Raw genomic sequence first — 72089 nt, forward strand, 5'->3', positions numbered from 1 at the left:
TTAAATGTGCAAGTTACAGTAAGGAGCACAATCTATATTTCTTAGTTCTTTCACTATAACAATAAACACTGCTCTCATCTTGTGTAAAGAATGCAAGAATAAAATGCGACACATTAGAGCACAATGCCTTTACTTCAGTCAATGCCTGTTAGTGGAATAATCAGATAATAAGTATCAGAAATGCATCCTTTTTAGTCTTAGATAGAAAATGATCACTGAGGTTCAAGCAAAATTTCTTTGAAAATAGTAGGTGTAGCATTTTAGAATCTAGAAACGTTTATGATTTTCCAAAAGAAGAGGCACTCACGTATATCTCTATGACGTTTTCACTGTTCTGCTTGATTTCTTACATAACATGGTATTTGTTAGGATACTAACAGTTCTTGTTGCCATTTGAAATTCTTCTTGTCTAATCTAAGATTAGTAGATTGTGTAAGTAAATAGTTCCAGTGATTAAACAAAAAGGAAATTGGAGAGAAGATCTGAATGCAGTGCACATTGGAAACTTTACTTAAATGTGCTCTGCTCTTCGAAGAAAGTGTTTGGGGATTTCAGCAGCTTTACTACACTTTAGGATTTATAAAACGCTTCATGGTTGTTGGAAACCTTAAACTTGTTTAAATATCTTGTGATTTATACTGGGATTGTCAAAATGTGTCTGGATACTTAAAGCATATATTCTGAGACTGTACAAGTGTTAAGGCCTTTCGGAAGTATGTTATTCCCAGATAAAATCTTATGATCCACACTCAAATTACAATACCTTTTGGAACGATATTTGCCAGTGGCTTCTCAGAAAATTGTAATGTGCAGGAAGCTCTCTTGCTGAGAGCCATTTCTATTTCTTAAAGAATACAATGAAGAAAGTAGAACCCCTATTGAAATCTTTGAATTTATACATGGCTAGAGGAGTGTAGAAAACAAGCAACCCCTTGATTATAAGGTTTTTAGATGCCAAGGGCTTCTGAACATATTTGAAAAAATCGTAAATTCCTTTTTAGAAATGTACACTTAATGTAGAATAAATGTTCTTATCCAGTTACTGCTATTTCATATATCTAATCAGCTAAACTACTTGACAGCTGTTTGATGTAAAATTGTGAGCGTAGTTTAATTTATGGTTGTTCTGTAAGATATTTTGAATGTCTTTGTAAAGAACCCGAACTTTTAATGAAGATGGGAACGAGATTGGCAGAGGTAGATGAAGTTACGGTTAGAAGTGTTAATACAGTTATACTTGAGAATAAAGGGCACAGTCCAAAATGAAATAAAGACAGAACAGGCACTCGACCTAATTAGCACATCAGTAAGGCATACATTAATCACGATATGACAGAACTAAAAATGGTTTAAAGATTAATGGAGGCAAATAAGTAACAGGTTTCTGCAAAACCATTCAGTCTGGCTTTTTAAAAGAAACTACCGCTTCATTATTGATTGGTGAGTTTGTGTATGTGTGGGGGTGTTTGTGCGGAACAGTACCTTGCATGGTGACAGACAAGTACCCCTGCCCTGACTGTCGCTGCTGCCATGATGTCTGGAACACTGGTGCCAGTTTTTGCTTTCATGGATAATCACAAATCATGCATGTGCATCATGACATAGCCCTGTCTCACGCATTGTGGTCTTGTTGGAAGGGTAAGGGGTGCCCAACGCTCTACCATCATAGTGGTGAAAAGTTACTGCCTTTGCCAGGAGTTAAGTAGCACAAGCACGTGGTGACAGCATATTGCGTAGTGATCAGTAGCAGAGAACAGACCCCTTTTACCTGTGTCACTGCAGTGATGCCTACAGGCTTACTCATGTACATGTTTCGCTACTGTGTGCTTACCTCACCCTCGGCTGGCATCAGCTTAGTATGTAGTGCCGTGCAATACATGTGTGTTGAATGCATGTGCTACTTGTATGTGGGCCTCTGAACGATGCAATACATGGAGGATTCTGGGTTAATTTTGGGACACCTCGAGATGACTGGATGATCACGAAGAGGTAGAGGAATCCCCCCAGACAGATTTGCATATTGCTGCATTCCTGTGAGATGCATGGAACACACACACTCGAGGAAGAAAAGCCAGGCTCTTTAGTGCACTTTAAAGGGTGCTCTTTGGTTAAAATTTAAATGCCTGGAAAAATCTCAGATAAGAGATGGGGCTGATAAGAGAATCATAAAGAGTGGGGCTGGGGCCATGGGGTAACCTTTTCATGCACTTATCATTGTGACTGACATCCAGGTGTGCTACATGTACTCAGGGCCTGCAAATTAAATGCAACGAGTGGGCTACAGCACTCTATGCGTCGCCGACTAAAATAGTCCTGCAAACCTGTCTAAGGCCTGATGCTGCAGCATGTAGTAGAGCTTTAAACTGCCATTTAAACCTGGTAAAATAAACCTTTTGCCAGGCCTAAACTGCCTTTTTAATAGTTATACATTACACCTATAGTACTCCCTTAAGGCTCATAGGGCAGGGTGCATGGTATTTTAAAAGTAGGGCACATATACTTAAGTTTTACATATCCTGGCAGTGAAAAACTCCTCATTGTTAACTGCTGTAAGGCTATCACTCCCATAGAATAAAACTGAGTTACCTCAATACACTGAATAAGTGAACAATTCAGATTGGGAATAGATAGAGAAATGCTTCTTTTTACTCAAAATTAATAAAAAATCCAAAATCCTGTTTAATGGTAAAGTCTAATTTTAAGTCACAATTCTAAAAATGCCACTTTTAGAAAGCTGCTACGCAAATAAATGATGAACTGAATGCTGAATAAATCATAGATTCACCTCCATTCAAGAGATTTGGGCTAAATCCATCGTTCTTTTGCTCGCCATGCCCAGTTTAAACCCAGCCATATGCAAATTAGTCTTGACCCTGTGCCTCATGGGAACAGTCCAGACCGAACTGCCAAGCCAGGTCCTTCCTGTACTGGAAACAAGCATCCTGGAACCATTTTCTGGGTATTACCCTTCATGAGCCAGGCTAGCTTGAATCCGGTGGCACAGTTAGTAAGGTACCCACGTCTGGGCATACCCATCCCACTTAGGGTGAAAAGTGCTGCCAAACAAAGGCCCAGATCTCTGTAATGGGGTGAATGTATGACATTGTTCTGCATTCTGTCCATCAATTGTTCTTTTTGCACTTTAAGAAAACTGTATTTTTTTCGGCCTAACCCATATGTTCCTTTCTCTCAGTGTCCCGGGTCACATGACTGTGAATGGCTCTCATGTAGTGTTTTGTGCATTCCTTCCAGACATAGGGTTGGATGTGGGGCAGGGTGTTGTTCTCCTGGGCAGGATGTCCTTGGGGCTTGTACTCAGCACTTCCTGAGCTTCAAAGCTTAGCTTTAGGGCGTCTCACCCCACAGCTGACTTCAAAGGACTGCCTGCCCTGCCACTGACACATGCAGCTCAAGCCTGCATGCCCTTTGTTAAACATGACAGTTTGGAGCCAAACCCAGGAAAGTGGGAAGGTTAAACAACAGGGGCATCACCAACCCACAGGCTGGCACTAGGGATAAAAGGGAAACTTTCAGAATCTCTCATCAGAACACTCCTGGACCTGTAGATGTTTCAGAAGAAGTACTGCCCTGCTGTCTGAAGAAGGAAGCCTGGACCTACTTGCCTGGATCCTAGGATCCCCAGCCGTGACTCCAATGGTCAGTTGGCTGACTTCCAGTTTCAGCTATAGAGACAAGATTCCAGAGGCCTCCCTGCAACTGCCCATCTGACGATCACCATTGGGACATACCTGAGCCCTGCTCCTGGCCTCTGCTGGATTGAGTACTAATCCCCAAGAGTTGCGCCTCAGATCTCGGCTGGCATCAGAGTGTACTCCTCCTACCTCAGATCACAATTCCTGAACTCCAGTATAAAATCCAGGTTTTTTGGGGGTCTTAGTGATTGCAAACAAACTTCTTGTTTCACCAGATGATGATCTATGATGTCCGCTAATGTGAATCTCCAGCAAAGATCAACTCTTGACATCAGTGCCGAGATCCATCAGCAAACAGTGAAGGACCGCAAAGCCTGACCTGCTCCTCACACCGATAACAGTCTCCTTTCATCAACCACCAACACAGCAGCTCCCCCCATTGATTTGGACTCAAAGAAGGTAAAATATTCTGTGGCATGAACCGAGTTCCTGTATTCGACCCACACTCCATCGCGGTTGACCTTCTGACTTTGACCAGGTCCAGCGCGACCAGAAAACCATAAATTGGCGCTTTGTACTTTTTGGCAGTATTTGCATTAAAAACTTTAAAGATTCATGAACATTTTATTTATTCAATTGTACTCTAATTTCTAAATTGGTTTGGTATTTTTCTTGTGATGTGTTTTCACTTTTATACTGTTTCAGTACTGCATACTTCACACATGGCCTCTAAGTTAAGCCTGGATTCTTTGTGTCAAGTTACCAGAGGGTTAAGCACAGGTCTATATTCAAAATTTTATGTCTCACCCTCACAAGGATACTGGGCCCTATGCATCAAACCAAATACCGGTCGCAAACGGGCCGATTCTCAGAATCCGCCCCTTTGCCACCAGTATTTTTGCATTTGGGATGCATCATCCCAAATGCAAAATTGCAATTTAAGTAATCTCTAAATTGCGATTCCTTAAATTGCTATTGCATTTAAGGAATCCCAAATTGAGATTCCTTAAATGCAATGCATGAAAGTTAAAAAATGTGCGATTTCGCTAATAGGAGTAGCAAATTACCATGAAGTTAAACTTCATGGTAATTTGCTAAAACTTTGAAAAATGCACTTTTGGACATTTTTCAAAGTTTCTCAAAGTTTTTCAAAGTTTCATGTTGCACACACACAGACATGTGTGTGTGTGCAACATATGAGAAGGGATCAATTTCAGGGGTGCAACAGGGTGTCATGTTGACACCCTTGCACCCTCGAAATTGCATTAGCAATTTGCGAGTACCTACTGGTACTTGCAAATTGCTCATGCAATCTCCACTTCCCAATGAATGGGACAGCATTCCTTAATTGCGACTAGCAATTTGCAAGTAGAAATTAAGGAATGTGTAGGAATCGCTATTTTTAGAGTGATTCCTACATGCATAGGCTTTTGCGATTCCTAAATAGCGATCCCTTAAAAATCGCTATTTAGGAATCGCAAAAGCCTACGATGATGCATGTGCCAGAGTGTCTATTATTTGAGTGGGGCTTCCATCCCTCTCACATAATAACCCAATTCCTTACAGCATTTAAAAAGAAAAGAAATGTGTAGATGTGAATGTCTTTGAAATGTGTGATGGGTTTTCCTACACTGATCTGCAGGAGTCAAAATATGTCAATTGATTAAAATGATCTGTTAAAATCAGGCCCTTCTAGAACTATGCAGTTTTTTGGCAGAAATATGTATTTGTCCCATTTGCCACATAAGCCTTCATCTGCTGCATAATCTGCAGATTTGAACAAAAAATTTGTTTTTAGCTCATGCAGATCAAAAGTTACAAAAATGGGATGTGTCCTTCGCAAAGGTTAATTGGTCATTTTTCAATTGTTTCTCCTTGTATTTGGTTGTTAAACAGACATCAATTAGGTGAAATCATTGCCCTAACAGTATTACTATGTGCAAAAATAATAAAATAATGAAGAACTACTATAAAAAAGTGCTGCATTGTGCCGCTTAATTCAGCTTTTTTTAAAGTATAATTTGGTCAAACCTGCCACATAATTGGGTGCCCTCTGCTGCATAATTCCAGTGATCTGATTGAAATGTTTATGTAGCACTTCAAACAGTAATAAAGTGAAAACACAACACAAGGAAAATTCCACGTCACTTAAGAAAAATAGAGTAAAAACCAATAAATTGTTTGGGACCTAAACTGAACCATTCCAATCAATAGAACCACAGACATCTGATTGTAAAGATTTAGGTAAAAATAGTGCCTAAAAGTAGAAAGTGCCAACTGTGGTTATCTGGTCGTGCCGGATCAGGACAGAGTCGAAAGTTCAGGCTGACTGCGATGGAGTGTGTGCTAGATACAGGGACTCATTAGGATGGCAGACAGACTTCTGTCCGTCCGCAATCCTTTCGGAATGGGGACTGCCCGCCTACAAGGCAGCAGTCCCACATGCTGAATTATGATGCGACCCCCACCACGGCGGTCGCAATGTCTATTCACTGAATTGTGGCGGGTGCTGCATTCTGCAGCACCCACCGCAGTACAATGGATTGACATGTTACATATCCCTGCACTACGTTGCAGGCATCAGGCAGTGCTTGCCACATTGTGCTGGGATATGTAGGGGGGCACCATAGGTGGCCCCTAGGACCCATATATGAGGCCAATGGGGAAGCGGTCTCCCTACTGGCCCCCAAGTCTGTTTCCACCTACCTGGTCCCAGCAGGTTAACCGTCGCTGTCAGACAGGTGGAAAGGGATATCATTATCCCTACAGCGGTGCCTGGCAGGTACCGCTGCCATTCTGTGGAATGCATGAGGTCCAATGGGCAGTCAGAATCATTCTGACTGTTGGATATGTGGCGGTTGGTCTTTCCGACCACCAAAAATCAGCCCGCCATCCAAATGTGGCAGGCGGAAAACATAATTGGGATGGAGGTGGGACTGCCACCGATGGGCTGTCATCCTAATCGGGCCCCAAGTTAGGGTCATTGAACAAAGTACTGTAATCTTAGTTGGGGGGGTGGGTTGCGAGATCCCTTGTCAAGGATTCATCACACAGTGACAGTTCCGAAGAAGTTGCTGGCTGCAATGTGAAGTCCTGCGTTGGAGATGCATCGTACAGCGATGGTTCTAGTATGGAGCTGCAAGGAGATGTGTTGTGCTGCAACGTTTCTGCTGAAGAGACACAGTTGGGCAGGCAGAGCACCTTCAAACCAATTTCCAAGGGTCCCGTCCTGGGCTGGAGCCAACTGGGTGGCAAGAATCACAGCAGACAGAGTCCAGATGCTGGATTCAAGGCCGTTGGTGCCTTTTCTGTGCTTGACGCTCTGATCAGTAGGCCAGTCAACTAGCCCTTGGAGTCACTCTGGTTGTCCTGGATTCAGGATGCAGGTCCAGTCATCTTCATTCATGCATCTGGGCAGCAGGCAGCAGTGTAGCAGAATAGCAGTCCTTGTTTCAGAAGATCACCTGAGACTTCCACATGCCCATAGGTGTAATGAAGAATTGGGTCTCAAGGTCCAATAGGTATTCTTGGTGCCAGCTGAGAAGTAGGTGAAGGTTCTGGAAGTTATGACTCCTCCTCAGTGTTTGGAATTTCTTACCTCCCTACCCTGGCCCCAACTTGTCTAGAGGCAGAAAAGATGAGTGTGAAACCCTTTGTGAGTGTGCTGAGGCAGAGCTTTTGTGAGGTGCAAGTGTGGTAGGTGATAGCACCTCCCCCTATTAAGTGGGAGGTGGGAGATGGCCCAACCTGCCAATGCCAATTCCTCTTTTTGTCTCATTGTCTGGGAGTAATACACAAAGAGCAACTGCCAGCTATACCTAGTCATGTGAACGAGGATACAGGCTGCAGGCACCAAATGTATGGGACAAACAAATGCCAACAATCTAAAAGTAAAACGAACAATCTCCTTGTGTTTGCAACATTCTAAAAGTGGCATTTTCAGAATTGTGATGTAAAATCCAACTTTACCATTAAATAGGGTTTTAAATTAAAATTCTTTAGACGTCAAACTCGACATTCCTACCTGCTCCAATTGAAATGATCAAGTTTTTAATGTAACAAGGTAACCCAATGTTTTCCTGTGGGTAAGGCAGGTAATGGTGCAGTAGTCAAAAACAAATGTAAGAGTGGTTAGCTACCAGGTTCTGGTAAACATTAACAGTACATGTCCAACTTTTTAAATACGCTGTACCCTGACTTATGAGCCATTTAGGGTTTAGAGATGACTTATTTCTATTATGAAGGAAGGTTTAGGTCTGTCAAATGGTTTATTTTACCAGCTCACAATGGCAGCTTAAGACTGCACTTACAGGCTGCAATTGCAGGCCTGAGATATGTTTAAAAGCCTTCTTAAGTGGGTGGCTCAATGAGTGCTACAGGCCCACTAATAGCATTTAATTTGCAGGCCCTGCGTATGGATAGTTATATATAACAGAATCTTATTCAACACTCTCTTGAATAAATATAGTTAGCCATCAAGTCATGGATAGATTCACAACACAAATAAAGTTGATCAAGATATCTCTTTTAGTGTCACAAATCAGAGGTCAATAATCTCTCTTCCCGAAACAGAGCCAAACATAAGAATCCATCAATTCATGTTCAGCTGTGGGTTTATTCATGTGTTCATTCAGCATAGATCAGCCTTCAGCCAACAGGTGTTTAGTCTATTTAAAGACGTTTTAAGGCTGGAAAATAAGTATAATATATGTTGTCTTCGAATATACAAAAGGATGGTGAGATTAAAACATTAATTTTGCATGCTAACTATTCATTCATTTTGGTGAATAAATAAAAATATGCCAACTAACTAGTAATGAGAAAGAGGGGAAGAAAAAGGTAACAAGCAAAGATAGTGTTATGAATTGACTTCCGATTTGTGACACTAAAAGAGATATCTTGATCAACTCTATTTGTATTGTGAATCTATCCATGATTTTATGGCTTTCTGTACTTATTCAAAAGAGTGTGAATAAGGTTCTATTATTTATATGTTGGTGTACATTAAGTTCTTAATGTGCAATTGGCACCTTCTGCTAGTAGGATGAGTGAACCGATATAGCACCTCAACTTGCGAATTATTGGCACCAAAAATATATTCACATAGGAGTGGACTAAAAATAACATAGTAATATTTGAAGTGCAGTCATTTCCCCATGAGGGACCACTAGTACCCCTGTATATGGATAGTACCACTTTACTGGGGACTAACAAGTAAATGAAATGTACCCATTGAGTGTAAACCACAATTATCATGTTTTAGGGAATGAGCACATGCTTTTTAGCACTGGTCAGCAGTGATAAAACGCACAGAGCCCTCAGATCAACAAAATTGAGATCATCAAAAATAGAGGCGGGAGGTCAAAAGGTTTGGAAGATGACACTCGAAAGCTGACAGTTAAGATACTAGTAGTTGCAAAGCAGGTTTCTGAACTTTGGTGGGTAAAGTCAGGAGACCTGTTTCAAGATCAACACAAATGTGTTTTAGTGGAGCCTTCAGTGAGCTGTGAACATATCTAGTACACCAAACTCATGTAGTGCTTCCCCAATGTATATCTTTCCGAGCTCAAAGTAGACCAGTTTGTGACTTGTGATGAAAGGAGGGTTTCATTTAATATAATTACAGTCTAGGGAGATCATTAATTGACTTTACAAGACCATCTCGGGTCAGCCTCTTTGCTCTTCACTCATTGGTATCAAAGAAGCCCTTGGTAGCTGAATCAGCAGTATTCTGCAATCTCCGCTTGGCATGGATAGAGGGCCTGGGTCTTTTTACGTTACAGAGACATGGACTGTTTCCAGAGTGTGCTCTGGAAGGCTGGCTCTATGTGCCAGTGTTCTTTCTTCACTTGCTCAAGCTGTAGATACCAGCAGCTTCACAAACTGCTGGTATCTACATGTGTTGTGACTCAAGCCAGTTCTCTGATGTGCACATTTTTTACAAAATATTTCTATTAAACAATAGTCAGCTTTAACATACATGGTCATATGCTTACAATGGGTTGCATGTAGTTTCAGTAACGTACATGTTCTGTTATCAAGACCCATTCGTATATTAATAGTCAGAATCTCCCGATCACGGAGCCCATCTCCCCAACTCATCAATGCCCCCCAATCCCCCTGTAGTCTTCCAATCGCTGCCCAACTTTTTCCCATTTCATGGGACATCCCCGGCTTTCATAAATTGTCTTTTCCACTGCACAGCACCAATCCATATCTTGTTTCCACTGAGAGACCTTAGGCGGCTGGATCTCCCCCCTTGCCCAGGCAACGTACCTTTTAGCAACCATAGCAGCCACCTGTAACCAGATTTTTAAATATTTGGGCCGAGTCAGTTCTCCAGACACACACAGACACACACAATAAATGCCATCTAGTATCCAAAGGGATTTCCTGTTCCAACATTTCTGACATGATGCGGACCACCTGTGTCCAAAATGTCTGTATAACCCGGCAATCCCACAGGATAAGAAAGAATGTTCCCTTCTGAGTATACCCCATCTGGCACTCCTCAGTTGAAATATGCCCTAATCGAAACATAAGTGTGCTGGTGCAGTAGGACCTATGCAATATCCCTAACTGGTCTAGTCTGAATTGTGCCCTAATTGCCACCTCCCTGGGACTTTGCACTGCTTTCCCCCAGTCATCATCCTCTAATATGCCCACATCAGATTCCCACGCCTCTCGAACCTTGACTAGTAGATCTGGTGATTTGTTTATAATTGTTCTATATGTGTAGGACAATGCTTTCTCCAGAATTGGGAAAAGTAATCTGTCCTCTAATGGACCATCTTTAAGAAGCTGACTCAATGCGTGTTTCAATTGCAGATATTTATAGTTCTCCGTGGGTGCCAACTGAAATTCTGTCTGTAACTCTGAGAACGACAACACTGCCTGTCTCTGCCTTACGTTCCCCAAGCGCAAAATGTCTATTAGCTTCCATTTCGAGAAGCCCTGCAGTCGGCCCACCTCTCGGAGCATGTCGCTGGTCCATTAAGGAGTCTGTTCCGTCAGCTGTCCTGTCCAGCCCAGGTACCGGTTGGCCTTAATCCATGCCTTCTGTACTAGTTGAGTATGTGGGGCTAGTCCGTCCTGTCTTTCCCGACTGTAGAGTAGGCGTAAATAACCTTCTGCCCCCATTGCCTAGTGATCCACTCTATATGCCAAATCATTCTTTGCTGCAAAGACCCAGTCATTAATGACCATGAGTTGTGATAACCAGTAGTACTTCTGAAGGTCAGGGATGGCAAACCACCCTTATACACCCCTTTCTGCAGTTTGGCTAGTGCTATCCGGGACCCCCCCTCCCCCTGTGCTGTTGCTGTTCAACGGGGGGTCCCACAGAAACGTTGTTAACTCACTGTCTTTGTCCCTAAATAATTTTTCTGGTACTTGACAGGGGGTATTTTGTAGGACATAGAGTATCCGAGGCAGATGCACATTTTTTATTTTTAAATGTCTGATTTTAAATATGACTGACTGCTGAAAGGCCTGCACCTGCAGAAATCCTATTATGTGGTAAATAATGTCTAGGTAAGCAAGAAAAAGCTTGTCAAAGACAATGAATTAAACTCTGCCTTGGCCTACCTCACACTTAACAACTGACCATATGTTCTGTTAGGCCAGGGAGCAGATTTCCAGCAAATGTGCAGGATGGTGGACATTCCATACCCAGTATATTCTGTACACTAGACAACGTGTATTCCCAGTGAACATGCATTCATTTAAACGCCCATCTGACCCTGGCTCGTCTATGTTCAAAAGAGTGTCCCAACATTTCTATTCCTCTCAGCATTTCAGTCTGCATCAAACAACTTTGCAAACTTTCCATGACTACTTTTACTGACCTCGTGCCACAACATTGCTCCCATTACGCACACCACTCGGAGACTGTGCAAAAGCTGAGGAGACTGCTTAAAAAGAAATCTTTCCCTGTCTCTACTGAAGCCAATGATTGCTTCATGCTCAATTGAAGCCACTTTGTTCAGTGAGTAACTGAACACCTAGTGTGCTGCATGATCAGCTGAAGACAAACTGATCAATTCCTAAAGTATTGACAATATAGATGGTTATTGTGGAATAATATTTTAAGGCTGGAATACTAGCGGACTCTACAGTTCTATGTATGGCATAACATGAGGCGTGTAACTGAAGACAGAAGCCTGCTTCGTTATCATGGGCCAATGAAGGTCATCAAAGAGTTACATTCTCAGCAAATCAGAGTCTATATGTATACACACACACGCATATATAGCACCAGTGTAGCTGTAGTTAAGTCTGACTTTCGAAAGGAAAGGCATTTTTTGTTTCTTTCGATGATGCCCTTCGATGATAATGCACTAAACCTCTAAAAAAAGAAGTTCACTCACTTGGTCACCTTCATGGAAAGTTTCACGCTGATCCATCATGCAGGTTGCTGCTCGCCAAAATTGAAAATAACGGCTCAACAGAATTACACCAAATTTGGCATAAAGGTTGAATTTTAAGCATGTAAATTCATTCGGTAATTTTTTGAGAAATTTGCATTTACAATTGTGCTCTGGGTGAATATGAAGGGGTTAATCTATTCCAAATGTGAGAGATATTTGGATGGTTATGTATGGGTTCCTTTAGCTCCAAAATGTTAACAAAATCCTATTGGTTGGGAGAGCCTTTTCTCTCATCAGCCTTTTCTCTCGTCAGCCAATATGCCTCCGACTGTACCACAGTAAATTGCATTTTATTGGGCAGCAGCAACACCTCTGGAAAATGTTGTGGTCATTGCAGCATCACACAACTTGGTCTCTGTGAAATGAAAAACAAAAAAGAATCAGATCGATATATAAGGGGGTAGAGAAGGGTAGAGAAGGGACACCTTGAACCTAAGGTACTAGTATTGGGGATCCACAGCAACCTCCCCGGATTAAATGAAAACATTGCTTGAATTTTATTTTGGGCATGAGTACCACAGGATTCCTTAAGACTTAGTGGGGCCCTCCTGAATCTGAGGCCAGATGGTGGATGCGTCCACGTCCGAGTGAGCAGCGCGAGATGCTTCTCGCCAGTATTCACCCCTTTCTTACCTGACGGTCTGTTTTCAAGCTGACGAGAGGGACTTCCGATACCCAGATAATTCGGATAGCTGCTGTGCCTTCGGCGGTTCCGGGGAATGCTCCTGAATGCGTGTTCATACCTTCTCTTGGTCCGATACAGTGATTGGGGTCTCCCGGACTCTAAAGCCATACGGTCTGCAGGCTGGGCTGCTCTTGGTGGTTTGGAGGTGGCACCTGTGCACCAGAGGATGAACACGAAGATACGGACTGACCGGAGGAGCCGCGGACGCCAAAACGATATGGTGCCAAAAAATACTAACATTTCATCTAAGGGGCCAAAACCGAAGACGCGAGCAGTGACTGCTGCTATAGAGGGAGCCTCTGAGACTTCGAGGATTCAGGATAGCAGCACAAATATCGAGATGGCTGATACAGACATGGTTACTGCTAATGCTAACACTAACGCTGCCAGTACTGTAGTGGCTTCAGCATCAGCTCCTGCTTCGGCCTCTGCAATTGGTGAAACTAGAGGTGCCAGAGGCACAGGAACTGCCGGAGGTACTCCCAAAATTACAGGAATGTTCAAAAAGAAGAACTTAACTACAACCAAAGGTAGGCAGCAATTTTCAGATTCTTCAAATGCCCTCCAGTGCTCTAATGGAACTATATTAGTTGATGGTACTGTGACTGCTGTGAATGCAGAAATTCAAACAGAAGGTGCAATTTCAGTGGTAGAGGCTGGAGAGGGCCCCTAGTACCAATGCAATCCATTATTGCTACTAAAACACTGGAAGACCTAATCCATCAATCTAGTAATTTGCTCCTGAATTCTGGGGGGGATAACTTCAGAAGAAATCCCAATAATCAAAAAAGTAGGCGCAGTGGTCGGACATGCCGATTCACTGGAAGTGGGTGGAGATACAGAATCTATTGACTCAGCTGGTAACTTTTACTCTATGTCAGACTTATTTAATGCCCTGGAGTCTGAGAGCTTGGAGGGGGAATGGAGGGACGACAGAAGCATAACTAGTTTAACGAGCTCTGTGCAACTAGAGGAGGAGGATGAGGACGCCTCACCAGCTAACCGGGAAGCATGGGGTGATGAGGAGAGTACGGTTTGTAAAATTGTAGATGGCAATGGCAGGCCCATTCTTCCTCTGGGGGACGGAGATGGAGTAGAAAATCAAGGCTCGCCAATATTAGGACACTTATGTTTGGCTGATAAGGATCAGCCAGAGATAAATCATGATCCTGAAATTACTTTAAACACCATTTACCAAGTAATGCTACAGCATCGTGAAGAAACCAAGGCTGAGAATTTACGTACGCAAGGAGCAGTGCGAAGACTTCAAAATAATGTTCGACAAGTGGCTAAGACCTGCAATGAAATGGTGGCTAGGGTAGTAGAGGCAGAAGGAAGGATCTCTGAAATTGAAGATGAAATGGTCTAACAGAAAACTCAGATCTCCTCCTTAGAGACACTGCGTGAAGATATTAACTGGAAATTAATTGATCTAGAAAATAGAGCTAGGAGAAACAATCTGCGAGTCTTGGGCATTCCGGAGGGGAGTGAAGGAACCAACATTTATCAATATATCACGGAACTCTTTACAGAAGCCTTTCCTGAACTAACACAGTGGCAGTGGAACATAGAACTACAAAGAGCTCATTGATTACCCTTCCAACAGAAGAATCTCAGGGGGACTACAAATCTTAAGCCAAGAGCTATATTAACTTGCCTAAATAGTTTTCTTGCATGTGAAATGTTGTATGATCTTGCTAGGCCTGACCGCAAGTGGAAGGGGAAAGGAGTGGAATTTTTTGTTCGTCCTGACTATTGTCAGGCTACTGTCCAACAGAGATGGCAACTTCGCCAGCTTATTCCCCTCTTTCAGGCTGAAGGCGCACAGGCATCTCTTCTTATTCCTTCCAAGCTTAAAATATTTCACAAGGAGAAAACCCATTACCTGACTTCGGAGAATATAGCTAAAGAGTTATTGGCTTCTATCTAGCAAGATGTTACTGAAATGTTAGTGGAAATAGAATTATACACTTTGTCTTTTCTTTTTTGTGCTCTTTGTGATTACTTTTTTTTTTCTCCGTTTGGGGATTGGGTGCGAACGGCGAGACGCATTATGCTTCTCTTTCCATCACCAAGAGGGACTTTCCAGTCCCTTTGCCTTTTTTGGGTGGGCACCAGGGTGGGTGTGGGTGGGTTGAGAGAGGGCACAGGTAGGGGTTTGGGGTGGGTAGGTAGCGGGGCAATTAAGAGTAGAACAGGACCTTTATATGCAAGAAGATGCTGTAATCTGTCAAGTAAAGTTCTGTGTGCAGTAGAGATCTCTGTTTTTATTGCAAGAGAGAAAGCTGTATTTTTTGATTTATTGGTAGGAAACTATTTGAGTTATGCTGATGGCTAACTTAGGATTGGTTCTTGGAATATCTGTGGGCTCAATGATAAAAAGAAAAGAAGAATAGCATCACAGATTATCCAGGGTATGCGGATAGATATCTTGTGTTTACAAGAAACACATTTAATGTGTAATAACAGACATTGGCTTAATGATCTAAGCATGGAAATTGTGGGTTGTACCCGACAAGGGACCACTACAAGAGGAGTAGCAATTCAGAGAAAAAGGGGGGTGGGAAGCTGCAAGCGGGTAAAAACTGATTCTTATGGTAGATGGCCGATAAGCAAAATTTCTATTGCGGGCAATTTATGGACATTCTGCTCTATCCCTGCCCCTAATCTGGATGATCCAGAAATGCTAAATCACCTCAGCATCGAGCTTGCTGGATGGCCCGCTCCCTTAATATTATGTGGAGATTTTAATATCCACCTTGAGGGTCATTTTGATATAACTAGCGATTTGGGGTACTAAGGGAAAAAGAAGAAGGTATATAAAGCTATGAGAGGGCTAGTGAAGGAACTTGGGCTATTGGATGTGGGCTTTGTTAAAGGTATGGCAGCATCTGGTTACACGTTCTTTTCAGCTCCCCACCAGAAATTCGTTCGATTGGACAATTTTTTTACTACTTCTCGTTTGCTTAAGGATGCTTGCTTTGAGATTTTTCCTAAAATAATTTCTGACCATAATCCCATTTTGTTAGAGATAAAATTGAATCGAAGTGGTACTTTTAGAGGGAGCTCATGAACTTTTGAAAGTAAATTACTAGCCGATCCGCTATATAATGATCATATGGGAAGGTGGATAACGGAGTTCTTGGAATTTAATCAGGGATCTACATCGGTACAAATGGTTTGGGATGCTTTTAAATCAGGGATCCGTGGAGAGACGCTATCTTATTCAATAAACAACCAAAGAAAATCTCGTGATCAACTAGCAGCCCATCTCAAGAAATTACAAGAGTGTGAATCTAAACTTGTATTAGCCATTAGGCTTTCTCAAGATACGGAACAAATAATTTCTGAGTTGGCTATATATAAATCAAGGCTTTATGACATTTTTGCTAAGAAATTAGCGGAACAGATAGCGGTCCATCGAACGCATGTTTATGAGGTAGGCGAAAATGCAGGTCGTATTTTAGCTAAAAAAGTTCGGCAAAAAGAGGTTACTAACTGTACAGATAGCGTTCAGGATGAGGCAGTACATACCTATGATAAACCTGATGAAGTCCTAGAGGTGTTCCGACAATATTACAGTAAATTGTATAAGGATGACGTAACAGCTTTTTTATCAGACTGTATTCTGAACTTTAGTGGCAGCGTGAATATATCTAAAATAACTTTAACCCCTTCCATGCTCATGACGAGCTCAGCTTGTCATGAGGTATACCTCTAGGGTGCTCATGACGAGCTGAGCTCGTCATGACCACATCCATTGACATTGAGTCCCAGCACAGGGGAAAAATCTGCCAAGCAGCCAAGGTGTTAAATTAGGCGGAGGCCTTAGAGAAAGATATAACATGGGAAGAGATAGAAGCTGCTATTTTTTCTCTGGCCCTAGGAAAGGCCGTGGGACCAGATGGTATTCCGCTAGAATTTTTTCAGAAAATGTTGTCATTTGTTGAAAGAAGACTTGATGCTAACTTTTCAAGAAGCGCAGAAAGGTAATGCACCGGAATCCTGGCGTCATTCAATAATTTTGGCCTTTCTGAAGAAAGATAAGTTACCCTCCCTTCCGGCCTCTTATAGGCCTATATAATTAATAATGCAGATAGCAAGATTTATTCAAACATTTTAGCTTCCCGAATTTCAGGTATAATATCATCTATTGTTTCTTATTCTCAGCATGGCTTAATTCCTAATTGGGATACTACTGAACAAATTCAACGTATGATCACTTTAATGGGTTGGGCTCAGGTGACTGACACAGCAATGGGAAATACCCTGTTGGATGCCGAAAAGGCATTCGACAGGGTAGCCTGGCCATACTTGTGGGATCTGCTTTATCAGAAGGGTTTTCGCCCCAAGATGATTTCTGTGTTAAATTCCCTTTATGCTTCTCCAAAGGCTTCTATTAAACTAGCTGGTCAGGAATCTGCTTCTTTTTCTATTTATGGTGGAACACGGCAGGGATGTCCGTGTTCCCCATTATTGTTTGCCTTATATATAGATTTGTTTTTAAATCAGTTAAATCAAACTGAGGATATTAAACCAGTACAAGTTTCCTGAATGAATTATAGGGCTCTTGCATATGCGGATGACATTTTCGTTGTGACTGCAGACATTCAGAGGGCAATTCCAATAATCGAGGATCTGGCAACTCAGTTTGGATCCTTCTCAGGGTATAAGTTAAATATCTCTAAAACACAAGTATTGTGTGTTGGACAGGACCATCCGGCTCAAATCAAAACTGTGACAGAAGCTACATATGTAGGTATTAAAATTACATTTCCAGTATCTACTATTCCGGAACTGAATTTAAACACTGTTTTAAAAATAGTAAATTCCTCGCTGGAGAGAATAGATCATTTTCATCTATCCTTAGTTGGTCGGGCCAATGTCTTAAAAATGCTATACCTCTTTAATTCTCTTCTAGCTGTTTTAAACAGCTGGAAAGGATGGCAGCAAGATTTTTATGAGGTTACAGACGCCAGAGAAGGGCACAAAAAAAGATGATATTGCCTAAGGATAGGGGAGGCTGGGGGATACCGCATTTTTTGTTTTACTATCTGGCGTCTGTTCTGCAATTTATCAAACTGTTGGTGGTTGGTGAAAGAACACCGCTCCCACTGTGCCATTCTCCATCCATTTATGAATTTGCTTTGGGTGAGGATTGTCGCGGATGCTTGATTAAAGTAATAGAACCTAGTTACTTTAAAAAAACTAAATTCAAGATTTTGAAATCACCTTACAGCGTGTGGAGAATAACTAAGCGACAATTAGGTATCCCAAGAAATACTGTTTATAAACCCTTTGCAGCTCCAGGTATTCTTCCCCCAATCTTTCAGGATTCTGTAATGAATAGATGGCATTTGAGTGGAATTCAGTATATGGATGATATATTGGATAACGGCCATCTTGCTGCTTTTGCCAATTGCAAGATAAGTTTAACTTATCAAGAATTGATTTTTTTAAGTATTTGCAGATTTGTAGTTATTTTAACTCCATAGGGGAGGTAGTGGAATCACAATTGAGGAGAATTCCTCTTATGGATAGCATGTTTAGTAAAACATTGATAGGACATTATTATAAACTGATTATCTCATCATGCCCAATTGATATAGAGATATGTCGAAGCAAATGGTCAACAAAGTTAGACAGGGATGCAATCAACACAGAGGAGTCAATCAGGTTAGCAAATAGAATCTTAATTACAGGGAGATCACGGTCACAGCATTATATGGCCTTATATGATCTCTATTATACGCCTTCTAAGATATCGAAATGGGGTCGACGGTGGGCACATCGTGTAGCAGATGTGAGGAATTTGCAGCCAATGCATTTCATATGTTTTTCTTATGTCCACAATTGACCAATTTGTTTTCTTCTATACTGGAGTTTTTGGTAGTACTGTTGGGGTCCACAGTCACGCTAACGGATGAAATGGTCTTGATTTGGGTAACCTCAGATATATTTTCTGAAGAAAGGAAAAACCTTTTGTTTATTTGTATGGCATTAATACGGGCATGTATTACACAGGACTGGATCAGTCCAGTCCCCCCGTCATTTGAGACATGGCGTGCTCGCCTGTTAGCCACGTATAATATGGAAATTGCTATTTATAGAACGAAGGGCCGGAAAAAAAGGGCTATGGGAATGAAGATCTGGGCACTGGTCTTGGATTGGATTCAAGCGGAAAATGTTTAAATATAATTTATTTATTTTTTTCTGTTTTGGCATCTTGTTTTTTTCTGATATGATTTATCTGTTGTTGTTTGTCCGTTCTGCTCTTCTTGCATAAAAACGGCAGAAAATCTCAATAAAGATATATAAAAAAAAAAATAGTGGGGCCCTCATGTGGGGTACTGCAACAGTCTTACAGGAACCTGGCTCAGGTTTCAGTTACATGGTAACACATTATGATATAAGCTCCCCGAGGAAGGTTGCACCATACAACAGTGTCATGGAAGTGGAGCTTGAACCATAGCATTATAGCACTGCACCTTCCAATTTTAGCTCTCATAGCAATAATTGCTCTCCACTACATGAAAAAACCCTGAACAGAAGAACAACAAATTTCAGTTGAAACTAGAAGTCATTGAAATTAGTGTAATTTTCTTTTGTGTAATTACATTAAATTTTGGCAAAACTGTGTAAACTACATGGGAACACGCACAATCCAAATCCTTCATTTAGCGCTATATTTTAGCGCAAAATGTGTCCTCGAGTCAATTTTTGTCATGATAACACATTTCCTGTTAAAAAATAGTACAAACAAAAAAGCTCAGTGAAAGCTCCCGTTTAGTTTCTCCTGTGAAGGCCCATAGGAATGAATGGGGAGTCAATCCTTATTTGCGATTAGCAATTAGTGAATCGCAAATAAGGATGCGGTTTCACGGGTGCCAGGGTGTCCAAAAGTATTTACAAAAAGGGGTGGTGAGGGACAGAGTCTCTGAATTAAGCAGAAAGCTCTCACCCAGTCAAAAGATCAGGGCTAGATCCAACACCGTTTTTTAGCTCACTGCACCATCCCAGTTTCAGAACCTGGCTGTATGCAAATTAGTCTGTTCCTGTCCCAGTGCATGATGGGAACAGGACAAACCAAACTACAGAAGCCAATTCTTACACTGGGAAGGAAACAAGCTCCCGGGGACCGGTTTCTGGCATTACAGCCGTCTTCGGCCCGGTTTGCTTGAATCCTGATGGTGCAATGAGCAAGGGTCACCCTGTAGCACCCCTGAAATGCAAATGTACACAAGTGTTGCGAACACACATGTCCAAAGGACATGTGTGTGTGTAACATACAACTTAGAAAAATGCACTAAAGTGCATTTTTCTAAGTTTTCGCTATTTACCACGAAGTTACACTTCGCGGTAAATAGCGGCCCCATATTGCGAATTCGCAATTTTTTAAAGGATGAATAGCATTTAAGGAATCTCTAATTGAGATTCCTTAAATGCGATTCTTCGCAATTTAGCGAGTTCTGTAATTGCGATTTTTGCATTTGGGATGATGAATCCCAAATGCAAAAATTGCGCTCGCAAAGGGCCAGATTCTCTGAATCTGGCCCTTTGCGAGCCGATTTTCCGTTGATGAATCTGCCTGTAAGTGATTTGCCCGGAGTCACAGGATGTTGCGCGTCCTTGCCGAGACTCAAACCCAGTTCCCAAGATTTGAGGTCCACCACCATAGAAATTAGGCCAACTCCTCTACTCATTACTCCAGGGGCTATTGGTAGCCTTAACCCCATTCTTACACATGTTCAGTGAGCCCCTTCTCCTTCGGGTTTGGAGACTATACATTCATGTTATGCATACAGCACTGCTGCACTTTTCACTAAACATAATCAGCTTGTCACAAAACTAGCAGGGATGATTCCATAAGCCCCACCAGGGAAAACACTAGGCTAATCAAGAGTGTGGGAGGATTCAGACTTCAAACAAATGCCACGCACAGTGAGAGCCACAGACTGCTGACAAAATAGCTGTCTCTGGTTGTGTCAATGGCTGCTCACAATAAGGTGACCTTGAGGAAGGTCTTCGAATTGTAGATGGACCAGGTCTGAAGCTAGGGAGGTGGAAAATTGGACATATGGGCTGGTGCAGCTACTTGAAGAGGGATTAAAAGTGATGATAACTGACATATTTAGAAATGTTACCTTTTCTAAACTTGAGTCCACCTCTGACTGTAGCAGCCATATGTTGAGTTGGCTTTACTGGCGGAGTGTGCTGAATATGTGATTTGTTTCCTATTAACAGAACTGCTGTGCTCAAAGGACAATTGTCACATCTTTGATTACTTGACATCCTGGAAAGGATCGTACTGCTGCAATTGACTTGAGCAAATCTCTGACAATTTCTAGGGTGGACTGGACGGAGAAAAGTTTTGTGAATACTAACAAACTCCTACATGTGTGGGTGTGCACAAGCTTTCAAGGAGCTCCCGCTATGAAGACACCCACTCCCTGCATATTGCACCAGGTGTTCTCCATGTAAAATCACATCACACTGATGTAATATTACATGAGAATAAATCAATTTATGAGTGCAAATTCACTGTTTTCGAATTGCAAAAGTGATTTTGCACTAGAAAATCAAGTCATTTGCACGTGTAAACTGAACTGGTTTGTAAAAGTACATTATTGCATCCTTTATACCCTACGAGTTTTCACGTTTCTCTTTTTGCAGTGCTGTTTGATTAGTGTAATTCTTTACTTTTTGTTGAAGTCTTGCATTTTGGGCATACTAAAATAAAAATGACACCTAAACATCCTGAAAAAGACGTCTATCATATAGACTAGGGACATGTCAGCCATTTATTCTTGCCGGACAGATATATTGCACTCTGCAAGCATTGTGGAAATACACATGGTAGATGTTCGGTGGCCCCCAGGCATCATGGGTATATAAATGACCCCAAGGGAGGTAGAGGATTAGAGAAGTATCTCGCATGATGTATCCTCTTAGCACTTTGTAGCCAAGACACAACGCTTACAACAATCCCATGAACAAAATATAAGAAAAAAAGAAGTAATCATTGACTGAAGAGGTTACTCGGTAATCAGACATGGTGGGTGATGCAACTGGTTGCATGGCAACTAGACACAGTTAGAATGACACTGCATAGGGAAATGGCTGGATGAAGTGTGCATTGAAATACAGGTCTACAGTACAACTGATATACAGGTCACTTCTCAGTAAAGAATACAGGCAGCATATCACTTCATAATATACTCACTTAACATCAGAAAAAAGTACGACTTTAAAAGGAGATAGTGTACATAATCATTATAGTGAAATGTCATAGCTTACAGGTGAACATCCATGATACGTAATAGGTGAAAGGTGTAAGGTCATAGGCCAGATATGAAATGGCCCAATGAGCCCCTGCCTGCCCCCTCATATAGACCGACACACTAAAGGACATAAAATGTGATGGATAGAATGCTTGAATTAATCGCCACTGGAGGCTGCCTCCCAGTCCATCCTTTTTTTGCACACCATGTCAACTCAGTATGAATACAGTCATATGCAAATCAGTCTTTCCCCTGCTCCAATACGTACAGTCCAGCCTGAACTGCCAGGCTGTGTCCTCCCTGAACTGGAACACAAGCAACCCAGACCTGGATTCACCCTTGTTATGGGCTCATCAGCCATGTACAGCTTGGTTCCAGTGACAAAGTGCGAAAGGGAACCACAACTTGAAGGACCCTAAAAATGAATCCTATGATGACCTCTGCCAACTTACATCTGCTTCACACGCGCTAATAGTATTAAGAGTGGGCTTTGGTAATTCAGTCCAGTCTGGTGCTTCACTTAGTGCTTTGAAAGTCACAGTACTCACTCTGCAGTAAATTAGCTCCCTTTTGGGCAAGGCTCCATATCTTAACACACGTTCAATTATCGAAGACCTACTCAATATATCCATATCTGGCAGCAAAAGAAGGTCTTTGAAACAAGGATACACTTCCCAAAAGTTCTGGATTCAGACACTCCCTTGATCAATAATATTAATTTTCAGGGGCTGCCATTTGTATCCTTCATTCAATGGCTAGAACTCCCCTGTTCATATTATATTGCCTCTATGTGTAGCCCCTTACCCTTTACAACAGAAGGTTTTCGCTGTGGTTTTTCCTTAGTCTTAGAATATGGATATTTTCTATGATGTTAGCTATATTGTTAGCTATATTATTTGTTTACTTGTGCAGCTGTCATGCTTTCAAGTGGTGACGTGCTATAGAGAACATAACACAAATAAATAAATAAATGCAGTGGTTAACTGCCACTTTTTAGTGATATATTCTGTTGCGTGTTTATCTAGGTTCCTGATCGATACTGTGACCTTATGCCCCTACTCGGCTATAAATCCATTTATTCCCTTTATTGGCATAACCGTTCAAGTGCGATTTTCTGAAAAGTCATCTCTGGCCTCACACGAACAGAGCCACATTCCAGCATAGTTCCCTCTGCCACTTCCTTTGCGACCAATTAGTGCAATGACAGAGCAGTAGTCACTATCTGATATTCCTAGATAACACTCCGAGTTCTTCAACAAGATAAAAACTTAGCAAACCTGGAAATCCCCGCTTGCTATGTTTTGATTAGTAATGGAACTCTAATGAGCAACTGATAACTATCACTTCCTAGTGACATCTTTAATTGACGTCTTATGTCCAGCAAACTTGCGTCAAACCCGGCACCTGTCAGGTATAAATATTACCAACGTTGCCTTAAGCAATGTGAGCTGTTGTGAGCTGCGAGCTACTGATGCTGGCTGCCTGCATGACCCTGTGTTGGTAAATCTAGCACTCTGTCGCTGCAGCCTGCTATCCTGTGGTGGTGAAGCTGCTGATACCATTATCGCCGCTACAGCGTGAACTATGGTGCAGTACGCTTAAGGAGCTGAACAGACGTCCCTCTGCGAAGACATCCAGCAGATTCCAGCTGCCCGCGGACGCTGTCCCCCCTCCTTCCTCGACGCGCTGAAGAGAAGCCGCTGCCTTTCTCGTGCAGAGAAATCCAGTCCCGGCGCTTCCGGTTTACCCTCGCGGGTGACTGGGATATCGAGAGAGACCCCTGAAGGAGATACCAATCCTCCATCATTCTATTCAGAGGTATGGTGTTGACTAAACCCTTAGACGAGAATTCTTGAAACAAACCTTGGCAAAACCAACTTAACTTAAAGCTACTTACTTACTCCCCTTTTCACGTGTTAGGCTTAGGTCAGGCACACTGGGGTAGGCTTAGTTAGAAGCACCAGTTGAGTATGTTAGCCTAATGTATATATGACTGTATATATGTTTTATTACTTTTAAACCATTGTATGGCTAAGAAACCATATCAATGCTTTTACAGTTCTATTTCGCAATACTTATCTTACTGTACGTACTTTTTACAATAACAATTATTGCAATTGTGGCAATACATTTCTCTTGTACGAGAAGAAAGACTGTTCAATAAATGTTAACCCTTTATTGATAAACGCCCGTCTCTCTATTCTCTACATCTCGTGAAAAGTAAACTGCACTAGACTGACTGAGTGAAATACATGTCTATTGTTTCACACAACCCTAGAGATTGACTCTTGATCTAAGGAGCAAAGTTGTCATGTTGCACGGTTGTTGGAAAACTGAATCCCTTCTTGTCTGTGCCAAGGAAGCTGATCACTTCCTATGCAGAGAAGAAAGTTTCCAGTGACCTCTGAGCTAGTTGGTAACACAACCCAATTAAGTTTAGCATAGTCAGTGGAGGCCTGGAATATAAGCAGTTCCACGTCGATACTACTGTTTATGTTATTCCAATGCGCAGGGCCTAGTGGGAAACTAGGAACTACACTACATGGCGCCCAAACGTTTGGTAAGGCGATAAACTAACGCAAGACTTATAGAGTAACTCAGTCGTGCATATTTCACACCCCTTTCTCCCGTAAATACTCCAATAGACGTCTGGAGTGGGTGAAAGGTTAAAATCCGCCCGACCTTAGTAGGAAGAGATTCCTATGTAAAGCTCTGGTTTATTCAACGTTGAAGGATACAGTGTTCCAAAATATTGTGCACCTAATCTTTGTCTCCTTGGAGACCTACTCTGCAAACCTTGCATTTTTACAATGCCAGAAAATAACGGAACCACTGGGGGCGCAGCAGATGCGACTCAGCAAGGTCCCGAATACACAGACCCAGATGCTATTATCATCCCGGCACACTTAAGAAAATCTATAACGTTAAAACTTATAGAGAACGGACTGACACCTCAAGGTGGTACAGTAGTCTTCGTGATAGAGGCTCACGAGTATCGGCAGACAGAGGTATTCTATTCATGGATAAACTTTCCAGCGGTAAATGCTAGAACAAAAGAGTTTCACTATTACAAAATAGAGAAACCTCCAGAAGAGTACGCTCCTTTCGAGGAGATTGAAATTCCACTTAAATTTCAAGAGCACCTGCTCTGGTTTAATGGCGCCCTAAAACACAATGATCACATTACCAGGCTCGGTCCACTAGGTAGACCAGGAGCCACGTGGCCGGTTCTAGCCAGCTACACACCACATCCGGACATTGTAAAAATGTCTGGAGAAGAGCTGTTAGTACAGCTAAAAACATTAATAAAAATACATAGGCAATTAGTCCAATATGTAATGCGGACTGCAACAGTCCAGCCAGCTGTTAATACACCACAGCTGACCCCTCATCAGGGGAACACAAATAAAATTACACCACAGAACATACAGTCATGTCTTGGTAAAACACCCGTAAAACGGGAACAAATTCCTTTCTGGTTAGCACAGAAAATCACTCAAATAGAGGCAGTATTTCCTGATACTACCCCTGTTGAGAAACACAGAATCCTGACCATCTGCCTTCCTATGGGAATCGCACCACACGTGGAGGACTGTGACACTTGGGGTACAGTCTTTGCTTCCATTTACACAAAAACACACGGTGTTCCGTCTATGGCGGTAATACCAGAAGTGCTAAAACAGATTCAAAATGAATTCGGTCCAGAGCCCGCTTTAAATCTAGGTATGAAATTACTGAAAGACTTCAAGCAGGTCTCGGCTATATTATTAGCCAACATTAGAGGAGAAGCAGCATCTGTGGCGATTCGCCAGAAGTTGAAGGAAACAGATATAAAAGATCCTGTTGAGCTAGCAAAAATCATAGAAAAATGCTATGAAGAATTAGGTAGAGACAGCTTGGGTGGGAAACCGGTAAAGCCCCAACTGCTCGAAAATCCTGAAAAATTATTTATTAAAAATAATTTAAACACTCCAAAAAAGAGCTGGGATGGAAATAAACAATCCACTCCCAAGGAAAAAGTTTTCCAGTCCAGAGGAAGGTCTCCTCGACGGAGGGAAAGAACTCCGACTCGAGAACGCCAGTCTCCCCAACGGGAGCCCTCTGAGAAAAGATATAACCTTAGAAATAGGGATAAGCTGAAAAAACCCGATAGATATCAAAGTATTGATACACGTCCCTCTCGATCTCTTCCACAGAATTCGGAAAGAAGAGGACGGTCAGACCCAGGAGAGCACACCAAGTCCAAAGACAAGGAACCTGCTCAAAATAAGAAATCTCAATTTCAGAAAAAGAAGGTAGCCAGTATTAGAGTAATCAACCATGCCTAGAATACTGAGGACACAGTTGAAAAACGGGGAGTGGGCATTGACAATGTTGGACAGTGCAGCAGAAATCAGTATAGCGCGCAAGATCTTGATGAGTCATCTGGAGACAGTGGACACGAATGAATACATTCAGGTTGAAACTGCCGACACCAGACTTAGCGAGCCCCATAAAATATACGAAATAACATTGCGTATGGAGGGTGATAAGACTAGGAAAATTAAGGGTCTATTTTGGGATAAGCTCTCAAAAGGCTATGATATTCTGTTAGCTGAAAAAGATTGGCCCCCAGAGTTTGTCAGGGAGTGCCCTCGTGGCGAAGAAGTGATTATGCCTGCCTTCTCGAATCACATACCGATTCACAAAAAATATACATATGCAAGGAAATGGGCAGTAGCCCAGGCACCTGCATTGTATAAAAATCATGTAGGATGGGATGAGGATTCACCTCCTCACAAAATCCAACTAAAAAGTGAACCAACTGCCCAACGGCAGTATCCCATAAAGCAAGAAGCTAAAAAACAAGTCAGGGAGAGCTTAGATCAACTTGAGTACCAGGGGGTGATTGAAACATGCACCTCTCAAATGAACAATCCTTTGTTTCCTGTCTCCAAGCCAGACAATTCATATCGTCTAGTTTTGGACTACAGACATCTTAATACATGTTGCAAAACTTTTGCAGTACAAAACTCGCATAGTGCAGCCCTAATGAATAACATAGTTAGTAAAAAATATAAAACGACATTAGACATATCTAATGGTTTCTTTTGTCAAAACATTGCACCAGAAAGCAGATATTTGACCGCTTTCTCTGCATTTGGGTCCCAGAAAAAATTCTGTCGACTCCCACAGGGGTTCAAGAACAGCCCAGGACTATTCTCAGCTAGGGTAACAGAGTTACTACAAATCTATGATGATGAAGCATTATCTTACGTAGATGATATTTATCTCACAGACGACGACTTGGATACTCACTTGAAAAGAGTGAACACCATTATACTTGGGTTCGCAGCAGAGGGTTACAAATTCAACTTCAAAAAGTCCCGAATTGCCCATCTGACAGTACTATTTTTAGGGTACGAGTTATCAAGTGAAGGGAAAAGCCTAGCGGACAACTTCTTAGAGAAGTGCGCTGTACTCCAAGCTCCAAAAACGCTGAAGAATTTACAATCCATACTAGGTTTTCTGAATTTCGGAAGAACTTACATTCTAAATTACGCAGAGAGGGTTAAACCTCTCTACGAACTAATTAAACCTGATTTTAAACAAATCAATTGGACTCAAAAACACACAGAAATTTTGAGATCGCTGCAAACAGACATGTTAGCAAAAACAAAATTAGATACACGTGACAACACGATCGATCTTGTAATCCGAGTCATCCCAGGAAGATGCGGATTCACATACCTAACCTCTAATGAGGGAGAAAAGGTACCAATTTCAATTGAATCTCACTTGTACACACAAGCGGAAAAAACATTCAGTCACACAGAAAGAACTGTGAACGCAGTGCAAATCGCATTAGCAAATGAAAGAGAACTAGCACACGGCAAAAGGATTAATATCCTCACAGCGGAATCCGCCTTCGAAGCGCTATTCAGCCCAGTAAACCTGCCTACAGTGTCCCTGGATCCGAAATGGATACAGTGTATAGATTCTCTAGGAGCGGAAGACGTGAAATACTATTTCGCCCCGCAATACAAAGAACTGAATGATTTAGAATATGAAGAAGAATATCCTCTGCCAATCGAAATTCTGCCTCTCCCACAATACGCCTGTATAATCTATACAGATAGCTTTGTACAGCATTTCAACGTAGAGAAAAAATCCTACGATGCAGCATGTGCGATTATTAAATGTCGTTGGCTGTGCGGTAAAATTACACCGAAAGTAACGAAAACTGAGTCAGTAAAATACTGTTCGGTTCAGAGAACTGAAATCAGATGTTTAAAGATGGCGCTCGAAAATGCAGAACGCGAATTCCCGACACTTATAGTGTGCGATTCTCATTTTTGCGTCAACTCTTACAATAACAAACTGCAGAGTTGGATCGAAAACGATTACAAAGATGACACAGGTGCCACAATAAAGCATAAAATGCTTTGGGAACAGGTAGCTCTTTTACACAAAGAACTACAAAAGACTCACGTGATTCACGCACAGAGTCTTCGACGTGATGGCGTTCACGTTGCAGGGAATTCATTGGCTAATACAGCCAAAGCGGAAGTAACTAAACCGGCTTCCGTAGCCACAAAAAAGTGTACAGATAAGTATATAGACGGGGAAACCATGCTAGCAGTAAAAACGACTGTAAAAGGCGACTGTGCAGCACTACCCGTAAACTATCCACTCAATTATGCATACATAATCGATGCAAACTCCGTTCCTTTTGCTCGAATCCCTGGAGTGGGGGACAGAGTAATTCCAAACAGGAGCAGGAGGGGCTTCCTCTTACTGGAAGCACACATGGGGTTGGGTCCGAGACACCAAACAATCAAAGCCTCTCTGAAAGAATTACAATCAGAGTACTGGTGGCCAGGAATGAGTATAGATATTCAATGTTTTGCTCAAAATTGCGAAGACTGCAACAGAGATCGCAGTAATGAACAGGCCAGTGTAGTTTTTCAGCGTCCCTTCTAGACAGCATAAGGCGGTCTATCTGCGCAATCAAAGAAGAGAAGCGCGTCCCATTGTACACCATTAAGACGAAAAGCACTTAAATAATGAGGCCACCAGCGCTCGGCTGACGCTAGAACGGTTATAAAAGATTTGCGAGTCCATATCGGCACATACGCAATTACCACGTTCCATTCTGACCAGGGTCCTGCTTTCAGCTCTCGAGCTTATAAGGAGGCCATGGCTAGCATGGGAATTGGGTTGCGGTATTCTTGTCCATCGTACCCCGGAAGGGAAAAGTGTGGTAGAAAGAAAAAAACGGGGTATAAAGCAATCTATAACAGCGAAGGTATTAGGTTCAGGCGCTGGGTGGGTCAAACATTTAATAAGTGTCCAGACTAGTCTTAACAACATGCCAAGAAATTCTCTAAAAGGTTTCAGCCCATACGAACTATTGTTCGGAATTAGAATGCGAGTTCAGGACCTCGATAGTCAGATGTCAGTGGTACAAGAAGAAACAACGTACTTTGATGTAAAGGATCGTTTGGCTGTTTTACAGGAACTGAATGAAACAAGAAAATCATTAAGCAACATAAAGTTAAAGCAACAGCCAAGTACCACTGACGAGGCACCACCCGCAACAGCCCCAGCAAGGCCTGTCTGGATTCCAAAGATTGGGGATCTAGTCAGAGAAAAGATCGCGGTTAAGAAGGAATTTGGGCCTTCTTACAGAAAAGCAGTACCTGTCTTGGCAGTCACCGGAACAAGATCAGTTGTGCTACCGCCCCTTGCTGGTAAAAAGGAGAACAGAGTTGTGTCTATCGATCTGGTAAAACCACAAGCATGTGGCCTATAATCAACAGTAGGCCCAGTGGACTCCCAAGAAACAACAGAATACCCAAACTTGCAACAATCCAAGAGGTTCAAACTGAAAGACTAATCACATTCGATCAGCCTGCAGTGCACAATGAAGGACTATGCAATAATGCCATGGAACTCGTGCCTCTTGAAACACAGATTGAAACAGTTCGTCAAGAAACAACACCAGTCTACAATGATGTGGCATCAGAAAGTGCTACCGAGAGACAGATTGAAAGAACTATCCCATCAATTGACAGAACTGCCTCTGGTTATTTCATCAACTTCGATAACTTCTCTGAAGATCAAAACGACCCCGAAGTGATGCCAGAAACAAAAAAGTCTTTTAAAGAAAAAGCAACGGAACTCTTTCATCAACTGAAGGAAATCTACCTCATTTCCCCTTGGCTAGAGTTCTGGTTCGGTCTAGGTGTATTTTTCCTCCTGCTTTGGCTCATCATGGTACTGTGTTTGGGAAAATTCATTGAAGGAAAATATATTACAATGGACACAGCAAGTCAGAACATCAACCTAGTCCTGAAACCACACAGATCATCCCACGTGAAGAAAAGAGAACTGTCAACAGTAAATGTCACAGCAATTCCAATACCTGGTGGGGTAGTATGGGAGAAAACAGACTATGAGATCTATGGTCCGGTCGAAATCCTGAAGTATCCTCATCAACTAAAGGTTTCCTTAAGTGACTTTGTGACACCTAGTACATTCTCTGATGATTGGGACTTTAACAGTATTAATGACATGATGTCTGATTTAGTAATGTCAGCTAGATTCGCAGATCATGATTATTTACAAGGTTCATCTAGTTATGAGCAGTTATTCTGTTACACCCACTATGGGGATCATTACTTGCATAAATCTGCACAGCCTAGAAATGTTTTTATGTATAATCAATGGGAACATTGTTCTACACCACCTAAAAGCAGTTCTAAAGCATTTTTTGAGAAATTCAAATACTTCTCAGGTTTTAACACAAGTAATGCAGAAACGTTTTATTACAAACTGTTAGATAAAACAGGAATGAAAACAATGCTGACAAATTCTAAATTGATATATTCAGAAGCATTTTATGACAAAATGATGACATTTGGTTTTGATTATTGGAAAAATAATATTGAAACGAAAACAATTTGGGGTACAAAAGATTGGCAGGTGCAAGGCATTGAAGCACTATTTAGAACCTGCATGATACCAGAACAAATGTTATTTTTAAATGACACAATACACCAAACATCTTGTCTTGGCCTAGCTAAGAACAAAGACCTTAGAACACCGTTATACCAAAGCCAATACCTGAGAATGCAACCGCAGATATTGAGTTAGACGTGTCACAAATTTTACATTTCAACAGAACACATCCTGATTGGAAAAAGTGGTTAATCTGGCCTACAGACACAAATAGCTGTCAAGATAGATTCCTGAACAAAACACAGGGTTTAAAAATGACCAGATTAGACTCGAGATATTCCCAGAGACAACATCCAGGAATAATAACAACATACAGCGTAGGGAAGCTCTGCCTTGAATGGCTAACAACATCCACACTGGCTGAAATTAAGCAACACTTGTCTTTATTAAAAGATGGTGCTGATTTGCGCGATTTAATTCTTGGACCTCGCAAACAGCGTCAAAAGCGTTTCATAGCGACCAGCATCTATGCTGCTTACAACGAGGCTTGGAAAGTAAAGCAAATTGAAACTGCTGAAAAAATACGAGAAATTGATCGTATTAATTTGGAGAAATCACTTTCTGTGGTAGACAATGGGTTAATGACTCTGTCTTCCAGAATATATTCGTTGGACAATATTGTATCATCTGCCTTTGATGTGATAGACAGAGATTTGCTAATGTTACAACATGGCCAATCTCAATTACGTTCTATTATAGAATTAGGCTGGACGCTGCAAAATCTTCGTTCAGGCTATGTGCCTTGGCGTTTAATCAACACAACGTCATTATTTTCCAGTTTTAACCTTACTGATGAACAGATCAGTTTGGCACAGAAAGGAGCAGACTATACAATCCTGAGCATCGAAAAACTCGAGAGATTACCATTGACAATGTCAGAGAGTCCTGTCATTGAATGGATAATACACGGAATTATCACAATTCCGATAACAACTTTCCGATTTAAAAAGTGCCTTGAATACATACCTGCTGGCCAGTATGAACAATTGGGTAAAGGATATGTAAAATCTGAATGGAAATTACCATACACTCATTCTTGCTATAGTGACAGCGACAAAAATGTATTTCTTAGTGGTGAAAATTGTAAACATTCACTAAGTGGTATACTTTTGTGTCAGGGTATTAATTTACACGGAGCATTTGATGGAAATTCAAACAAACTTTCATGCCACCAGCTAGTCACACCTGCAACTCAGATAGAGCCCTTCTTTATGCAACTTTCGAACAGGAGTTACATTCTTAGAACGGATCACAGATGTTGTGGCCTCGCGCCAGGGAAAAGTTATCTAGTACAAGTAACGTTCATGGTCAAATGTTGTATGCAAGCATTGTTCCCGAGTGGGCCTCCAGACATAGTGACTCCCATCTGGCCTCGTCTGAATCTCTATTCTATACGAATTGATACATTAAGCAAAATGAAATCTGTACTTTTACAGACAACAGTGCCTATAACGTCATCTAAAGAGACGTATGATCTTCTAGTTGCAAGGACGGCTACTGAGGTTCATGACCTTTTATCAACAAATTGCCCCGTGCATTTCGTAGAAATGTTCAGCCAACTCCTTAACATGTCTAGTGCAACAAGCATCACAGGCATATTTAAGACAGTCTTTACGGGACTGCTAACACCCTTCCAGGCAATTTTGGGAATCTTTCCTAATTTTGTGCACTCCATTTTTGGCGGCATACCATTATTTTTGGGACTCATCGCAGGGATTCTATTTTTGACCCTCCTGCTTCGTTATGGCAAGCCTCGGCTCAGACATAGCTCCCATGGGAATGGAAGAGACAATCCTAGCAATGCGCTACCGGGACAGGATAACTAACGTCCCTGGATTGGCCAGGCTGAGAGATCTAAACATGACCTGGTTCCTTTCATTCAGACCGATATGGCAAAATTGCATTTTACCTGTGCTACGGTGTATGCTTTGCGGCGATGAATGCGTGTTGGACATCTGCCTTTCACTTCCATCAGCAGTACCAATGGACATCAATACTTTGCTCAGTCCAATAACGGCTCACGCATTGTGTTGTCCCCAGCGGCTACCAATCCTGATGACGGCATTCGTGGAGACTCCTGTACTACAGCCAAGTGGTAACAGTGGAGCGAGTGACAAAAGCAACATCATCCAGGTACAACGTTCTGTGAGCATTGCTGGTCCTGCCTTCGATGACAGCAATCATTCTCACACCTGCCAAGTTACAGCGCTATCTAATTTGGTTGAACTATCACCTGATTTTGTAGACCAATTCTTTGAGAGCCTGTCTGATACGATGTTCTCACCCATAGAGAAACAATAACTTTTAGAAGCTTTTCCGACACACAGTGTTACCATGAACTCTGAATTCGGCCTTCAGTTTTGATCAACAAAAACTGCCAAGAGCTTTGGAAATCTATTTTCTTTGAATTGAACAATTTTTTTGATATTGACCATTTTTTGGCACGAACAATTCTTTGCTTAACGTAAACACTATTCTTAGAGAACAGAAGCTTCACACTTCTATTTCTAAACACATCTAGAGACATAACAACATTACACCAGCCTCTAGCACACATGTTATTACAATGCATTTTTATGTGATGATTTATCTCGCTTTTCTTCTGTCAGAGATACTTCATGTGTGATTCCTTTTGCATAATCGTTCATTGATTTCATATGCAATAATTTTTTTAATGATTACTATGCTTAAAAAAAAAAAAAACGTACAGTACCTAAATTCCATGTATTACAAGTACGCCTATTTCGAATGCATTTATGTATTTTGGGGTGGGCAATGTTACACATGCATCTAATTGCTTTAGTTTTAGTAATTTTGATGGACATTAACCCGTGGAGTGGGTGTTGCGTGTTTATCTAGGTTCCTGATCGATACTGTGACCTTATGCCCCTATTCGGCTATAAATCCATTTATTCCCTATATTGGCATAACCGTTCAAGTGCGATTTTCTGAAAAGTCATCTCTGGCCTCACACGAACAGAGCCACATTCCAGCATAGTTCCCTCTGCCACTTCCTTTGCGACCAATTAGTGCAATGACAGAGCAGTAGTCACTATCTGATATTCCTAGATAACACTCCGAGTTCGTCAACAAGATAAAAACTTAGCAAACCTGGAAATCCCCGCTTGCTATGTTTTGATTAGTAATGGAACTCTAATGAGCAACTGATAACTATCACTTCCTAGTGACATCTTTAATTGACGTCTTATGTCCAGCAAACTTGCGTCAAACCCGGCACCTGTCAGGTATAAATATTACCAACGTTGCCTTAAGCAATGTGAGCTGTTGTGAGCTGCGAGCTACTGATGCTGGCTGCCTGCATGACCCTGTGTTGGTAAATCTAGCACTCTGTCGCTGCAGCCTGCTATCCTGTGGTGGTGAAGCTGCTGATACCATTATCGCCGCTACAGCGCAAACTATGGTGCAGTACGCTTAAGGAGCTGAACAGACGTCCCTCTGCGAAGACATCCAGCAGATTCCAGCTGCCCGCGGACGCTGTCCCCCCTCCTTCCTCGACGCGCTGAAGAGAAGCCGCTGCCTTTCTCGTGCAGAGAAATCCAGTCCCGGCGCTTCCGGTTTACCCTCGCGGGTGACTGGGATATCGAGAGAGACCCCTGAAGGAGATACCAATCCTCCATCATTCTATTCAGAGGTATGGTGTTGACTAAACCCTTAGACGAGAATTCTTGAAACAAACCTTGGCAAAACCAACTTAACTTAAAGCTACTTACTTACTCCCCTTTTCACGTGTTAGGCTTAGGTCAGGCACACTGGGGTAGGCTTAGTTAGAAGCACCAGTTGAGTATGTTAGCCTAATGTATATATGACTGTATATATGTTTTATTACTTTTAAACCATTGTATGGCTAAGAAACCATATCAATGCTTTTACAGTTCTATTTCGCAATACTTATCTTACTGTACGTACTTTTTACAATAACAATTATTGCAATTGTGGCAATACATTTCTCTTGTACGAGAAGAAAGACTGTTCAATAAATGTTAACCCTTTATTGATAAACGCCCGTCTCTCTATTCTCTACATCTCGTGAAAAGTAAACTGCACTAGACTGACTGAGTGAAATACATGTCTATTGTTTCACACGACCCTAGAGATTGACTCTTGATCTGAGGAGCAAAGTTGTCATGTTGCACGGTTGTTGCAAAACTGAATCCCTTCTTGTCTGTGCCAAGGAAGCTGATCACTTCCTATGCAGAGAAGAAAGTTTCCAGTGACCTCTGAGCTAGTTGGTAACACAACCCAATTAAGTTTAGCATAGTCAGTGGAGGCCTGGAATATAAGCAGTTCCACGTCGATACTACTGTTTATGTTATTCCAATGCGCAGGGCCTAGTGGGAAACTAGGAACTACACTACAATTCTGTCTAACTATTTGTTCATATTGGTTTTTCAGATTCTATTAAGAAGGAAAGAGCCACACAAAAAGAAACCAACCCTTGACACATCTGTAAATATCCATGCAATATATTTTCTGTCTTTTTTACCATCTATAATTGTATTCGATGCACTTCAGTCTTAACTCTTTAAGATGAATAGCACATCACCCTCCCACAGTAGCACAATTAGTGCTTCCATTTGCATCCACATTAATACTATTCTGCATAGTTACACTGTGATTTTTTCGTTAAAACCATCGTGAAACCTATCTTCCTTGAATATAAATGGCCTAGGATTGAAAAATATGAATAAAGACCTATTGAGTACTTCCAGCAGTAAGACTTAATTCTACTCCAATAAACCTGGTTGGAAGAGCCGTTTCACCTTCAAGGTTATAAATCATACCACCTTCCAGCAAGCAAAAATTCAAAGTTTGGTCAACTGAAAGGAGGCCTCACCACGTATGCCTCAATAAGAACAATAAATACAGTTAAAGAACTGCTGAATAAGAATATATCAAACAATGGAATTAACGCTATACAGTTGGAGGTCGTAACCCCAGGAAAAACCAAATTACAGCTAATTCTGGTAAATACTTACTTGCACCAAAACGGGAAAAAAACGGCGCAAAATCCCTAGTGTCAGAACTGACCAAACTAATCACTGAAGCGGAAACATCAAATTACATCGTATCAGGAGACTTTAATATGTTCCTCTCAAGGAGCCCCGGAAACGATCAGCCTGCAGACGATCAATTGCTTGAAAGGGGGGTCCCACCTCAGGAAGAGTGTATGTGGGGAAAACAAACTAAGCTATCCAAAGACGTACTAAAGGACTTCACAAGTTTGAGCCTGATATCACTAAATGGGTGAACACCTGGTGACCACCCCCAAGCAGCAACCTACCATAATTCCACGTCTAGTACTGCGGTAGACTACACTTTCTTATCCTATCCACTTTTTAAATTAGTAAGCGATTTTAAGATTGAAACGTCAGATTGTAGCGACCATCAGCCGCAAGAGCTGACTCTGACGGTACAGGGAACAGCACTTACTTTCCCAATCGAAGCCTAGAGTTTAACGGTCACATCAAACTGCAAAAGAATCAAATGTAAAAAGAACGACCCGGAAAAACTTGTGACAGAGGCCAAAATCTGTTGGAAAGAATTTAAATCACAGAATTAAAATAGTATAAATACCTGGGAGGATTTTTTGAAAAACTTTGGATCAGCTAATTCCAAATTAAAATCATCAAAAGCAATTAACGGAACAAGCAACCAAAAGGAATTACCTACCAGGCCCATAAACAATCAAAAAATCCAACCACCAACAATCCAAACCAGCAAATTACCGCAAATAAAAAGCGACATTAACAGAACACGCACACGCACGGTGGGCGTGTGCTAATGACGGCTGGGGGCCGTCATGAATCCGCCCACTCTTTAAAAGTGCCGCACAGGTGCAGAATCGCGCTGCACGCAAGGGGCTAATGTTTGTTAAATGGAAACCCCTGGCTTTCAATTTTTAATCTAGGTTTTCTTAGAGAGATTTTAAACTTTTCACTTGTAGTAAATAGTACTAACATAAAAGTACAAATACATTGTTAATTTTTAAACGGTTTTGAAACTAATCTCATTGTAATGAAATTAGTTGTTTTATGTGCTTTGTAAAGGTGCTTTCCTCTGTATTCTTAGCTCAATTGCAAAGATTTTTATCAATCACGCAATAAAGAATTTCAATATTTCAAGTCTTGCAAAAACAAAAAAATTATTCAGTATTTTTAGAAAAACAAATGCACCTGTAAATTAGTAGATCCATGAAGTGAATCTGAGTCTTTGAATCCCTCACGAAAATTGGGAATTTTATTTTCATGCTTGAGGGCAGTGTATACACCTCTGAAACCCTCACGTCCTACATGGGATTAGTAATGCTTCCTCAGCTCCCTTATAATTCGATGACACATTCTTACTTATTTCAGGAAGCCAGCTGCAAGGTTTAGTATATTGTAATGACAACCGCAATAAAAGGTTTCAGTTGATGCAAGCCAAGCAGAATACCATGGGGTAGATTTATGAGTTCTGGCACATCTCTGCAAATCAGCAGGGATGCGCCAGAACTGATTCATCACGCAATTTCCTCCTTGCGGCACCACAGATGCGCCGCATTTAAAATGCGGTGCACCATGGCGCAAGGAAGGGCAGCTGCGTGACGCATCTTGTGGTGTACGGGCGGCGTATTGCTGGAGTAGCGTCGCAAGTGCGAGGCAACTCCTGCAATGTACAGAGGCCACCCATACATAACATGGTGCGTCACTCCATACGCCTGCTTCAAGCAGGCGTAAGGATTTGACGCAGCAGCCTCGTAAAACTGACTCAGTGAAATCTTGTAGATTTCACTGCGTCAGTTTTACGGGGCTTTCCTGCGAGGGAACGCCCTTCCTGCGACAGAACGCCCACATGAAACCTGACGCAAGTTTCATGTGGCGCAGGGCTTTACAACGTGACACATCTGCCTAGATGCGTCACGTTGTAAATAGGTCGCAGGGATGCGCCACGTTTCCGCGCCGTTGCGTAACGCAAAGGCGGCGTAAACGTGGCGCAAGTCCGTCATAAATCTGCCCTCTAGATCGTAGGATCCTACGAGGCTCCATAAATCCAGCAATAAATCAAGCGAAAAATGTACCCCCTTCCCCTGGGAGTTATTTTTCAAATGTATTATTATTGGATGATTCAAGAATTCAGAATACAGAATAATCCATAAATAAACGGAGAAGAAATACAAAAGTCCCTGGATAATTAACCCTTCAAAGCCCACCTTACATTTTTTTGTGAAGCAAATGTTTCATAAACTACTGAATAGATTTTCTCCAAAGCAAGTAAAAACGCTCATCTCATTGTTCTAGTTCCAAGCCAAGTTTTGCACAAATCAGTAGATTTTACTGCAGCCGGCGGGAAAGATTCCTATTGGAGTTAACATGAAAAACCTAATTGTGACTTTCAACTTATAATTTCCCTCTCAGTGGATCTACACAAAAGTTAACATACTAAATCGTGGTCATTTACACTATTTGGTTGGAATGTTTCATGCAATGTTTCTTCTGCTGTGTTAACTCCGGGGCTTAGTGGAGACTGGCAGAGGATTTGGCTCAGGGACTGGCCAACCCCACACTGGGCATAGCTAAAGGTCTCCCACAAATGCTGAGCACAGCAGGAATTGGTCACCTCCAACTGAGATGGGCCCAGTACCTAGACCAGAGCTTTTCAAACTGTGTGTCCCGACACAGTACTGTGCTGCCTGCAAATGGTGGGTGTTTTGCAGGATGACACCAGTATTAAGAGCACTTAGCACATAAGTGCTGCTAATTAGGAGGCATTCCTTTGAAAGAGTGTCTCGGACTCCAAGACACTCTGCTCTATGGGGGCCGGGCGATTCACAACAAAGCTCTATTAACTGGTCTTTTAAAGACCTGCGAAGTACTCAGTGCAGCTGTGTGTGTGCCCGGGAAGCTGGGGTGTGGTGACAGATGGGAAGTGTCTGAATGCCAGCTTTGTGTGCGATGGATACGATGACTACGGAGACCTCAGCGAGGAGCCGCACCACTGTGGTAATTCGAGTGCCTTTGTTAAGTGAACTACCAGAGCACATTACAAGTAGTGAGAAGATTCCTGCTGTAATTTACTGCCCGACTACTTCCTTGGTGTATGTACGAATAAGACCCATGCATTGAAATTTGCAAATGTGTATACTAAACATACAAGCAGATGCGATTAATGATTTAGAATGAATTGGATTACACCCCATTTGTCTCTGGTGATGAAAATAAATAGATTGGGTTCTTTAAACACCACCGCAAAGTTAGTGCAAGAATGCAAAACTCTTAACGTTATGCAAGAGAAGGTGAATGGACATGTCCTGGGGAGGCCATAAAATAGAGAAGCTGTATTGCTTGCCAGCACGTTTGGAGGAGCTGAGAAATAACAAAATGCATTAAGGTGGACTTTTAATGAGAAAGAGTAATATATGAAAAATGCAATATAATTCAGTATGTTATAGGGCCTAATGTACGGATTTCCCATTTGCAAAAAGTGGGTGCAAATTGAATACCGTCTTTTTGCGAATGAAAATGAATTTTGTGAACCAGCGAATATAATAAGAGGGAGCAGGGTGACAGAGGGAGGAAGGCGACAGAGGGAGGAGGGCGACAGAGGAGGTAGGGCGACAAAGGGGGTGGGTGACAGAGGGGGGAGGGCGACAGACAATAGACAGATGGAGGGAGACAGATGGAGGGAGACAGACAAGAGACAGACAGAGATAGGGAGACAGACAAGAGACCGAGGTAGGGAGACAGACAAGAGACAGAGGTAGGGAGACAGACAAGAGACAGAGGGAGGGAGACAGAGAGAGAAAGAGGGAGGGAGACAGAAAGGGAGAGAGACGGAGAGAGGGAGGGAGACAAAGGGAGGGAGACGGAGAGGTAGACAAAGAGCAAGAGGGAGACAGAGGGAGTGAGACAGAGGGAGACAGAGGGAGGAAAAAAGAGGGAGCAAGATAGAGGTAAGAAGACAGCGAGAGAGGGAGTGAGAGAGACAGACAGAGATAGAGACAAAGACAGGGACAGACAGAGACAAATAGAGGCAGAGACAGGTACAGGGGCAGACATATAGAGGCAGAGACAGGGACAGGGGCAGACAAATAGAGACAGACGGAGACAGAGGGAGGGAGACAGGGACAGACAGATAGATAGAGTCAGAGAGGGAGAGGGAGAGGGAGACAGACGGAGGGAGGCAGAGGGAGGCAGTCAGGGGGAGACAGAGAGACAGGGAGACAGAGAGAGAGGGAGACAGACAGAGGGAGACAGACAGAGGGATGGAGACAGAGGGATGGAGACAGAGGGACGAGACAGAGGGAGGGAGACAGAGGGAAGGAGACAGAGGGAGGGAGACAGAGGGAGACAGTAAGGGGGAGACAGAGAGAGAGGGAGACAGAGCTAGAGGGAGACAGACAGAGGGAGACAGACAGAGAGACGGAGACAGTGGGACGGAGACAGAGGGACGAGACAGAGGGAGGGAGACAGAGGGAAAAAGGCAGAGGGAGGGAGACAGAGGGACGGAGACAGAGGGAGGGAGACAGAGGGACGGAGACAGAGGGAGAGAGACAGAGGGAGGGTGACAGAGGGACAAAAACATAGGGAGACAGAGGGCGACAGACAGAGGGAGACAGACAGAGGGAGACATACAGACAGAGAAACAGAGGCAGAGAGACAGACAGAGGGAGACAGACAGAGGGAGACAGACGGAGGGAGACAGACGGAGAGAGACAGAGGGAGAGAGACAGAGGGAGAGAAGGGAGGGAGAGAGAGAGGGAGACAGAGAAAGAGAGGGAGAGAGAGAGGGAGAGAGAGAGAGAGGGGGAGAGAAACAGAGTGAGACAGTTAGAGGGAGAGAGACAGAGGGAGACAGAGGAAGAGAGACAGAGGGAGAGAGGGAGGGAAACAGAGGGACAGAGAGGGAGGGAGACAGAGAGAGGGAGACAGAGAGAGAGAGGGAGGAGAGAGAGAGAGAGAGAGAGAGAGAGAGAGAGAGAGAGAGAGAGAGAGAGAGAGAGAGAGAGAGAGAGAGAGAGAGAGACAGACAGAATGAGTGATAACCACCCTTGTATCCCCCTTAGGTGGTTCGGGCTTGCTACGCTCGCTACACTGCCTTACTGTGTCCCAAAATTATGCATCTCCAAAAAGCGTGTCCAACATGAAAGGTTCGGAAAGCTGTGACCTAGACAAACACCTCGCTGCATACACCTGTTATAGGAGATGGATATAGTATAACATCAAAAGCACACATTTGCTGATAATATTTAAAAGAGAGTTATGCTGTTTTCTGCTAAAAACACATTCATTATGTTTTAAAACACCCCAGAACACTTAAACCTGTAATTGTGCACCGAAATTGGATTTTGATTCGTATTTCCTCCTGCTTACCTAGAGCTTGGATATTTGAAGTACTATTTATTGTGTCTTTCTTGGATCCTATAAGTCTTCTGAAACAGTTTTTTATCAACTTATGGCTATTTTTAATTTTTATAAGTGATTACAGCTTCTTATAATTTTTCTATGTACTTTTATGGCCTATTGTTTTTCAACAGAATAAAGTTATATTGACTTGAATTGACCTTAAATGCACAATATGATGCAATTGTTGATATATAATAAATTGAAATGAAAAAATATTCAGAATATGCTTGATATTTACGTACGATAAAGGGGGGTGCCGACTTATCGGTTACGGTTAACAGTGTATGCAGCTGCGTAAGACAGTAGTTCATCAGCGCATCCTGCAATTGTGTAAACTCCAGGGAGTTACCTTAAGGCTTCAATCATCATGAACAATAATAATTGATAGTTCGCCATTTAGTTTTGGTAAGAGTTACGTGTGTGGTTGGATATACCTCTCTTATCTCTCTCTAAATGGTTCACTCCATTGAGCACTGCACCAGATCAGTGCCAGTTCTGTGTACGCCGTGTATGGTTCTGAGAGTGCACAATCACATCCACTTCCTAGGTAATCACATCCACTTCCTGGGTAATGGAGGGAGTGCACACTATTTGGGAAGCAGTTAAAGCGACCCAACGGTAGTCATCTTCAATCCTAAGTGTGCACCATCAAGCCGCCAGTGCTGTTCCTATAGGGCAACGTAATTCGCATTTTCCTGTCCCGAGTATTCAATACAAAGCACTCATGAGCATCAGGGCCGGACTGGCAAAGCCGGGCACCGGGCAATCCCCCGGTAGGCTGCCAGGGGCCGTTTTTTTGGCAGGGGGCTGGTTTTGTTGTTGGGGCCGATTTTTGGTCCGGTGTTAGTGAGAAAATAAAACAGTCCACTCAGTCAGTACAGACTAGTTGTCACTCTCTACTCTGCGTATCTCCTCGTGGGGCAAAATATCTCTGGCTTCTCTACTGCTGCAATCATATAATCATCTGTATAATAATGCACGCTTTGGAGCAGATTTAATAGGGGGTTGGGCGGCTGGTGGTGGTGACATGCGCATTTGGGTTAGCACAATAAAAAGCGCGCGTGAGCCGTGAGACCGGGTCGAGAGGAGCATTCTAGGACTACTAAGCCAGAACCTGAGGCACCCATAATTTAATTATTTCTAGACCCTGCCTGCCTGTCCCTCCCTGCTGCCGACTGTCTGCCGCCCGCCGCCCGCTGGTGAGTCACTGATGTTCTGGCCATTTTTGCAAACTGCATTCGCAATCTTCAGATTCATCAAGGCATTGGGATATGGCACTGTGGGCCGGGCATATACCCTTTTGTTTAATCCCCGCAGACCTGAATCCCCGGCACTGCGCTCTGCGCAGGAAGCACAGCGCACTGGCGCCCTGAGCAGCCCCTGAGTGTGGATTGTGTTTTTGGATTTATTTGTGAGCACTGAGCAGGCCTGCCTACTGTTGGTGAGCAGGGTCCAGGGGCAGGCGGACGACCCGACGGAGCGAGGTGGTGGGGGCTGGCAGCCTGCCTGTGCCTGCGAGAGTCCGGCTACGCTAGTAGGCCTAACCCCCCTTTTGCAGACAGCCCTTTGGTTCCTCCTGCCACGGGCCACCGCCCCAGAAAGAAAGGAAAACTTATACTGGGCTTTGTGGGTCACAACCGGCTTCATAGGCCGCAACGCATCACTCCGCTGCCTGGATTCGAGAAGACAAGGTAAAATCTGTGCATGTAGGCCGGGATTGAAAAGGGCGACCTGCCTGATAGATGCGGACTTGAAAGAGATATTCAAAGACCTCATTTTTTTGACGGCCCGCACATGTCCTGGAATGTTAGTTCCTCTAGAACTCAGCATTTCTCTCACACAAAAGCAATTTACGAGAGGTTTTAGCCGCATTTAGTCAAATAATGGTAGTTTCCTTGCGAAGGGTCCGGTTTCAAGGCGCTTAATGAAGATCCCTCTTCGTCCGGGAGCGTGGAATCCTTGTCTCCTTCGGGCGTGGAAGTGTTGTGTTGTTTCGACCAGTCTGCGTGCTGTGTTGTTAGTCTGCGGATGGTAAGAGGAGACTGAAAAAAGGTGCAAACAGGGATCCCAAAGTTTGAGCATGCAGGGTTTTGAAACACGACTCTTATGAGAGAAAAAACATATTCCTCATAGCTAATTACATTCCATACTTGGATGTAACTAGAAACGGAGGAGAGAAAATTCACAGTCTGCAAAAATACAATGTACATGCAAGCTGAATGAATGAAATGGATTACAGCATGGGAGACACACATTTAACTACTGCACAGATGCTGAACTGTGGTTTGTAAAGTAGCCTTGAGTTTGTCATTGGTCTTGAATCAGGCAGTGCTATTATAACTTGTAGTTTGCAGTGTGTAATGCAGTTATTCGTACATTGGAACATGGGTATCAAATATACCCTGCAATCTGATTGGCCACGGAGTGGATTTTACTAAACACGTTTTGCATGACACACAGTGGCAGGTTATATTAGTCATGCTTCAGACAGAACCCATCATGGTTTGTAAGGCAGACGTTGCAGTGCAAACGGTCATGCTTGTGACTATTATTAACACATATGGCCGAGATACCCGCCACCCCCTCTCAACACAATCCCCAAGAATTGGGAAACCGGAAACAGTTCTTGAACTTTTGGAAGGCGGGAAGGGAGTCACCCTTCCCGGCCGTATTTATTAAAATATGAAACAAAAGAAAACATTAAAATAACAGTTTCATATAATGTACAATTTCATTTCCACATTACGATGTTGGCTAACCTTAACAGATCTCTAATACAAAGGTTCTCCTAGCCGAACTAACATCCTACAAAACATTTGACTTGAAATTGTACATCCTAACGTTAAGGGCCAACGGCAAGGTCGTAACCGGTGTCAGATCCCTAAACCAGAAATACCCCCCTCACTTGTGAGAGGGGCGACCGCACAGAGGCGTACCTCAAGTGCATTTACCAATTTCCCTTTGTACTTGACGGGGGCCCAAATAAACTCGACGCCATTTAACGGTCGTTCGAGGACTCGTGTGAGGTGTCTAAAAGGTAGCGTAAACCCCCTCCCGCACCCCACACAACTTACCCATCTGCCGTCGCAGATGTCCTGGCCCCGGGAAATTCCCCAGGAGGGGCCGTAGCCCCTCCTATCCAGGAAGGGGCCTTGACCACCTTTCCTTTCCTTCCGGCGGCCTCTCCTTAGACAGGACCGCCTCCCCATTGAGGGGCCAATTGGCCACCTCCCCCGCGCGCTCCCATCCGTAATGGGTGACGCCCCCTCATAGGGATCTTCCAATTACTGCTCACCGATCATGACCTTACCGCCCGACCAAAATAAATACGACAGTTTTACCTAAGTTACTAAGATCTCTAAAGCAAAACAGCATTTATTATCAAGCGTAAATACTGATCAATCCTTGTTCAAAATTACTTTATTAGCAAAACATACTGAAAATAATCAATCTTTATTGCATCGTTAAGAACTATCACGACAATCATCACAACCTGTAAGAAAGCAGAGAAAACCAAAGATACTATATCAACTGTATTTACAAAGAATCGCTGTCCTCAGGGGCTGGTGGGTGGGTCAAAATTGCTCTTCGTTCCGTCTCGAGCTCACGTGCAGCGGGGAGGTGCAGCTTCAGAGCACAGGAACAAGAGGATGCTTTGTTGGCTTCCGCTCCTTTTATCCGTCTTCAGGGTGGGCGTGAACCTGCCCCCGCCTGCCTCCAAGGGCGTGGCCGGCCGTGTTGGTGTCTAGGCCAGCCCACTCTAGGGCGGGAAAAAGGCGCGCCCCGGCTACGCCGCTTCGGGCATACCAGCCGAGACTCGCCTCCCGCCCAAGATGGCTTCCCGGGGGGATCGTGGTACTCGACCATACGTTCGGGGGGACCGATTGGTCGCCCCTTTCCATATGGCCGAGATACCCGCCACCCCCTCTCAACACAATCCCCAAGAATTGGGAAACCGGAAACAGTTCTTGAACTTTTGGAAGGCGGGAAGGGAGTCACCCTTCCCGGCCGTATTTATTAAAATATGAAACAAAAGAAAACATTAAAATAACAGTTTCATATAATGTACAATTTCATTTCCACATTACGATGTTGGCTAACCTTAACAGATCTCTAATACAAAGGTTCTCCTAGCCGAACTAACATCCTACAAAACATTTGACTTGAAATTGTACATCCTAACGTTAAGGGCCAACGGCAAGGTCGTAACCGGTGTCAGATCCCTAAACCAGAAATACCCCCCTCACTTGTGAGAGGGGCGACCGCACAGAGGCGTACCTCAAGTGCATTTACCAATTTCCCTTTGTACTTGACGGGGGCCCAAATAAACTCGACGCCATTTAACGGTCGTTCGAGGACTCGTGTGAGGTGTCTAAAAGGTAGCGTAAACCCCCTCCCGCACCCCACACAACTTACCCATCTGCCGTCGCAGATGTCCTGGCCCCGGGAAATTCCCCAGGAGGGGCCGTAGCCCCTCCTATTCAGGAAGGGGCCTTGACCACCTTTCCTTTCCTTCCGACGGCCTCTCCTTAGACAGGACCGCCTCCCCATTGAGGGGCCAATTGGCCACCTCCCCCGCGCGCTCCCATCCGTAATGGGTGACGCCCCCTCATAGGGATCTTCCAATTACTGCTCACCGATCATGACCTTACCGCCACAGGCCGGATAGTTGACCGGCTATCCGGACCCCCCACAAAACACTCCTACCTAAAGGTCATGCTGTAAACTCCTTAACCATGCTATGAAGTCTCCTATGAGTAATTCGTTCCCCACCCGGGACAAATGAACACCGTCCCCCAAATACATACTGTCCCCTTTAATACAACCATGCGAAACAGAATGCAGTGTACTTGAACGAAACAATCTACTCATTTTATTATTAATTTTCCTTACTGAATGATTCAGCGCAGAAACAGAAATAGCCCCCCGCCACACTTTCCGTGGGATCATATGGGACCATGCAATTGTGCACCCTGGAACTCTTCTCGCCAACCAACTTACCGTGGAAAGCATCACCTCAAGAAGAAGTCGTCTACCAGTGGTCACCAAATCATTGCCCCCAAGATGTACTATGATTACAGACGGCGGTGACCTTGTCCGCCCTAACAAACCCTCAAAAAATGCTTGAAACTGGTCAATACAGAGCCCGCCCTTTCCGTAGAAGGACACACTGTACCCGTATTCCCCAGCCACGTGAATCATGTCACCTGCTTTGAATACGTCCGCGGCACGCCTCACGTATGAGTGGCCCACGACCCACACCTCCTTTTTCACAGCCGGTAATGTCTGACCGCTGGCCCCCCGGTGTCGGGTCGACTGGACAGTCCGCCCCGCCTCGTAGGCTTGCGCAACTGAAAACCAAACAAAAACAAGAAGCGTGAGTACATCGTTACAGCTTCACAACATGTGCAACCGTACATACCTCTTATAACAGTTCGAGGACCAACGCCCCACACGTTTTATTTGATCAACATTCAGACCCCTGGCTGTAGCTTCCGTAGCAGCCCCTATCCGAAAGGAATGGGTCCCAAAATCGCCAGGGTTCAAGCCCGCGGCAGAAATCGACATCGCAAGCACCCGCTGAAACTGAAACCTCGTCAGTGGGGTGGCGTCAGCGTGTCTTAACAAGGTCCCCCCCCATGCTGCCACCCTCTGCGCTAAATATGCTTCTACGCACCCAACAGGGCACATGGCAGACCCGGGGATCCTCTGGATGATTACACCGTCCCCGATTGCATCCTGATCGGATTTGGACTTTACAAACGAGACCGTCATTGTCTCCTCTCTGACCTGAATGTGTTCCCGGCACAGTCCCCCCATCGTATCCTGCTTGTTCTTTGCCACTAATTCGCTTACCCGCATAGCCCCATGGAATGCTAATGCAAATGCGGCTCGGAACAACACTGCTTCGTACTGGGATGAACATGTTACCGGTAGCACGGATAATAACAGGGCCAACCTATCCAAACCTATCGGGTGCCTATCGTCTACTCTGCGACCCTCAAGGCGTTGCCACCCACGTAGCGCTTTCTGCACAACGAAAGACGCTGTCGGGTCCTGGATCCCATGAGCCCTTGCCATGAAGGAAATGGCGGCCCGATGCCTCTGGGCCGTAGCCACTGACTTGCCTGCGTGACGTAAAGAGAGCAGGAATCTTACTACAGACTCTTCCAGACCCCAAAGCCCCCTCCCGGCAGTACCCAAAATGGCCCAATAGGAACGGAACGCCCCTTCATATGCCTTCCTCGTCCTGGGTGCTAAACTCTCTCCCACGAGGTCTTGTAGTTCGGGGCACCGAGAGACCAGAGAGCTTCGGGAAAGGGTGCCGCCACCGGGTCCGCTGTGGGCAGAAAACCCCAGAAGGCCTGCATACGGAAACGAGAGAGCGCATCAGACGCTTGGTTCATCACCCCCGGCACGTGCCGTGCCCTAAACAGTACATTTAGTTGCATGCACAACAACACAATTTCCTTGAGTAGTCTCAGAATCAATTTGCAACGTGCTGCCTGACTATTGATACACTCAACCACGGTCATGTTATCAGACCAGAAAACCACAGAGCGACCCCTAAACCCTTCTGGCCATGTTTTCAAGGCCACCAGAATAGGGAACAGTTCGAGAAAAGCAATGTTACTCGTCAACCCGCACTCATGCCACCATGACGGCCATTTTTGAGCCGACCATTGTGTACCCAATATGGCGCCAAAACCCACACTCCCCGCCGAGTCTGTCCATAGCCCTAACTCCTCGGAGGACACTGCTGGTTTATTCCAGACGATTCGACCATTGAAATCCGCCAGGAATGCAATCCAAATGCGCATGTCCTGGCGAACCTCCGCCGAGAGTCTCGTACGATGATGTCCTTCCTTCAAGCCGACCATGGACTGTGCAATCGAGCGGGAAAAGGGGTGTGCCATCGGCATTACTCTTAGGGCAAAATTCAACTGACCTACCACCTGTTGCAATTGATGTAAGTTCACTTTCGTTGCACGAATACATGTCTCAAGGGATAACCTGAATTTTAACACCTTTTCTTTAGGTAAACGAAAACAACCTTCCACTGAGTCGAGCTCGATCCCCAGAAACTCGATTAAGGTCGAGGGACCAACCGTCTTACCTGGCGCCAATGGCACACCAAATTGATTCATTAGGACACAAAATTCATGTAAAGCCTGTCCACACTCAGAATCCCCGGCTGCCCCCAGAAACAGAAAGTCATCGAGATAGTGCATAACATGTTGAAAACCTGTCTTCCTCGTGAATACCCACTGCAGAAAACAACTGAATTTCTCGAAATAGGCACATGAAATCGAGCATCCCATTGGCATACATTTATCCATGTAATAACGACCCTGAAACTGAAAACCAAGGAGACGCTGATCGTCTGGGTGTACCGGGAGCAACCGGAACGCTGACTCGATGTCCGATTTGGCCATCAGCGTCCCGGGCCCCAGGCGATTCAACATGGCAACGGCCTCATCGAAAGATGCGTACCGCACCGAACATACTTCCGGGTCTATCGCGTTATTCACGGAAAGACCATGTGGGGCTGACAAATTGTGTATCAGCCGAAACTCACCCGGGTCCTTCTTGGGAACCACCCCTAGAGGAGAACACACAAAATTAGCAACTGGTGGCAAATCGAATGGACCGGCGACACGACCTCGAGTCACCTCTTTCCTAATCTTTACCCGCACCACCGCCGTGTGCTGTAAGACCGACATTTGATTCTTACAGTCCGGTACCCCCTGAAAATCCCCCACTGGGATGCGGAAACCATATGAAAACCCGTTCCGCAACACCCCAGCGGAAGCATAATCTGGGTATTCGCTGAGCCAAGGAATCATTGCCATGGTATCAATCGGGGTCGGTAAAGGCGCCCCTCGGACTATATTAGACCTGTTTGGCGCCTCCCTTACCACCGTTATCACCCGTTTTGGCTCTGCACATGGACTCAGGATGGGATGGCTGCCCGCATCCCCCACACTCGTGTCTGAATTTGCATGACCCCTGGGGCCTGGTACATTTGCCCCTGTTAAAATTCCAACAGATCCCCCTTTTACCTGTGTTGCCACTCGGCTTCGTGTGGAACTCGTTACCTGTACCCGTCCGAAAGGGCGTCCCAGAGTTTTGGCGGGAGGATTCCCCCCCGTTACTCCCTACTAATGGCACCTTCAACATCCCCGTACTCTCCATTTTTTGCCAAGACACAGAGTCGTAACAATCCCAGGACAACAACGGGTCATGTTCTTTAGCTTTTCTAAAGAGATTATCATAGCAGAACCACTGATTGCCCCCATATGCCACAGAATACTCCATAATCCGTGACTGATAAATGGGTAACTCGGTCAACAACTCAGGTCTGCGCTCCCCCATGATGGAAGTAAAAATTCCCCACGCTCTGCCCCAAGTACCAATGGTCTCATCGACCTTAAAGGCGGCCATTTTAGCGCGCCAAACACTCGGATGCATGAGCTCCTTTTGACTCTTTACATGCTCGATCTCGTAATGGTCGGTAAGCAATGAAAACATGTTTACATATTTGTCCGCCCAAATCAACTCCTTGACTTCTAGTGGGACGTGCTGGGCAATCTTCTCCTTTCGAGAAGGTGCAGAGTCCCCCCCCGCAATCGGCAATGGCCGCTTACCTGAAGTAGACCCCACGCTTGTCGCCGAACTTGGGCCTGCTGTACTTCCGACCGCTGGGACCTGCGGGGGAACAGAAGATGGCGTCTTCGCAGCCTCCCTAGATTCCCGCAGTTGCCTCATCACTGCCCGGGCGTCGTCAGCCGTGGCGCCCTCGCTATCGTTTCCCAACCACGCTGCCAATTGCGCCGCTAACTCGGGGGCATATCCTCCCTGTTCGCAGGGGTGACCACCACAGGGATTGGGTTCCCCTCCTTTGGCGCCGGGGTTGGCTCCTCTCGTGGCGCTTCGGGAACCGGGGTCTCCCCCCCAAGTGCTCCCCTCCTGGGCCTCTTGCTCTTTCCACCGGGAATTGTTCCCTGTAAAGGCCGTTTCGGTCCTCCCTCCCCGTCCTTAGCCTCAACCTTTCTCTTCAGATCGGCTATCTCCTTCATGAGCATGCGGAGCATCTCCTCGGTACCGACCCGCTTTCCGACCTTCTTGGGCATTTTTAGACGGGATATCTGTAAGACAAAAAAGAGGGATTACAACGCTCAAAATTGCTCTTCGTTCCGTCTCGAGCTCACGTGCAGCGGGGAGGTGCAGCTTCAGAGCACAGAAACAAGAGGATGCTTTGTTGGCTTCCGCTCCTTTTATCCGTCTTCAGGGTGGGCGTGAACCTGCCCCCGCCTGCCTCCAAGGGCGTGGCCGGCCGTGTTGGTGTCTAGGCCAGCCCACTCTAGGGCGGGAAAAAGGCGCGCCCCGGCCACGCCGCTTCGGGCATACCAGCCGAGACTCGCCTCCCGCCCAAGATGGCTTCCCGGAGGGATCGTGGTACTCGACCATACGTTCGGGGGGACCGATTGGTCGCCCCTTTCCATTTGTTAAGGCAGTCTATAGCATGGAATCAGTATTGAAAATTTTACACTGTCCTAATTATGATTGGCGAAACAGTCTTTCAGGCAGGGAGGCACTCTGGTCTAGTGGTAGGGAGTAGGTGTGGTTCAGTGGTTAGGATGTTTTCTTTGGGACCACAACATCTGATTGCTTTCCCCATGTGACTACAGTGGATGATTGAGGGTATAGTGCTTTGTCTCCTTATGGACTCTATTCCATTACCATCCAAAGACTTGTACACTTAGGGACAATGCTAACCCATTACTGTGATGTGCTATGTAAACATCTAGGCATTTACAGGTTCATGCTAAACAGCGCAAAAGTGATTAGACTCTAGCTCAGGCTCGAGGATTTTGCAGTATTCCTCCATGCTAGAGTGGTATCTATACAGTGCTGATTGTCTGTTTGACTCCAGTATCGTCATTATGGTTCATACCTGACTAAGAGTAGACTTGTGAGTTAGAATGTATCCATTTTCCTTAAAACCCGACAAAAATACTAGGTCATTCCCAATGATCATAAAACAGAACAAAGTTAGATCTGAGAATCTTCTCTTTGTATGCAAGAAACCGGACTATTTATGTTTTTAGGTGGTCATTTCTGCTTCTGTTCCATTTTTTGCAGCATTTAATTTTTCATTAAGATGCACAGCACATTTCTTTGAACAGGGGCACTGACAAGCACATTAAAACATATAATTTATTTGGGCTATGTGATTTAAGCTCCTATTGTTTCATCTGTTTTGACCAAAAAATCAAGTTATGTATTGCATATTTGTACATCACGCTATTCACCCCGAGGCACTTCACAGGTGGGTAGGTGGTGTCTCCCAGGTGATTTATTTGAAAAGCCAGGTCTAAAGCTTCCTGTGGAACTCAAGAGGCGATGAGGAGGCTCTGATGTGTTGTGGGAGGTTGGTCCATGGTTTGGGGGAGATGTATGGTAAGACAAGGCCTACTGCTCCATTTTTGTGTATGAGGGTTCTTCTGCTAGTGTCTGTTTTTGGTGGTCTCTGTAAGAATATCTGACTGGGTGGGTAATCTGGTGCACTTTAATGTCATCCTCTACTATTTACTGTGCTTTGAAAGTTGATACATTTGAATATGTAATGAAAAATGTGCTGTAAAATTCACCATTTTGGTCTGTCATTTTCCAAAATGTTCCCAAACCCTCTAGTAGCGGTCGGGCTCGCTCGCTGCGCAAGCTCACAATGCGCCACACAGGGGCTGGTCTGGCAAAATTTGCCAGGGCTGCTTTTAGTTCCCAGTCCGGCCCTGATGAGCATTCATATCAAACATGGGAAATCACAGTAGCGTAAATGTGCTCTCCAACCCCGGCATTGTTTACCAGGACAGTCCCTGTGACACGTAAACATGTAAACCATGATCCCGTGGAAGGGCAAACTTCTTAATAGCAACTAGCAGTTTCCACCTCCTGCTGAAGTTATTGAACAGCTGGCTGTCCTTGTCAGGCTAATGGGGTAGAAAGACAGCTGCCGCTGTTGTCCTGGCACCTCAGCTTCTCTGGGCACTGACTCATTTGCGTTTTTTGTAGAAGCATAGAATTCTGGTATTTATGACCCTGGGCGGTGATCGTGAGGCTGGCACAGTATGGAGTGCTTCCAATTTAACACAAAGATGCCAACCTAGCACAGCAACGCTAGTCTAGGCGCCCTGTTATTTGATTATTGTAACAGGTGGTATAACTTTTCTTTTGGGTACTTTTGCCTTTGAAGCAATGAGGCCCCACTTATGGCAGCTGGGGAGCCAGTGAAATTTTGGGGACCAGGTGTTTAAGTGACCTGATATGAAATAAAATGCTACTGTAAAGTGCCCGAAACTACCAAAAAATATATAAGGCTTGCTGATGGTTTTCTGATTAAGACATATGTGCAGCACATCGAATAACCTGTGAAGTAAGGAATCTCTGCAAATTCTTGAGTATTTTCTGAGCGACCGCTTCACATAGATAACTGCCATAGATAAGGGCAAGAATGGACAGTGTGCGCTTGAAGGAGAACAGGCAAGCAGAAAGGAGGGAGCGAGGATGAAAAGGAGAGACATGATATAGTGCTATCGGTATGTGGGAGGAAATATCAGTAGATGTATAGAGTGAGGAGGGTAGAGGTGAGCGGAAAAGGTTATAAGGAGGCATGGGAAACAACCATTACAACGCACTACATTTACAACGCAGTCATTATAACGCAGAAGCCTTTATATTGCATGCTATTACAATGCAGCCATTACAAAGCATGTCACTACAACCCTTGCCATTACAACGCATTATAAGGTAAGTAATGGGGAATAGTATTTTTTAACCCTATACTATCCAACACTTACCCTACTGTTGCACTCACTGGGTGGGAATAGTAATTTTTACCCCTACACTATTCAACACTTACCCTAATGTTGCCCTAAAAATATTATGCGTTGTGATGGCATGCGTCTAATGGTATGCATTGTAATGGAATGTGTTGTAAATGTAGCTTCTAAAAATGCGTTGTGATGGCATGCGTTGTAAAATCATGCATTGTAATTTTGCGATGTGTAAACTGCGTTCTAAAGGCATGCGTTGTAAATGTTTGCATTGGAACGTGTTCTATTCAGAGGCACAGAAAGAGATGGTGTGTAGGAAGTAGAGAGAAGAAATGGAAGGAGGAAAGATGAGGGATGCTAGGTCAATGGTTGGATAGATAAAGCAGGAATTGGACGAGATGAAAGAAGAGAAGGAGTTTCATTCAAGGTGGAGCTGGTGAGGTTTAGGGAGAAAGGTAAATAAGTTGTGACTGGAGAAGGAGGAAAAGAAAAAAGATGGGGGTACAAGAGAGAGGGAAGTAGGAAGAGTTATGGAAATAATAGTTTAAAAGGGATGTGGCATAAATGGTAGGAAAGAGAAATAAGAGGACATGAGGGCAGGTCAAATATGGTAGACTATGAAAAGAAGAGACAGAGGCAGGGAAAGAAAGGAGACTACAGGTCTCTGAATAATTATTTGGTGACAGGGGAGGTGGTATCAAGAGCAGGTCTAGGGTGGTTCCTTGCCCGATCGATGTCTCTATCTATCTGGCATTTGTAAAACGCACTACATACCCGTGAGGCTCTCAAGGCACTGGTGGGGGGGGGGCTACTACTTTTCGAAGAGCCAGGTCTTGAGGAGTCTTCTGAAGGTTAGGAGCTCTTCCGTCTGCCGTAGGCGGATGGGGAGGGTGTTCCATATCTTGGCGGCGAGGTGGGAGAGTGATCTGCCGCCGGTGGTCACTCTTCGGATGCGGGAGACGGTAGCGAGGGTGCGGTCTGCGGAGCGGAGCTGGCGGGCGGGGGTGTAGAGGCTGAGTCGGCTGTTGAGGTTCATGCAATGTTCCTTCTGCAGTGCTAACTCCAGGGCTTAGCGAGACAGGCGGAGGATTAGGCTCAGGGACTGGCCAACAGCCAGGCCCTCTGGCCAACCCCACTGTGCACAGCTAAAGGTCTCCCTCTAATGCTGTGCACAGCAGGAATTGGTCACTCCAACTGAGATGGGCCCAGGACCTAGACAAACTCCTAACTGCATACACCTGTTATAGGATATGGATATAGTATAACATCAAAAGCACACATTTGCTGAAAATATTTAAATGAGAGTTATGCTGTTTTCTGCTAAAAAAAACATTCATTACGTTTTAAAACACCCCAGAACACTTAAACCTGTAATTGTGCACTGAAATTTGATTTTGATTAGTATTTCCTCCTGCTTACATACAGCTTGGATATTTGAAATACTATTTATTGTGTCTTTCTTGGATCCTATAAGTCTTTTTAAACTGTTTTTTTATCAACTTATGACTATTTTTAATTTGTATGTGTGATTACAGCTTCGTATAATATTTCTATGTACTTTTATGGCCTATTGTTTTTAAACGGAATAAAGTTATATTGACTTGAATTGACCTTAAATGCACAATATGATTCAATTGTTGATATATAATACATTGAATTGAAAAAATATTCAGAATAAGCTTGATATTTACTTACGATCAAGGGGGGTACTTGGAGAAGTGTGGCTCAGGGATTAGAGGCGGCAGACCCGGAAGCTGAGATCGGCCCTGGACCAGGGTTCAATTCCCCGGCTCGGCGGGTCTTGGGCTAAAAATTCCACGGACTCGATAATTCTCGCTCCGGTGCCTTCTCGACTCACGGGTTCACACTCTGCGACTCTGGGCAATAACTTGCTTAATCTCCACAACGGCCCCTCACGGCGGGATGCCTGGCTTTCACCTTGTGGATACCCTGCCGGGGTTATCTCACAGGGGAATACCAGGACGGGTTCCCTAAGCAAGCGCCGGGAAACCCACTGCGGGTAGCTGTGCGCTATATAAGCTCAAATACATACATACATACATACTTACTTATCTGTTATGGTTAACAGTGTTTGCATCTGCGTATGACAGTAGTTCATCAGCGCATCCCGCTATTGTGTAAACTCCAGGGAGTTACCCTAAGGCTTCAGTGATCATTAACATGAATAATTGATGGTTCCGCCATTTAGTTCTGGCAAGAGTTACGTGTGTGGTTGGATATACCTCTCTTATCTCCCTCTAAATGGTTCACTCCGTTGAGCACGGCACCAGATCAGTGCCAGTTCTGTGTACGTCTTGTATGGTTCTGCGAGTGCACAATCACATCCACTTCCCGGTTAATGGAGGGAGTGCACACTATTTGGGAAGCAGTTAAAGCGACCCAATGGTAGTCATCATGAATCCTAAATGTGCACCATCAAGCGGCGAGTGCTCTTCCTATAGGGCACCATAATTCGCATTTTCCTGTCCCGAGTATTCAAAACAAAGCCCTCATGAGGTGGTATCAAGATCAGGTCTAGGGTGGTTCATTGCCTGATTTGTAAAATGCACTACATACCCGTGAGTACTCAAGGCACTCGGGAGGGGGGGTGGGGGGGGAAACTCTGCTACTGTTCGAAGAGCCAGGCATTGAGCGGTCTTAGTAAGGTTAGGAGCTCTTCGGTCTGCAGTAGGCGGATGGGGAGGGTGTTCCATGTCTTGGCAGCGAAGTGGGAGAATGATCTGCTGCCGGCGGTCACTCTTTGGATGTGGGGAACGGTAGCGAGGGCGCGGTCTGCAGAGCGGAGCTGGCGGGCGGGGGTTTAGAGACTGAGTCGGCTGTTGAGGTATGCTGGTCCAGTGTCGTGGAGTGCCCTGTGTGCGTGGATGAGGAGCTTGAAGGTTATCCTCTTGTTGATGGGGAGCCAGTGCAGGTTTCTCAGGTGGGGTGTGATGTGGCTGTGGCGGGGGACATCGAGGATCCGGCGTGTGGAGGCATTCTGGATGCGTTGGAGACGTTTCAGGAGTTTGGCCTGGGCTTCTGCGTAGAGTGCGTTGCTGTAGTCCAGTCTACTGCTGACAAGGGCCTGGGTGACCGTCCTTCTGGTTTCGGTGGGGATCCACTTGAAGATCCTGTGAAGCATGCGGAGAGTGTTGAAGCAGGAGGAGGAGACAGCGCTGACCTGCTTCATCATGGAGAGAGTGAAGTCTAGGATGACCCCTAGATTTCGTGCGTGGTTGGTCGGTGTAGGGGGTGCTCCTAGTGCCGTTTGCCACCAGGAGTCATCCCAGGCCGAGGGGTTGGCCCAGAGCATGAGGACCTCCATCTTGTCCGAATTCAGCTTCAGTTGGCTGTTCCTCATCCAGTCGGCGACGGCCTTCATTCCTTCCTGGAGGTTGGTTTTGGCAGTGTGAGAGTCCTTGGTGAGCGAGAGGATCAGCTGGGTGTCGTCGGCGTAGGAGATGATGTTTAAGTCGTGCCGTCAGGTGATGTGGGCGACCGGTGCCATGTAGATGTTAAAAAACGTTGGGCTGAGGGATGAGCCTTGGGGTACACCGCAGATGATCTTGGTGGCTTTGGAGCGGAACAGGGGGAGGTGGACGCTTTGGGTTCTTCCGGAGAGGAAGAAGGTGGACCAGTCCAGGGCCTTCTCTTGGATTCCGGCGTCGTGGAGGCGTGCTCTTAGTGTGCGATGGCAGACTGTGTCCAAAGCGGCTGACAGGTCCAGGAGGATGAGGGCTGCGGTTTCTCCGTTGTCGGGCCGGATCCTTATGTCGTCTGTGGAGGCAATGAGGGTGGTTTTGAGCTGTGGTTGCTGCGGAACCCAGACTGGGATGGGTCCAGGATGTTGTTCTCCTCAAGGAAGCTGGTCAGTTGTTTGTTGACGGCCTTTTCGATGACCTTTGCCAGGAACAGAAGCAGGGAGAAGGGTTGGAAGTTCTTGAGACCCTTGGGGTCCGACTTGGGTTTCTTTAGTAAGGCGTTGATCTCTGTGTGCTTCCAGCTCTCCTGGAATGTTGCAGTCTCAAAGGAGATGTTGATGGGTTTCCTGAGGTGGGGTGCGATGGTGCCGCTGGCTTCGTTGAAGATGTAGTGGGAACAGGGGTCTTCCTGGGATCCGGAATGGATGGTGTTCATGAGCAGGGGTGTCGGCGGTAGCTGGAGTGGTGACGGCGTTGAAGCTGTCGTAGATGTCAGCGATCTTGCGATGGAAGAATGTGGCCAGTGAGTCGCACAGGTCTTGTGACGGTGGGATTTCGTTTGTGTGGGAGCTGGGGTTGGAGAGTTCCTTCACAATGCTGAAGAGCTCTTTGCTGTTGTGTGCGGTGTGGTCTATGCAGTCTCTGAAGGTGCTCCTTTTGGAGGATCTGATGAGTTGGTGGTGTCGGCGGGTGGCGTTCCTGTGGGCTGTGTAGCTTTCAGCTGTTCGTTCCTGGGTCCAGTTTTTTTCTAGTTTTTGGCAGGTCCGCTTGGAGGCCTGGAGGTCTTCCGTGAACCAGCTGGACCTCTTGCTGGTGTGGGTGTTGGGGGTTTCTTGAGAGGGGCGAGGGAGTTGGCGCAGTTGTTGATCCATTGTCTGAGGTTGCGGGCTGCGGCACGGGGTCGGGTCTGCGGGTAGGCTCTGAGCAAGGGCAGTGGTAGGCTGGTCCTCTGTGATCTTGCCCCAGCTGCAGCGAGGCATCTGCTGGGTGCGGTGGTGTGTGGTTTGTTTCCGGAAAGTGAAGTGGATGCAGCGGTGGCCGGTCCAGTGGAGTTCGGTGGTGCGGTCGAAGAAGGCGTGGGTGCTTGCAGAGAAGATGGGGTCGAGCGTGTTGGGAGGGTTGGTGGCCCGGATACTGGTGAAGCTTCAGTTCCGGCAGGAGAAGGGTCCTTGGGTGTGCTTCGGCGTGGCCAGGCAGCAGGTGCGTGATCGTCCGGTGTTGAGTGCGTGGAGGGTGCTGGAGTCGTAGCGGAGGCGGGCATTGTGGTGTGAGCGGAGGCCAGGGGTCCTGCCTCTGGGCACGGTCCAGTTGCAGGCGGGCTGCCTTAGGCCAGTGGCGCGCCCGCTGAGTGGCCTCCATATGAGGGGGGGAGGGAGGGAGGAGCAGTTGGGAGGAGGGAGTGGGGCGCAAATCGGAGACCAGGGGTGCGGGGCCGCAGGGGACGCAGCGGCGGGAAAACAGCGGAGGTGGGTGGGCGGGTGGTACAGAAGGCAAAGTGGGGGCACAAAAGGGGAGAGAATAACAATAAAAATGCAATCAGAGTGCAAATACAATCAGACACCACAGTCCCAGGCGGGAGGGGGCCAGAGAAAGTCACAAATGAGTGACACAGTTAACACAGCAGCTAGGAGACAGAGCAACACGAAAACAGAGAGCAGGAGCAGACCAAAGCGAGCAGCAGCAGCGAGCATACAGGAGGGCTGTGTGAGGGCGAGGGGAGCGACCTGCCTGGTAGCTTCAATGTGACTGTGCCAACCTGATGGTGTCTTTGAGATGAACCTGATGGTTTATCAAAGAGGAAGCCTTAGTTATGGTTATGATAGAATGCTTTTTGGAGCTATCAGAAGCTCTTGCATATAAGTTGTTTCTTTGTGATATATTGTTGCTGGCAGGGCCAGCTCTAGAGCGGTGCGACCAGTGAAGTCGACCTGGAGCTTACCTGGAGGTGGTGAAAGGGGGCTGGGCTCAAAATAACGTATGCGTTTAAAAGCATGCGCTGCAGAGTTCCTTGTATGTCAATCAATTTGCAGGCAGCAATAAATATGTCAAGATAACTTTGGTGATTATTGATCCAGCTGGAGAGCGATCAAAGTTTTGTTTAGTGGCCTTTTTGACTAATCAAATGTAGCGCAGAGGGTTATTGTGCCTGCTGCAAAGAACGTGTACCATGCAGATCACAAAACTGTATGAGAGTGAACTATGACTAGCGCTATAAAAAATTAAATGCATTTCAGAGAGAGGCTGTGGAGAGATGAAGGGTACTGTTGGAGGGTGGAAGTAATTTGTGGAGGAGGCAATGGGGGAAAGATTGTTGCCAGCGCTAAAGTTGGCCTTGGTTACTGGGATGCACTGGGGTCCTGTGTAATGATATGTGCATTGCTGAAGGCAGTGATGCTGTGTGCAAGCATCTCCACCATTATGATAAGAGCGGGTGAATATTTGGTACATTCCTGGCAGACGGAAATCGGATTTTGCATAGGTCAATCAGATTAAAACTATGAGTGGAATGTCTCAACTTTAGATACCTCAGTCTGTGCCTTCATAACTATAATGGCACATGCGCTTTTCTCATAATATGTCTAGGAAAATGTGAAATTCAGGGCTGAGCTAGGCAGCGGTCATGATGGCTGCAATGTTTAACACTCGGTCCATCATCCCCTTTGGTTTTGCTTTGTTCGCCCTAAGTTGGCAGGGTATGCCCAGACGTGGGTCCCTTGCTCACTTTGCCACTGGATTCAAGCTAGCCTGGCTGATGATGGCTGATTAGCGAGAAACTGGTCCCAGGATGCTTTTTTCCGGTCCAGGGAAGACATGGCTTGGCAGTTCGGGCTGGATTATTCCGATGAGGCACAGGGTCAGACTGATTTGCATATGGCCATGTCTGAACTGGGGTGGCAGAGTGAGCTAAAGAATGATGATGAATTAAACCCAGATCAGTTGATGGGGTTGAGTGCTTGCAATGTGCAATACTCCGTCCATCATCCCCTTTGGTTTTGCTTTGCTGCCCGAAGAGCCCATGAGTTGTTCCTCTTTCCTGGTCTCTCATGGCAGTTTCAGGGGCACCCTTCCATCACACATGAGGCTGATGAGTCCTGGCAATCTGTGAAGTGAGGAGTTACATCGGATCCTTGAGTAAGTGTGTATAACTTTACACCATAGTATGTCCAAGAGAGATCGCTGGTCCTGGTATGCTATGTTATATTAGGTGAACTTGATACAGTGCGACAAATCACACACGAGGGGATATTGCGATGCTGAGGCACATACCAGGTAGGGTGAAAAGGAAGAAGCATGAAGTTAGAATAGCCCGGATTTAAAAAGTTTTTTTAATTGGGCGATTTCAGACCAGTCACGGATGTGCTGGGGTGTTTGTTCCAGTGATGGGGTCCAAGGTAAGGGAGAGAATGCTGCTGTGTTTGACTGTGTGAATGCAGCGGAAGCAAGGCAGATGTTGGTCTTTGGATCTGTCCGATGGATCTGATCTCTCTGAGTCAGCTTCATCAGAGAGAGGCACAGGCCCCAAATCCTACAGGTGTCTGAGGGAGGGACTGTGAGTGATGCTGGGTGTGAGGTAGGAGTCTGAGGTACTGAGGCTTTCATGCTGCGTGCATCCCTGGGCGGCCAGAGATGTGGAGGAGTTAGTGTTGATCAGGAGGCACCTCTCAGCAGGAGCAAAACAGCTGGCCGGAGTAGTGGCTGAGGTACAGGGTGACAGCCATAGGAGGGCTTTATTGGACATGTCGAACAGGATTAGTAGGCAAGATGGAAATTACTTTTTTGAGCCTGTGTGCATAAAACAAAGGATTGGTGGAGAGTAATCTAGACAATGTACTGATATATGTTCTTAGAGAGGGTCAACAGGAAATGATGGCTTGAGATCATGCTGAACATCCTTAAGTAGGGGGAGAAAACAGCAGTGGTGACTGAAGTCTGGCAAGGATGTATGGGAAAGAGGGTCTCTGAAGTGGGGCAGGTTACAATGGCATGACATCTGTACATGTGCTGGGTGAGCCAAGGAGAAATGTCTCAAAAGGAGAAGGAGAATTAAGAGACAGTGAAATTGGTGCTCTGGTGTAAATTGAAAGAAACTGCAGAGACTGGAAAGACTTGTAAAGCTGCTAATATTAGGGTCGTTGAGTTCCCTGATATTCTTTCAGACAAGACAACCCAGTGTTTGAGGAAAATAAATAATATGTTGTGCTGAGTCGCTGGCTCCAGATGATTGTAGACCTAAAAACCTACTTTGAAGGACTTATACATTACCAATGAGTTCCCCAGCTCCTCAAACATGTGAAGCAATGGCACCATAAGAGTGTCATTTGGAGAACTGCGTTTTATGACCCTGTACTTAAAAAGGGGGCAACCATGAAGCAAAACCTACAAGTCAAAGGCCAGAGGGTTTTTCCTTTCTGGGGTTTGTGTCCAGGGTCTCAGGAGACCAGAGTGGAGCATAAGGCCGTAATAGAAGACCTTGCTCAGACGGGGGTCACGATTGTGTCCGGTACCCAGTATCCTTAAGACGCTGGTTAGTGGCCGTGAAGGTGGGGAGGGGAGTGACTATGTTCCTGGACCTGTTCCGATCCCCCTGAGTGGTGCTGGTCATATAAGTGAATTGAGAAATGAAGCATAGTGTCTTCGGTAACCCGTTACGATGGTGCGGTTATTGCATGGGTGACATTTTTCCCTGTTGGTTCCAGCATGCCCCAATTCCCTTTTGTCTTTCCTTGTCTCCTGGTTTCCCTATCTCCTCCTACACGTATTTTTCTTGTACTCGGCTAATGTGATGCTATAATGAGGAGTACATTATTGAAACTGGCTTAGTGATTTTTCTGCCTACTCTTGCCAAATGTTCCCTCATTGTGAAGCTTGATACAAAGCAGTTATTATTTTACGTCCATTGTAGACTCATGTGCAGTGGATTAGCTATTCTTGTCACTTCCGTTAGGCGCTTTGAATTAATAACAACTGTTTGAATAATACAATCTGGATGATTCACCCAGTTTTTATGAAGGTTCTTGCACTGAACCCTTTGACTATGACTATCTTGGTGGCAACACTACTGTCCTGTTGAAATGCATTCAGACAAACCTACGAATGAAAACACAGACAGATAATAACTCCTGGTCTAGAAACATTGTGCCCTGTAAAAAGAGGGAACATTTGAGACTTACAGTTTTGAAAACTAAGAGGCAGATTTACAAGCCCCTTGCGCCACTTTTGCGTCATTTTTAACATGGGAAAAATGACGCAAAAGTAGCGCAAGGGGCTCGTAAATCTGCCCCTAAGGTTTTAGCATGCACCGGATGTGTCCGTCCAGGGGTTCATCTAGTGGGGTAACACAACCTAAAAACCCCCACTGTAAAGTACTTGGACTCGGGCGCCAACCTCTGGATTCAGTCAGGAGCTCTCAGGCCTGATGCCCACATCCCGTGCACAGTGCTAAAGGGGGCACCCTGAAGCTCAGATGAGCACCCCCCACCCCACGGGGGCGGGGCAGGGGGGGCACCAGGGGCTAATGTTATGCCACTGGCCGCAACAGGCTGTATATGGCTGTGCTGACATTGTCTGGACCTGCTTCGAATGAGCCTCCTGCAGCAGCCTGCCATGCCCAAGATCACACAGTGCTAATTGAAACTATTCCCGAGAGCCCTGCACCTGCATACAGACAGTCTAATCATGGCAGACCTCATGAATAATGAAAGCACAGAGCTGGGCCCTCATTGTCACCAGTTCGAGGAGGCAAACGGGAAGCTTGATCAATTTGCCAGAAAATATGTATGACAAAGTTTCCATTTTCTAAAAATAATCCCAGGCAGTGTGAATTTTTGCTTTAGAAAAATACCCAGATGGCTCACCAGGGAAAAGATTATGAAAATGTATTCTTGCTTTAGCATTACAATTGGAAGTCACTGAACTTCTAAATATTCAACTCCCGACGGCTCGGCTGCTCTCATTCGCGATGTTAAATGTCTTTTCCTATTTTTAACATAAAGTTACATAATTTTAAACTTTCCTCAGCATGAAGGTTTAGAGGTTACCAAAATAATCATTACTAATGTGTCAAAATAAGCAGGTCATGGTAATAAACGAACAAGAATTATTTATATCAAGATATAATAACGCCGGATTCGACATTCCGATTTATTTGTTTAACACAAAATGCGCTCTTATATCTATTTTTGTCTCGCGGACACTTTTCACGCAAAAAAGCACCAAATAATGCATGTGAAGAACAGCCACTCGCGTTTGGTGATTTCATGCTCCCGCTTTAGGATTTTTACCTGAACGAAGTCTCAATTATACAGAACAGCGAAATGGCAATCTCAGGTATTTCGTTTAACAATCGTAACACGAAATGAGGCAAAATTACTTGAGTTTACACTGGTGCAAATGGAATTTCGTCCGAGTCTAAATGTAGTACCTCTGGCCAGGGCCGGCTGTCCCATAGGGCATTAAGGTAATGCCCAATGTGCTGGTCAGACAGATACGTGTGAGGAGCGTGTTTTTTGAGTGTTTGTGGGCAGCGGCGGTTCCTCCATAGGAGCAGAGGAGTCGCCTCCCCACAATGCTGCAACGAAAGCTTGAAAAATAAAATGGCAACAAAGCGATTATATTACCATTTTATCTGTTCCTCTCTGTCTGGAGCTGGTCAAGTGAGTCACTGCTACTGATTGGCAACATTGAGTAGTGGCCAGTTCAGTTCGAAGTAAGCATGTTTGTTTGTCTGGCTACTTTGCAACGGCCAACCAGACATGCGCAATTCAAACCTCTCCAACAGCTGGAATGGACAGCAGGCATAGGCCTCCGGTATCTTTTGGAGTGGAGAGCCAGCCTTCTCCAACCAATCCAGATGCTTCACTCACGCTGCTGATTGGATAAGGGAGTTGGCTGGAGACTGGAATCTGGAGCAAGGAGCATCGATGACGTGCTGCAACACATCAAGAACGTGCAGTGTAAGGTAAGTGAAAAACATTTTTTGTAAATTATTTTAGGTGCCCCTTTGATTGAAATTTGTAGTGAGGGCAGTCTGGACTGTGTATTACACAGAAAGAACATTCAGGCCCCGGTGCTGTGATCGTTACCTACACACAAGAGCTGGTGTGAGTATAATTTCTTTAAATCAGTTAAAACCTTGACTTACAAAGGTGGTCTTCAACTCTGCACTAAGCATGAGCGGGAAATCCGTTACGTTCGCGGATTTTGCAGATTTTTGGGAAATCCGCAATCCGCGAATTTTGCGGATTTCCCGCAAAATCCGCAAAAAAAATCCGCGAACGTAACGGGTTCACAAGTTGAACCCCCACTCATGCAACTATTTTACAATGGCGCCAGCAAGCTGCCAGCGCCGTTGTAAAATAGTTACAAAGTTAGCTTGCACAGGAACCACTAGATAAAACGAAGCAGGTGCTTCCTGTGCAAGCTAACTTTGTAACTATTTTACAACGGCGCTGGCAGCTTGCTGGCGCCATTGTAAAATAGTTACAGCCTTACACAGGTCACTCAAGGGACCCCTGCGCCCTTCAGGGCGATTGCATAGTAACACACACATGGTCACTCGAACTAGTTGATGCTCAAATTCAGTGACTCATTCATTAGCCCAAAAACAATCATGAGCGTCTTCGAGGCTGGACAGGTGTGCCTCTTCCCAAATGTACCGTGGAAAATCAGCTGTGATGCTGGGTAGAGGGCGGCCTTTGCATAGTCGCTCGAACTAGTTGATGCTCAAAATCAGTGACTCATTCATTAGCCCAAAAACAATCATGAGCATCTTCGAGGCTGGACAGGTGTGCCTCTTCCCAAATCTACTGTGGAAAATCAGCTGTGATGCTGGGTAGAGGCCTTTGCATCCTTGACTTTCATGAGCGCAATCACCGTGCTGTTCCTGTGACCAGGAGCTTCTTTTTCTCTTTTTTTTTATGTTCGCACGGGTTGCTGCAAGTTCGCATGCGTTTTGTACAATTTCGCAATTTGCGAAATTGTACAAAACCCTCGCGACCTTGCAGAAACCCGTGCGAACATAAAAAAAAAACATCCGCGCTGATTCGCGGATTTTGCGGATTTTGGCAATCCGCAAATTCGCAAATCCGCAAATTCGCGGATTGCCAATCCGCAAAATCCGCTCATGCCTACTCTGCACCTTGTTCTTCTTCAAGTCGACTGGATCTTTGTCACCATTTTTGAATGGAGCTTAAATCAATGTCTAATTTAACACCACTTATTATGTTGAGTCAATAATGAGAGCTAGACGAAGGTTTAAATCTTTATTTATCGTTTTATGTATAGTAGTTTGGTTTGTATTCACTTTATTAAGATTTGAAAATTAGATAAATCAGTTTACAGAAATATCAAGAAAAATAATGGTTAGCAACAATCCAATAATTTTACAGCGTGTTCCATAAAGGAAAGTTGCCTAAGTCGCTATCCTACTCTACAAAATCCTAACCTACCAGAACTCATAGAGTCCTTTTTAAAAAAGAGCGAGAATTTTTAGGAGCATTTAGAATGAATTTAGATTTTAGCTGAACTCCTCATAAAGAGCAGTTCTGGAAAACTCTCCTCTCTCTATTAAAAGTTAGTCATAGCAATAGCTGTATTCTAAAAAGAATTTAGACAACACCATTGGCAGTAGCTTACGGTGTAAAAGGCAAAAGTCAAGCAAGGAAAGTCACAGAGCAATTAGTCTGGACCAGTCTTAGCAGCATAAAGCTCTCAACGCATGATCGTAATCTATTGTGGTTGTGCAAAATATGCCCAACCCCTCCTTGCACTCTCTAACCTCGTTTATCACCAGGAGGTTAAGCTTTACCAAAATTGTGTTAAGAGCTATCCCATGGGCATCGTGTAAGAAGTAGGTTAGGGATTCCCCTTTGTTATCTGTTAGGCCTAAAACTTATTTGAGGATCACTGGGCAGAAGTAGACATTAAAATCACCTACCCAGAGCATCTCCCTGGGCTTGTGGTGGTCATTCCTGATAAAGTTAGTTACTCCCTCAAGGTCTGTCACAATCTGCAGAGCAGTCCCATTGAAATAATTATTGTAATAATGGAAAATCAGCAGGTTCTAATCATTTTACAAATCGCTTAGCCAACAATGGTAGTGCCCTGAGACATCATATAATTGTTTATAATAAAAGTGATCAATACCCCTTGGCCCTGTTGGCATTAGAGGGTGAGGCCTGTGTGCAGTAAGTGCTGTATCTATCGATGTGGGGTGGGCCACCTCCTATCTTTTTTGTAGGCATATTAATTGGCAGTTTGTCACAAGAACTAGCGATTCTGGATTTTCCACCTTACTTCGAAAACCTGCAATTTTGCATGAAGTGACATTAATTGAGATTGGCCAAGGGTCATTGGCTAAGGGGGTCCCATTAGACTGTGGTCCAGCCGAACCCCTTGCGGTTGCTGTGTCTATTGTGTTTACCAGTCAATCACCGACTTTTAATCCTTCCAGGGGAACTATCTATCTCTAAGCATTTCTCCAGGGATATTCTCCATGTGGCTCACCGCGTTATGACATATCTGAGATTCTAAAGTAAGGTTATGCCATGATTTAGCAGGGTAACAAGGTTTGTAAAAGTAGTCCAGAAGGAGGGCAACTCTCTGGGAAGGACCATGGGGTAGGTGTTCAAATTGTTTAAGAATGCTTAGAACTATGGTTGGGTTTCTAAAGTTGACAGCTATGCAGTCACCTGGTATTGCTTTCTGCGACATACCCACTCAATCAACCCTTCTTGTCAATAGAATATGGGATGAGAGAGGGTAAAAAAAGCCCAGGAATTTTGTTAGCCAATGGGAGACTTTTAGGATCAGCTGTTCGGTTGACTCGATCTGAGTGGGCTTAGATCCGCCAATACCACAATGTACATGCAGGATTCAGGCGGTAGATTTAGAAACTGAACGTCCCTTCCCCTGCTTCTGGGTCTTTGTGGATTGATTGTATTTTGCAGGCCTTTTGAAGAACCGGGTTTTAGAACCCAGCGGCGCCAGGGAAAACGCCCGATGTCTTCGAGTTCCCCTGCCTTGGCAAACAGAGACACGGGACACTTCTCGGTGACGTCAAAGACCAAATGTATTGGTTGCAACCAGGAACAGAGGTCTACGAAGCACAACACGGGTGGTTCGCTAGAGACTGCACAAATTCATAGAGCAAGACATCATCTTTTATGCTAAAAATCACATTCCTGACTAGCATCAATTATTTACAAACGGACCCATCACACGGTGACATTTCAAACGTATCGCATAACGGCAAACCCACTTTGGGTTGTCCAGACCACCAGAAATGACAAGGCAGAATCCAACATTCTTGCTCTGATAGGCCAGACGAACCCATAATAAAAGGGCCTCAACCCAAACCATAATTAAGCCAGCCATAAAAAGGAAGGAACAGAAACAGATGAGAAGCAAGATGGAAGGGTGTGTGCATGTACCATAAACTCAGCAATGTCCTGCTCTTTGATCTCTATCTGACCAGCTGCCTAACAAGGAACTGGCTCAACAAGGTCAGCTTCGGGCAAGGGAGTCAGTTCGTTCAGGTCACACAGAAGTCAGCTAAAGGTGTACGTATCCCAAAGACTCGTTCGGCCGCAGTCATCGGCCTATGTGAGGGCAAACACAAAATGGCTGCTGTACACAAAATGGAACCCGTAGGTTCGAACGAAATTCCTGAATACATAGTGTTTTCATAGATCGATTATGATGAAAACACTTGTACATACCGCACTTGTCATTTGCGGTCCGCTGATACCAAAATCGTCTGGATACGACGACCTTTATTGGACGGGTTCAGAATCACGGAACCTCAGACCCTCCTTTTGCCCTTACATAGGCAATAAACCCACACTCATGTCAGTTTGAATCTAGGTCTATATTCATCAGATCATCAAGATGTTGCTGTAGCATCATCCTAGTACTTAGCAACTCTCTATGGACAGGTCTCCTTGCACACAAGGTAGGACAGAGGCCACAAATAGCAGGAGCACACTGTACACAAAGACAGAACAGGAAAAGGATAGCTAAGATCATCCCAATGACCATCAGAATCTTCCATCCCCACGTGGATAACAATCCCCAAAACCTTCCCATTAACGACCAATCTCCTTCATCCACATGTACAGACTCGTAGATCTTATATAGCTTGGAAATGGCTTGGAAAACTGTCGGAGCGTTGTCTGGAATGAAAAGGCAGCAGCTCGATTGAATCAATTTACACATCCCTCCTCTATCTGCAAGTATGACATCTAACGCAACTCTGTTCTGAATAGTCATAAGGGGATCCGACTGGAGCTCAGCTGTCAAGTTACTAAGGGGACCTGCAGTTTCGACTATGGTGGACTCAACCACTCTTGTCAACTGTCGAATGTTCCTGCTGTTGGCCATAGGTCCCCAAAACGGCAGAAAACCCTTCAAGAAATCTCCTAATTCTTGTCCTGCAGTGTCTTCCTTACGGAAGACACCTCTAACAACTCTCGTCTTATGGTAATCTGCCATAGCTGTATACGTGGGAGGCAACAGGAACGAGACAAAACATGTGCCCGAGAAATCAGGGGGCAACCATGTATACGCTCTATCCTAACAAATGAAATAGATACCCTTAGCTGCTAAAAACGCTGGAAAAGACTGGGACGCAAAAACATACATCTCAGTGCAGACGCTCTTCCCTAACTGAGCTCTCGGATTCTTGCCATTACCTTGCAGACAATAACGACCCTGATGGGGCACTATCCAAATCGGAGGGGATCTTTTCGTTCGCTGGTTAACACTCAGACTAACTCCATATCCAGTCACGTTCCATCCAATGTATGCTTGTGTCTCCTCTCTCGGGATAGTCTCATAGGAACTAATTCCTCTAATCATGTCGACTATGCCCTTGACTAGAACACTTGTCTTTGGACTATCCTTCACAGAACGTAGGGGATACACTTCACGAGCATAGATGAACATTGTTCTGTATGCCCATACGGAACCATTGTAACTAAAAGGCAAAACCAGGTAAGGAATACCTTTATTGGTAGTATGAGGCATAAGGCCACACACCCAACAATTAGTCGTGTTCACCACTAGCTGGTGTTGGTGCAGAAGCTGAACAAAGGAATTGTTAGCGAATTCCATACTCCTGACAGATTCATGTTCAGGCAGAGGGTAAAAAGAATGTGAAGAAGCAGTAAGAGGAGGCATAGGTTGTGTAGTAGGCATGAACGTCACTTGAAAAGAGAATGTCACATATCCAATTAAAAACATCATTAAACTAAACAGCATGAACAAAGACAATATTAAAAAACGTTTTCTGCTCATTACACTACAGATTTTGCTCTTAAAGCTCATTCTTTCAACAGGTCTCTCTATCTCGAAAAACTCCATCCTCTAATCATGCTGTTCGCGGCGGTAGGGTGTTCCACGCTAGGGAATGCGTCTGTCAGTCCAGGGAACGCCATTTGACCAACCAGAACCGTCGACCTAACGTCTTCGGCTTGCACTCCAAAGACTTAACACCGCAACCCTACAGCTGAACCCGGATGGTGGTTTGAAAAACAAAAATCAAAATAGTTCCTCGGAGGAGAGCTTAACCCTAAAAATCAGCAAAGAAAGAATTTATTTGTTTATTAGTCCAGCGACTCTCGGTCGCAAATTATAACGCTCTTTGCCAGGCAATGTCTGTTCTCGAAACAAAAGCTCAGGTTCAGAAGTGTTCAAAAGATTCGATGGAGGCACAGCTTCTTTGAACAGATCATCGCTTTCTCGTTCAGTGTTCGTTCCAATTAAACGGGCATCGCTAAAAGGCAGAAAATGAGGCACGGTTTCAGTCTCAGAGTCAGGAAGTCCTTTCTGGACCCACCGGTCGTTCGGCAGAGGCAAAGGGGCCCTCTTACAATGTACACCGTGGATCCAGTTCTTTTTACCGCGCACTCGCACTGCTTACCGTGTAGATAAAAGCACCTAGTAGGGACCAATCCAGCGGGGCTGCTCGTTCTTGGTCTGCTGGAAATTCTTTATCAGGACCCAAGAGCCAGGTTTGATAGCATGTCCTGGATCTTCAGATGCTTGTGGCAGGGTATCATGAACCTGTTGATGCAAAACAAGCAATTTAGCCGTCAATTCATAAAGGTAATCAAGCAACACAGAGTGCTCTATCTCACGGAATTTTGTCGGCCGTGGCACTCCCCATATATTTGCCGGGCGACCAAACACGACCTTGTAAGGACTAAGTCCTATTCGTGAATGCACAGGCATTCTTGTGGACAGGAGTGCTAATGGCAAGGCATCAGGCCATTAAAGACCAGAGCTCGCCTGGATTTTGGCTAAGTGTGAGCGCAAATTCCGCTCCGCTCGCGGATTTCGCGGATTTTCGGTAAATCTGCAATCCGCGACCTCCCGCGAATTTACCGAAAATCTGCGAATCTGCGAGCGGCGGATCCGGGGGGCAAAAGTTCAAGCCTTCAAGCTTGAAGTTGTTGTAACTATTTTAGGATGGCGCCGGCAAGCTGCCAGCGCCATCCTAAAATAGTTACTAAGTTAGCTTCAACAGGAAGCACTAATAGATAAAATAAAGTAGGTGCTCGAGCACCTGCTTAATTTTATCTATAAGTGCTTCCTGATGAAGCTAATTTAGTAACTATTTTAGGATGGCGCTGGCAGCTTGCCGGCGCCATCCTAAAATAGTTACAGGATGATGGATGGACAGCTCACTCAAGGGACCCCTGCGCACATCGGTGTGCATAGTAACACACACATGGCCGCTGGAACTAGTTGAAGCTCAAATTCAGTGACTCATTCATCAGCCCAAAAACAATTGTGAGTGTCGTCGAGGCTGGGCAGGTGTGCCTTCTTCCGAAATCTACCGTCGAAAATCAGCTGTCATGCTGGATAGAGGCCTTTGTATCCTTGACTTTCATGAGCGCAATCCTCGTGCCGTTCCTGTGACCAGGCAATAATATGAATAAGGAAGGGTATTGCACTCGATATCTTTAATAACTTAAACCTTCTATAACGATATGTGTGCTGTACCAGATTAGTGCCTGCCAACTGAAATTCAAACAATGTATGTGGCCTAGTGTCAAAAGTCACTAGGACTCTAGTACGCACTACGACAGAATTTAGTTTTTAGCTTTATGCCATTCAGTTTATTTTACATCATTATCTCTAAACCATCAAATATGTTGCAGATACGTGTTTCTGAACACTTGACAACGTTTAAAACATCAATACATAGGTCATAAACTCATAATTTTTGGGAATAACCAAAACAACAATTTGTTAACACACAAATTTGCAAAAAGAAAAAGAAAAAACAGAAAAAACCCAATGCATTTCGGGGCAATGGCCCCTTCGTCGGGGTCTGAAAAAAAACAAGCAAACAAAGAGGCTATTATTCATCAAATTCTCAGAAGATTTAAACATTTCTCCCTGAAGAGTGTTTTTAATTGGAGCTTACCTAAAAAACAGGAATTAAGTTGATTTCTGTGTGTGATTATTATTCTCTTTACATGACAATTTCTGAAACACCAAATAAAAGCCATAAACAGTCTATTCAAAAGATGCCTTTTCTGTTTTCTAATAACCAACAGAGTGTGAGTTGATTATTGTTACCTGTTCTCCTTGTGAAAGTTGCATCTATAACATGAAAAAATAATAATTTATATGAACGTCTATAATTTAATTCCAGTAGATAGCACATATATGCTTTGTGAGGTAGATGTTACAAGGCTCACCTGTACATCAAGCGGGTCTCTTATACGCAAAGGAAACCTAATTAGAAAAAATAACTACCGTCAAAAAATCTGTTCGTCAGGCTGAAGTGAGCAATGTATGGGCTCAAGAAAAAGCGGCGTCATTTACCTGCAGGTCTCGGCGTGGGTATATTGACCTGGCAACTGTTTGCCTTCACGGTGCTATGAAAACAAAGGTGAAAGGACTACTAGTATTGCCATTTACATCTTGTTGTACCGCTTACTAGCCTATGGCAACTAAGCGAAGGAACTCACCATTTAGTATTTCAATCCGGTCGTTACGAAAAACAAGCCATCCCTTTCCTAACCGGTGGGGAACTTTTTCCAATGTACTGGTCCTTCACCTATTTCTACCATCCACTCCAAAACAG

This window comes from Lissotriton vulgaris, chromosome 3_2 (assembly GCF_964263255.1).
Source record: "Lissotriton vulgaris chromosome 3_2, aLisVul1.2, whole genome shotgun sequence".
NCBI classification, from domain to species: domain Eukaryota; kingdom Metazoa; phylum Chordata; class Amphibia; order Caudata; family Salamandridae; genus Lissotriton; species Lissotriton vulgaris.